The sequence below is a fragment of the Rissa tridactyla genome, chromosome 11 (assembly GCF_028500815.1).
Source record: "Rissa tridactyla isolate bRisTri1 chromosome 11, bRisTri1.patW.cur.20221130, whole genome shotgun sequence".
In the NCBI taxonomy this organism is placed as follows: Eukaryota; Metazoa; Chordata; class Aves; order Charadriiformes; family Laridae; genus Rissa; species Rissa tridactyla.
This window is the reverse complement of record NC_071476.1, coordinates 23,147,856-23,215,341: the sequence shown is the minus strand read 5'-3', so window position 1 is coordinate 23,215,341 and position 67,486 is coordinate 23,147,856.

Here is a 67,486-nt window from a genome sequence, read left to right as displayed (position 1 = left end):
AAGGCATAGTTTTCCCTGCTGGCTCTTTGGGCGGGGGACCCATCTCCAGCCGTATGGCCATTTTTGTGCCTGGCGCGGCGCCCAGAGGGAAAGGGTGCTGTAGAGGCTGAAGGCAGCAGGAAAGCCCGCAGCCCCCAGGTCTGTGGGGCTACGCAAGCGGTTCCCAAAGAGCTTTAGAACAAGGCATAGTTTTCCCTGCTGGCTCCTTGCGTAGGGGACCCATCTCCAGCCATAGGCCTTTTTTGTGCCTGGCGCGGCGCCCGGATGGAAAGGGTGGTGTCGAGGCTGAAGGCAGCAGGAAAGCCCGCAGCCCCAAGGTCTGTGCGGCTACGCAAGAGGTTCCCAAAGAGCTTTAGAGCAAGGTATAATTTTCCCTAACGGCTCCTTGGGCGGGGGACCCATCTCCAGCCATAGGCCTTTTTTGTGCCTGGCCCAGCGCCCAGAGGGAAAGGGTGGTTTTGAGGCTAAAGGCAGCAGGAAAGCCCTCAGCCCCCAGGTCTGTGGGACAACGCAAGCGATTTCCAAAGAGCTTTAGAACAAGGCATAGTTTTCCCTGCTGGCTCTTTGGGCGGGGGACCCATCTCCAGCCATATGGCCATTCTTGTGCCTGGCGCGGCGCCCAGAGGGAAAGGGTGTTGTCGAATCTGAAGGCAGCAGGAAAGCCCGCAGCCCCCAGGTCTGTGGGGCTACGCAAGCGGTTCCCAAAGAGCTTTAGAACAAGGCATAATTTTCCCTGATGGCTGTTTTGGCAGGGGACCCATCTCCAGCCGTATGGCCATTATTGTGCCTGGCGCGGCGCCAAGTGGGAAAGGGTGTTGTCGAGGCTGAACGCAGCAGGAAAGCCCGCAGCCCCCAGGTCTGAGGGGCTACGCAAGCGATTCCCAAAGAGCTTTAGAACAAGGCATAGTTTTCCCTGCTGGCTCCTTGGGCAGGGGACCCATCTTCAGCCGTATGGCCTTTTTTGTGCCTAGCGCGGCGCCCAGAGGGAAAGGGTGGTTTTGAGTGAGAAGGCAGCAGGAAAGACCTTAGCTCCCAGGTCTTTGGGACAACGCAAGCGGTTCCCAAAGAGCTTTAGAACAAGGCATAGTTTTCCCTGCTGGCTCTTTGGGCGGGGGACCCATCTCCAGACATATGGCCATTTTTGGGCCTGGCACGGCGCCAAGTGGGAAAGGGTGGTGTCGATGCTGAAGGCAGCAGGAAAGCCTGCAGCCCTCAGGTCTGTGGGGCTACGCAAGTGGTTCCCAAAGAGCTTTAGAACAAGGCATAGTTTTCCCTGCTGGCTCCTTGTGCAGGGGACCCATCTCCAGCCGTGTGGCCATTTTTGTGCATGGCGTAGTGGCAAGTGGGAAAGTGTGGTTTTGAGGCTGAAGGCAGCAGGAAAGCCCGCAGCCCTCAGGTCTGTGGGGCTACGCAAGCGGTTCCCAAAGAGCTTTAGAACAAGGCATAGTTTTCCCTGCTGGCTCTTTGGGCGGGGGACCCATTTCCAGCCATACGCCATTTTTGTGCCTGGCGCGGCGCCCAGATGGAAAGGGTGGTGTCGAGGCTGAAGGCAGCAGGAAAGCCCGCAGCCCCCAGGTCTGTGTGGCTACGCAAGCGATTTCCAAAGAGCTTTAGAACAAGGCATAGTTTTCCCTGCTGACTCCTTGGGCAGGGGACCCATCTCCAGCCGTATGGCCATTTTCGGGCCTGGCGCGGCGCCCAGAGGGAAAGGTTGGTTTTGAGGCCGAAGGCAGCAGGAAAGCCCGCAGCCCCGAGGTCTGTGGGGCTACGCAAGCGGTTCCGAAAGGGCTTTAGAACAAGGCATAGTTTTCCCTGCTGGCTCTTTGGGCGTTAGACCCATCTCCAGCCGTATGGCCATTTTTGTGCCTCGCGCGGTTCCCAGTGGGAAAGGGTGGTTTTGAGGCTGAAGGCAGCAGGAAAGCCCGCAGCCCCCAGGTCTGTGGGACAACGCAAGCGATTCCCAAAGAGCTTTAGAACAAGGCATAGTTTTCCCTGCTGGCTCCTTGGGCAGGGGACCCATCTTCAGCCGTATGGCCTTTTTTGTGCCTGGCGCGGCGCCCAGAGGGAAAGGGTGGTTTTGAGTGAGAAGGCAGCAGGAAAGCCCTTAGCTCCCAGGTCTGTGGGGCTACGCAAGCGGTACCCAAAGAGCTTTAGAACAAGGCATAGTTTTCCCTGATGGCTCTTTTGGCAGGGGACCCATCTCCAGCCGTATGGCCATTATTGTGCCTGGCGCAGCGACAAGTGGGAAAGGGTGTTGTCAAGGCTGAAGGCAGCAGGAAAGCCCGCAGCCGCTAGGTCTGTGGGGCTACGCAAGTGCTTCCAAAAGACCTTTAGAACAAGGCATAGTTTTGCCTGGTGGCTCCTTGGGCGGGGGACCCATCTCCAGCCATATGGCCGTTTTTGCTCCTGGCGCGGCGCCAAGTGGGAAAGGGTGGTTTTGAGGCTGAAGGCAGCAGGAAAGCCTGCAGCCCCCAGGTCTTTGGGACAACGCAAGCGGTTCCCAAAGAGCTTTAGAACAAGGCATAGTTTTCCCTGCTGGCTCTTTGGGCGGGGGACCCATCTCCAGCCATACGCCATTTTTGTGACTGGCGTAGTGGCAAGTGGGAAAGTGTGGTTTTGAGGCTGAAGGCAGCAGGAAAGCCCGCAGCCCCTCAGGTCTGTGGGGCTACGCAAGCGGTTCCCAAAGAGCTTTAGAACAAGGCATAGTTTTCCCTGCTGGCTCTTTGGGCGGGGGACCCATCTCCAGCCATACGCCATTTTTGTGACTGGCGCGGCGCCCAGATGGAAAGGGTGGTGTCGAGGCTGAAGGCAGCAGGAAAGCCCGCAGCCCCCAGGTCTGTGTGGCTACGCAAGCGATTTCCAAAGAGCTTTAGAACAAGGCATAGTTTTCCCTGCTGGCTCCTTGGGCAGGGGACCCATCTAGAGCCGTATGGCCATTTTGGGGCCTGGCGCGGCGCCCAGAGGGAAAGGTTGGTTTTGAGGCCGAAGGCAGCAGGAAAGCCCGCAGCCCCCAGGTCTGTGGGGCTACGCAAGCGGTTCCCAAAGGGCTTTAGAACAAGGCATAGTTTTCCCTGATGGCTCTTTGGGCGTGAGGCCCATCTCCAGCCGTATGGCCATTTTTGTGCCTGGCGCGGTTCCCAGTGGGAAAGGGTGGTTTTGAGGCTGAAGGCAGCGGGAAAGCCCGCAGCCCCCAGGTCTTTGGGACAACGCAAGCGGTTCCCAAAGAGCTTTAGAACAAGGGATAGCTTTCCCTGCCTGCTCCTTGGGCAGGGGACCCATCTCCAGCCGTATGGCCATTTTTGTGCCTGGCGCGGCACCAAGTAGGGATAGGGTGGTTTTGGGGCTGAAGGCAGCAGGAGAGCCTGCAGCACCCAGGTCTGTGGGGCTACGCAAGCGGTTCCCAAAGAGCTTTAGAACAAGGCATAGTTTTCCCTGCTGGCTCCTTGTGCAGGGGCCCATCTGCAGCTGTATGGCCATTTTTGTGCCTGGCGCAGCGCCAAGTGGGAAAGGGTGGTTTTGAGTGAGAAGGCAGCAGGAAAGCCCGCAGCCCCCAGGTCTGTGGGGCTACGCAAGCGGTTCCCAAAGAGCTTTAGAACAAGGCATAGTTTTCCCTGCTGGCTCTTAGGGCGGGGGACCCATCTCCAGCCGTATGGCCATTTTTGTGCCTGGCGCAGCGCCAAGTGGGAAAGGGTGGTGTCGAGGCTGAAGGCAGCAGGAAAGCCCGCAGCCCCCAGGTCTGTGGGGCTACGCAAGCGGTTCCCAAAGAGCTTTAGAACAAGGCATAGTTTTCCCTGCTGGCTCTTTGGGCGGGGGGACCCATCTCCAGCCATAGGCCTTTTTTGTGCCTGGCGCGGCGCCCAGAGGGAAAGGGTAGTTTTGAGGCTGAAGGCAGCAGGAAAGCCCGCAGCCCCCAGGTCTGTGGGGCTACGCAAGAGGTTCCCAAAGAGCTTTAGAACAAGGCATAGTTTTCCCTGCTGGCTCTTTGGGCGGGGGACCCATCTCCAGCCGTATGGCCATTTTTTTGCCTGGCGCGGCGCCCAGAGGGAAAGGGTGTTGTCGAGGCTGAAGGCAGCAGGAAAGCCCGCAGCCCCCAGGTCTGTGGGGCTACGCAAGCGGTTCCCAAAGAGCTTTAGAACAAGGCATAGTTTTCCCTGCTGGCTCCTTGCGTAGGGGACCCATCTCCAGCCATAGGCCTTTTTTGTGCCTGGCGCGGCGCCCGGATGGAAAGGGTGGTGTCGAGGCTGAAGGCAGCAGGAAAGCCCGCAGCCCCAAGGTCTGTGGGGCTACGCAAGCGGTTCCCAAAGAGCTTTAGAACAAGGCATAGTTTTCCCTGCTGGCTCTTTGAGCGGGGGACCCATCTCCAGTCATACGGCCATTTTTGGGCCTGGCACGGCGCCAAGTGGGAAAGGGTGGTGTCGAGGCTGAAGGCAGCAGGAAAGCCCGCAGACCCCAGGTCTGAGGGGCTACGCAAGCGGTTCCCAAAGAGCTTTAGAACAAGGCATAGTTTTCCCTGCTGGCTCCTTGTGCAGGGGCCCATCTCCAGCCGTATGGCCATTTTTGTGCCTGGCACAGCGCCAAGTGGGAAAGGGTGGTTTTGAGGCTGAAGGCAGCAGGAAAGCCCGCAGCCCCCAGGTCTGTGTGGCTACGCAAGTGGTTCCCAAAGAGCTTTAGAACAAGGCATAATTTTTCCTGCTGGCTCTTTGGGCGGGGGGACCCATCTCCAGCCATAGGCCATTTTTGTGCCTGGCGCGGCGCCCAGAGGGAAAGGGTAGTTTTGAGGCTGAAGGCAGCAGGAAAGCCCGCAGCCCCCAGGTCTGTGGGGCTACGCAAGCGATTCCCAAAGAGCTTTAGAACAAGGCATAGTTTTCCCTGCTGGCTCTTTGGGCGGGGGACCCGTCTCCAGCCGTATGGCCTTTTTTGTGCCTGGCGCGGCGCCCAGAGGGAAAGGGTGGTTTTGAGGCTGAAGGCAGCAGGAAAGCCCGCAGCCCCCAGGTCTGTGGGGCTACGCAAGCGGTTCCCAAAGGGCTTTAGAACAAGGCATAGTTTTCCCTGCTGGCTCTTTGGGCGGGGGACCCATCTCCAGCCGTATGGCCATTTTTGTGCCTGGCGCAGCGCCAAGTGGGAAAGGGTGGTGTCGAGGCTGAAGGCAGCAGGAAAGCCCGCAGCCCTCAGGTCTGTGGGGCTACGCAAGCGGTTCCCAAAGAGCTTTAGAACAAGGCATAGTTTTCCCTGCTGGCTCTTTGAGCGGGGGACCCATCTCCAGCCATACGCCATTTTTGTGCCTGGCGCGGCTCCCAGATTTTAAGGGTGGTGTCGAGGCTGAAGGCAGCAGGAAAGCCTGCAGCCCCGAGGTCTGTGGGGCTACGCAAGCGATTTCCAAAGAGCTTTAGAACAAGGCATAGTTTTCCCTGCTGGCTCCTTGGGCGGGGGACCCATCTCCAATCATATGGCCATTTTTTTGCCTGGCGCGGCGCCAAGTAGGAAAGGGTGGTTTTGAGTGAGAAGGCAGCAGGAAAGCCCTTAGCTCCCAGGTCTGTGGGGCTACGCAAGTGGTTCCCAAAGAGCTTTAGAACAAGGCATAGTTTTCCCTGCTGGCTCTTTTGGCAGGGGACCCATCACCAGCCGTATGGCCATTTTTGGGCCTGGCACGGCGCCAAGTGGGAAAGGGTGGTTTTGAGTCTGAAGGGAGCAGGAAAGCCCGCAGCCCCCAGGTCTGTGTGGCTACGCAAGCGATTTCCAAAGAGCTTTAGAACAAGGCATAGTTTTCCCTGCTGGCTCCTTGGGCAGGGGACCCATCTCCAGCTGTATGGCCATTTTTGTGCCTGGCGCGGCGCCCAGAGGGAAAGGGTGGTTTTGAGGCTGAAGGCAGCAGGAAAGCCTGCAGCCCCCAGGTCTGTGGGGCTACGCAAGCGGTTCCGAAAGAGCTTTAGAACAAGGGATAGTTTTCCCTGCTGGCTCCTTGGGCAGGGGACCCATCTCCGGCCGTATGGCCATTTTTGTGCCTGGCGCGGCACCAAGTAGGGAAAGGGTGGCTTTGAGGCTGAAGGCAGCAGGAAAGCCTGCAGCACCCAGGTCTGTGGGGCTACGCAAGCGGTTCCCAAAGAGCTTTAGAGCAAGGCATAGTTTTCCCTGCTGGCTCTTTGGGCGGGGGACCCATCTCCAGCCATAGGCCATTTTTGTGCCTGGCGCGGCACCAAGTGGGAAAGGGTGATGTCGAGTCTGAAGGCAGCAGGAAGGCCTGCAGCCCCCAGGTCTGTGGGGCTACGCAAGCGGTTCCCAAAGAGCTTTAGAACAAGGCATAGTTTTTCCGGCTGGTTCTTTGGGCGGGGGACCCACGTCCAGCCGTATGGCCATTTTTGTGCCTGGCGCGGCGCCAAGTGGGAAAGGGTGGTTTTGAGTCTGAAGGGAGCAGGAAAGCCCGCAGCCCCCAGGTCTGTGGGGCTACGCAAGTGATTTCCAAAGAGCTTTAGAACAAGGCATAGTTTTCCCTGCTGGCTCCTTGGGCGGGGGACCCATCTCCAGCCATAGGCCATTTTTGTGCCTGGCGCGGCGCCCAGATGGAAAGGGTGGTGTCGAGGCTGAAGGCAGCAGGAAAGCCCACAGCCCCCAGGTCTGTGGGGCTACGCAAGCGGTTCCCAAAGACCTTTAGAACAAGGCATAGTTTTCCCTGCTGGCTCCTTGGGCGGGGGACCCATCTCCAGCCGTATGGCCATTTTTGTGCCTGGCGCTGCACCAAGTAGGGAAAGGGTGGTTTTGAGGCTGAAGGCAGCAGGAAAGCCTGCAGCCCCCAGGTCTGTGTGGCTACGCAAGCGGTTCCCAAAGAGCTTTAGAGCAAGGCATAATTTTCCCTAACGGCTCCTTGGGCGGGGGACCCATCGCCAGCCATAGGCCATTTTGGTGCCTGGCGCGGCACCAAGTGGGAAAGGGTGGTGTCGAGGCTGAAGGCAGCAGGAAGGCCTGCAGCCCCCAGGTCTGTGGGGCTACGCAAGCGGTTCCCAAAGAGCTTTAGAATAAGGGATAGTTTTCCCTGCTGGCTCCTTGGGCAGGGGACCCATCTCCGGCCGTATGGCCATTTTTGTGCCTGGCGCTGCACCAAGTAGGGAAAGGGTGGTTTTGAGGCTGAAGGCAGCAGGAAAGCCTGCAGCACCCAGGTCTGTGGGGCTACGCAAGCGGTTCCCAAAGAGCTTTAGAGCAAGGCATAATTTTCCCTAACGGCTCCTTGGGCGGGGGAACCATCTCCAGCCATAGGCCATTTTTGTGCCTGGCGCGGCAGCAAGTGGGAAAGGGTGATGTCGAGGCTGAAGGCAGCAGGAAGGCCTGCAGCCCCCAGGTCTGTGGGGCTACGCAAGCGGTTCCCAAAGAGCTTTAGAACAAGGCATAGTTTTCCCTGCTGGTTCTTTGGGCGGGGGACCCACGTCCAGCCGTATGGCCATTTTTGTGCCTGGCGCGGCGCCAAGTAGGGAAAGGGTGGTTTTGAGTCTGAAGGGAGCAGGAAAGCCCGCAGCCCCCAGATCTGTGTGGCTACGCAAGCGATTTCCAAAGAGCTTTAGAACAAGGCATAGTTTTCCCTGCTGGCTCCTTGGGCAGGGGACCCATCTCCAGCCGTATGGCAATTTCTGGGCCTGGCGCGGCGCCCAGAGGGAAAGGGTGGTTTTGAGGCTGAAGGCAGCAGAAAAGCCCGCAGCCCCCAGGTCTGTGGGGCTACGCAAGCGGTTCCCAAAGGGCTTTAGAACAAGGCATAGTTTTCCCTGCTGGCTCTTTGGGCTGGAGACCCATCTCCAGCCATATGGCCATTTTTGTGCCTGGCGCGGCGGCAAGTGGGAAAGGGTGGTTTTGAGGCTGAAGGCAGCAGGAAAGCCCGCAGCCCCCAGGTGTGTGGGGCTATGCAAGCGGTTCCCAAAGAGCTTTAGAACAAGGCATAGTTTTCCCTGCTGGCTCCTTGGGCGGGGGACCCAGGTCCAGCCGTATGGCCATTTTTGTGCCTGGCGCGGCGCCCAGAGGGAAAGGGTGTTGTCGAGTCTGAAGGCAGCAGGAAAGCCCGCAGCCCCCAGGTCTGTGGGGCTACGCAAGCGGTTCCCAAAGAGCTTTAGAACAAGGCATAGTTTTCCCTGCTGGCTCTTTGGGCGGGGGACCCATCTCCAGCCATAGGCCATTTTTGTGCCTGGCGCGGCGCCCAGATGGAAAGGGTGGTGTCGAGGCTGAAGGCAGCAGCAAAGCCCACAGCCCCCAGGTCTGTGGGGCTACGCAAGCGGTTCCCAAAGAGCTTTAGAACAAGGGATAGTTTTCCCTGCTGGCTCCTTGGGCAGGGGACCCATCTCCGGCCGTATGGCCATTTTTGTGCCTGGCGCTGCACCAAGTAGGGAAAGGGTGGTTTTGAGGCTGAAGGCAGCAGGAAAGCCTGCAGCACCCAGGTCTGTGGGGCTACGCAAGCGGTTCCCAAAGAGCTTTAGAGCAAGGCATAATTTTCCCTAACGGCTCCTTGGGCGGGGGAACCATCTCCAGCCATAGGCCATTTTTGTGCCTGGCGCGACAGCAAGTGGGAAAGGGTGATGTCGAGACTGAAGGCAGCAGGAAGGCCTGCAGCCCCCAGGTCTGTGGGGCTACGCAAGCGGTTCCCAAAGAGCTTTAGAACAAGGCATAGTTTTCCCTGCTGGTTCTTTGGGCGGGGGACCCACGTCCAGCCGTATGGCCATTTTTGTGCCTGGCGCGGCGCCAAGTGGGAAAGGGTGGTTTTGAGTCTGAAGGGAGCAGGAAAGCCCGCAGCCCCCAGATCTGTGTGGCTACGCAAGCGATTTCCAAAGAGCTTTAGAACAAGGCATAGTTTTCCCTGCTGGCTCCTTGGGCGGGGGACCCATCTCCAGCCGTATGGCAATTTCTGGGCCTGGCGCGGCGCCCAGAGGGAAAGGGTGGTTTTGAGGCTGAAGGCAGCAGGAAAGCCCGCAGCGCCCAGGTCTGTGGGGCTACGCAAGCGGTTCCCAAAGGGCTTTAGAACAAGGCATAGTTTTCCCTGCTGGCTCTTTGGGCTGGAGACCCATCTCCAGCCATATGGCCATTTTTGTGCCTGGCGCGGTTCCCAGTGGGAAAGGGTGGTTTTGAGGCTGAAGGCAGCAGGAAAGCCCGCAGCCCCCAGGTCTTTGGGACAACGCAAGCGGTTCCCAAAGAGCTTTAGAACAAGGCATAGTTTTCCCTGCTGGCTCTTTGGGCGGGGGACCCATCTCCAGGCATAGTCCATTTTTGTGCCTGGCGCGGCGCCAAGTGGGAAAGGGTGGTTTTGGGTGAGAAGGCAGCAGGAAAGCCTGCAGCCCCCAGGTCTGTGGAGCTACGCAAGCGGTTCCCAAAGAGCTTTAGAACAAGGCATAGTTTTCCCTGCTGGCTCCTTGTGCAGGGGACCCATCTCCAGCCGTATGGCCATTTTTGTGCCTGGCGCAGCGCCAAGTGGGAAAGGGTGGTTTTGAGGCTGAAGGCAGCAGGAAAGCCCGCAGCCCCCAGGTCTGTGGGGCTACGCAAGCAGTTCCCAAAGAGCTTTAGAACAAGGCATAGTTTTCCCTGCTGGCTCTTTGGGCGGGGCACCCATCTCCAGTCTTATGGCCATTTTTGGGCCTGGCACGGCGCCAAGTGGGAAAGGGTGGTGTCGAGGCTGAAGGCAGCAGGAAAGCCCGCAGCCCCCAGGTCTGTGGGGCTACGCAAGCGATTCCCAAAGAGCTTTAGAACAAGGCATAGTTTTCCCTGCAGGCTCTTTGGGCGGGGGACCCATCTCCAGCCATATGGCCTTTTTTGTGCCTGGCGCGGCGCCCGGAGGTAAAGGGTGGTTTTGAGGCTGAAGGCAGCAGGAAAGCCCTCATCCCCCAGGTCTGTGGGGCTACGCAAACGGTTCCCAAAGAGCTTTAGAACAAGGCATAGTTTTCCCTGCTGGCTCTTTGGGTGGGGAACCCATCTCCAGCCATAGGCCATTTTTGTGCCTGGCACGGCGCCAAGTGGGAAAGGGTGGTTTTGAGTGAGAAGGTAGCAGGAAAGCCCTTAGCTCCCAGGTCTGTGGGGCTACGCAAGCGGTTCCCAAAAGCTTTAGAACAAGGCATAATTTTCCCTGATGGCTGTTTTGGCAGGGGACCCATCTCCAGCCGTATGGCCATTATTGTGCCTGGCGCGGCGCCAAGTGGGAAAGGGTGTTGTCGAGGCTGAAGGCAGCAGTAAAGCCCGCAGCCGCTAGGTCTGTGGGGCTACGCAAGTGCTTCCAAAAGACCTTTAGAACAAGGCACAGTTTTGCCTGGTGGCTCCTTGGGCGGGGGACCCATCTCCAGCCATATGGCGATTTTTGCTCCTGGCGCGGCGCCAAGTGGGAAAGGGTGGTGTCGAGGCTGAAGGCAGTAGGAAAGCCTGCAGCCCCCAGGTGTGTGGGGCTACGCAAGCGGTTCCCAAAGAGCTTTAGAACGAGGCATAGTTTTCCCTGCTGGCTCTTTGGGCGTGGGACCCATGTCCAGCCGTATGGCCATTTTTGTGCCTAGCACGGCTCCAAGTGGGAAAGGGTGGTTTTGAGGCTGAAGGGAGCATGAAAGCCCGCAGCCCCCAGGTCTGTGTGGCTACGCAAGCGGTTCCCAAAGAGCTTTAGAACAAGGCATAGTTTTCCCTGCTGGCTCCTTGGGCAGGGGACCCATCTCCAGCCGTATGGCCATTTTTGTGCCTGGCGCCGCGCCCAGAGGGAAAGGGTGGTTTTGAGGCTGAAGGCAGCAGGAAAGCCCACAGCCCCCAGGTCTTTGGGACAACGCAAGCGGTTCCCAAAGAGCTTTAGAACAAGGCATAGTTTTCCCTGATGGCTCTTTGGGCGGGGCACCCATCTCCAGTCATATGGTCATTTTTGGGCCTGGCACAGCGCCCAGATGGAAAGGGTGGTGTCGAGGCTGAAGGCAGCAGGAAAGCCGGCAGACCCCAGGTCTGTGCGGCTACGCAAGCGGTTCCCAAAGAGCTTTAGAACAAGGCATAGTTTTCCCTGCTGGCTCTTTGGGCGGGGGACCCATCTCCAGCCATAGGCCATTTTTGTGCCTGGCGCGGCGCCCAGAGGGAAAGGGTAGTTTTGAGGCTGAAGGCAGCAGGAAAGCCCGCAGCCCCCAGGTCTGTGGGGCTACGCAAGCGATTCCCAAAGAGCTTTAGAACAAGGCATAGTTTTCCCTGCTGGCTCTTTGGGCGGGGGACCCATCTCCAGCCGTATGGCCTTTATTGTGCCTTGCGCGGCGCCCAGAGGGAAAGGGGGGTGTCGAGGCTGAAGGCAGCAGGAAAGCCCGCAGCCCCCAGGTCTGTGGGGCTACGCAAGCGGTTCCCAAAGAGCTTTAGAACAAGGCATAGTTTTCCCTGCTGGCTCTTTGGGTGGCGGACCCATCTCCAGCCATAGACCATTTTTGTGCCTGGCGCGGCGCCAAGTGGGAAAGGGTGGTTTTGAGTGAGAAGGCAGCAGGAAAGCCCTTATCTCCCAGGTCTGTGGGGCTACGCAAGCGGTTCCCAAAGAGCTTTAGAACAAGGCATAGTTTTCCCTGCTGGCTCCTTGGGCAGGGGACCCATCTCCAGCCATATGCCCATTTTTGTGCCTGGCGCGGCGCCCAGAGGGAAAGGGTGGTTTTGAGGCTGAAGGCAGCAGGAAAGCCCGCAGCCCCCAGGTCTGTGGGGCTACGCAAGCGGTTCCCAAAGAGCTTTAGAACAAGGCATAGTTTTCCCTGCTGGCTCTTTGGGCGGGGGACCCATCTCCAGCCGTATGGCCATTTTTGTGCCTGGCGCGGTGCCCAGATGGAAAGGGTGGTGTCGAGGCTGAAGGCAGCAGGAAAGCCCGCAGCCCCCAGGTCTGTGGGGCTACGCAAGCGGTTCCCAAAGAGCTTTAGAACAAGGCATAGTTTTCCCTGCTGGCTCCTTGGGCAGGTAACCCATCTCCAGCCGTATGGCCATTTTTGTGCCTGGCGCGGCACCAAGTGGGAAAGGGTGGTGTCGAGGCTGAAGGCAGTAGGAAGGCCCGCAGCCCTCAGGTCTGTGGGGCTACGCAAGTAGTTACCAAAGAGCTTTAGAACAAGGCATAGTTTTCCCTGCTGGCTCCTTGGGCAGGGGACCCATCTCCAACCATATGGCCATTTTTGTGCCTGGCGCGGCGCCAAGTGGGAAAGGGTGGTTTTGAGGCTGAAGGCAGCAGGAAAGCCTGCAGCCCCCAGGTCTGTGGGGCTACGCAAGCGGTTCCCAAAGAGCTTTAGAACAAGGCATAGTTTTCCCTGATGGCTCTTTGGGCGGGGGACCCATCTCCAGCCATATGGCCGTTTTTGCTCCTGGCGCGGCGCCAAGTGGGAAAGGGTGGTGTCGATGCTGAAGGCAGCAGGAAAGCCTGCAGCCCTCAGGTGTGTGGGGCTACGCAAGTGGTTCCCAAAGAGCTTTAGAACAAGGCATAGTTTTCCCTGCTGGCTCCTTGTGCAGGGGACCCATCTCCAGCCGTGTGGCCATTTTTGTGCATGGCGTAGTGGCAAGTGGGAAAGTGTGGTTTTGAGGCTGAAGGCAGCAGGAAAGCCCGCAGCCCTCAGGTCTGTGGGGCTACGCAAGCGGTTCCCAAAGAGCTTTAGAACAAGGCATAGTTTTCCCTGCTGGCGCTTTGGGCGGGGGGACCCATCTCCAGCCATAGGCCTTTTTTGTGCCTAAAGCGGCGCCCAGAGGGAAAGGGTAGTTTTGAGGCTGAAGGCAGCAGGAAAGCCCGCAGCCCCCAGGTCTGTGGGGCTACGCAAGCGGTTCCCAAAGAGCTTTAGAACAAGGCATAGTTTTCCCTGCTGGCTCTTTGGGCGGGGGACCCATCTCCAGCCGTATGGCCTTTTTTGTGCCTGGCGCGGCGCCCAGAGGGAAAGGGTGGTTTTGAGGCTGAAGGCAGCAGGAAAGCCCGCAGCCCCCAGGTCTGTGGGGCTACGCAAACGGTTCCCAAAGAGCTTTAGAACAAGGCATAGTTTTCCCTGCTGGCTCTTTGGGCGGGGGACCCAGGTCCAGCCGTATGGCCATTTTTGTGCCTGGCGCAGCGCCCAGAGGGAAAGGGTGTTGTCGAGGCTGAAGGCAGCAGGAAAGCCCGCAGCCCCCAGGTCTGTGGGGCTACGCAAGCGGTTCCCAAAGAGCTTTAGAACAAGGCATAGTTTTCCCTGCTGGCTCTTTGGGCGGGGGACCCATCTCCAGCCATAGGCCTTTTTTGTGCCTGGCGCGGCGCCCGGATGGAAAGGGTGGTGTCGAGGCTGAAGGCAGCAGGAAAGCCTGCAGCCCCCAGGTCTGTGGGGCTACGCAAGCGGTTCCCAAAGAGCTTTAGAACAAGGGATAGCTTTCCCTGCTGGCTCCTTGGGCAGGGGACCCATCTCCAGCCGTATGGCCATTTTTGTGCCTGGCGCGGCACGAAGTAGGGAAAGGGTGGTTTTGAGGCTGAAGGCAGCAGGAAAGCCTGCAGCACCCAGGTCTGTGGGGCTACGCAAGAGGTTCCCAAAGAGCTTTAGAGCAAGGTATAATTTTCCCTAACGGCTCCTTGGGCGGGGGACCCATCTCCAGCCATAGGCCTTTTTTGTGCCTGGCCCAGCGCCCAGAGGGAAAGGGTGGTTTTGAGGCTAAAGGCAGCAGGAAAGCCCTCAGCCCCCAGGTCTGTGGGACAACGCAAGCGGTTCCCAAAGAGCTTTAGAACGAGGCATAGTTTTCCCTGATGGCTCTTTGGGCGGGGGACCCATGTCCAGCCGTATGGCCATTTTTGTGCCTGGCGCGGCGCCAAGTGGGAAAGGGTGGTTTTGAGTGAGAAGGCAGCAGGAAAGCCCTTAGCTCCCAGGTCTGTGGGGCTACGCAAGCGGTACCCAAAGAGCTTTAGAACAAGGCATATTTTTCCCTGATGGCTCTTTTGGCAGGGGACCCATCTCCCGCCGTATGGCCATTATTGTGCCTGGCGCAGCGCCAAGTGGGAAAGGGTGTTGTCGAGGCTGAAGGCAGCAGGAAAGCCCGCAGCCGCTAGGTCTGTGGGGCTACGCAAGTGCTTCCAAAAGACCTTTAGAACAAGGCATAGTTTTCCCTGCTGGCTCCTTGGGCGGGGGACCCATCTCCAGACATATGGCCATTTTTGGGCCTGGCACGGCGCCAAGTGGGAAAGGGTGGTGTCGATGCTGAAGGCAGCAGGAAAGCCTGCAGCCCTCAGGTCTGTGGGGCTACGCAAGTGGTTCCCAAAGAGCTTTAGAACAAGGCATAGTTTTCCCTGCTGGCTCCTTGTGCAGGGGACCCATCTCCAGCCGTGTGGCCATTTTTGTGCATGGCGTAGTGGCAAGTGGGAAAGTGTGGTTTTGAGGCTGAAGGCAGCAGGAAAGCCCGCAGCCCTCAGGTCTGTGGGGCTACGCAAGCGGTTCCCAAAGAGCTTTAGAACAAGGCATAGTTTTCCCTGCTGGCTCTTTGGGCGGGGGACCCATCTCCAACCATATGGCCATTTTTGTGACTGGCGCGGCGCCCAGATGGAAAGGGTGGTGTCGAGGCTGAAGGCAGCAGGAAAGCCCTTAGCTCCCAGGTCTGTGGGGCTACGCAAGCGGTTCCCAAAAGCTTTAGAACAAGGCATAGTTTTCCCTGCTGGCTCCTTGGGCAGGGGACCCATCTCCAGCCATATGCCCATTTTTGTGCCTGGCGCGGCGCCAAGATGGAAAGGGTGGTGTCGAGGCTGAAGGCAGCAGGAAAGCCCGCAGCCCCCAGGTCTGTGGGGCTACGCAAGCGGTTCCCAAAGAGCTTTAGAACAAGGCATAGTTTTCCCTGCTGGCTCCTTGGGCAGGGGACCCATCTCCAGCCATATGCCCATTTTTGTGCCTGGCGCGGCGCCCAGAGGGAAAGGGTTGGTTTGAGGCTGAAGGCAGCAGGAAAGCCCGCAGCCCCCAGGTCTGTGGGGCTACGCAAGTGGTTCCCAAAGAGCTTTAGAACAAGGCATAATTTTCCCTGATGGCTGTTTTGGCAGGGGACCCATCTCCAGCCGTATGGCCATTATTGTGCCTGGCGCGACGCCAAGTGGGAAAGGGTGTTGTCGAGGCTGAAGGCAGCAGTAAAGCCCGCAGCCGCTAGGTCTGTGGGGCTACGCAAGTGCTTCCAAAAGACCTTTAGAACAAGGCACAGTTTTGCCTGGTGGCTCCTTGGGCGGGGGACCCATCTCCAGCCATATGGCGATTTTTGCTCCTGGCGCGGCGCCAAGTGGGAAAGGGTGGTGTCGAGGCTGAAGGCAGTAGGAAAGCCTGCAGCCCCCAGGTGTGTGGGGCTACGCAAGCGGTTCCCAAAGAGCTTTAGAACGAGGCATAGTTTTCCCTGCTGGCTCTTTGGGCGTGGGACCCATGTCCAGCCGTATGGCCATTTTGGGGCCTGGCGCGGCTCCAAGTGGGAAAGGGTGGTTTTGAGGCTGAAGGGAGCATGAAAGCCCGCAGCCCCCAGGTCTGTGTGGCTACGCAAGCGGTTCCCAAAGAGCTTTAGAACAAGGCATAGTTTTCCCTGCTGGCTCCTTGGTCAGGGGACCCATCTCCAGCCGTATGGCCATTTTTGTGCCTGGCGCGGCGCCCAGAGGGAAAGGGTGGTTTTGAGGCTGAAGGCAGCAGGAAAGCCCACAGCCCCCAGGTCTTTGGGACAACGCAAGCGGTTCCCAAAGAGCTTTAGAACAAGGCATAGTTTTCCCTGATTGCTCTTTGGGCGGGGCACCCATCTCCAGTCATATGGTCATTTTTGGGCCTGGCACAGCGCCCAGATGGAAAGGGTGGTGTCGAGGCTGAAGGCAGCAGGAAAGCCGGCAGCCCCCAGGTCTGTGCGGCTACGCAAGCGGTTCCCAAAGAGCTTTAGAACAAGGCATAGTTTTCCCTGCTGGCTCTTTGGGCGTGGGACCCATGTCCAGCCGTATGGCCATTTTTGTGCCTAGCGCGGCTCCAAGTGGGAAAGGGTGGTTTTGAGGCTGAAGGGAGCATGAAAGCCCGCCGCCCCCAGGTCTGTGCGGCTACGCAAGCGGTTCCCAAAGAGCTTTAGAACAAGGCATAGTTTTCCCTGCTGGCTCTTTGGGCGTGGGACCCATGTCCAGCCGTATGGCCATTTTTGTGCCTAGCGCGGCTCCAAGTGGGAAAGGGTGGTTTTGAGGCTGAAGGGAGCATGAAAGCCCGCCGCCCCCAGGTCTGTGTGGCTACGCAAGCGGTTCCCAAAGAGCTTTAGAACAAGGCATAGTTTTCCCTGCTGGCTCCTTGGGCGGGGGACCCAGGTCCAGCCGTATGGCCATTTTTGTGCCTGGCGCGGCGCCCAGAGGGAAAGGGTGGTGTCGAGGCTGAAGGCAGCAGGAAAGCCCGCAGCCCCCAGGTCTGTGGGGCTACGCAAGCGGTTCCCAAAGAGCTTTAGAACAAGGCATAGTTTTCCCTGCTGGCTCTTTGGGCGGGGGACCCATCTCCAGCCGTATGGCCATTTTTGTGCCTGGCGCGGCACCAAGTAGGGAAAGGGTGGTTTTGGGGCTGAAGGCAGCAGGAAAGCCCGCAGCACCCAGGTCTGTGGGGCTACGCAAGAGGTTCCCATAGAGCTTTAGAGCAAGGTATAATTTTCCCTAACGGCTCCTTGGGCGGGGGACCCATCTCCAGCCATAGGCCTTTTTTGTGCCTGGCCCAGCGCCCAGAGGGAAAGGGTGGTTTTGAGGCTAAAGGCAGCAGGAAAGCCCTCAGCCCCCAGGTCTGTGGGGCTATGCAATCGGTTCCCAAAGAGCTTTAGAACAAGGCATAGTTTTCCCTGCTGGCTCCTTGGGCGTGGGACCCATGTCCAGCCGTATGGCCATTTTTGTGCCTAGCGCGGCGCCAAGTGGGAAAGGGTGGCTTTGAGGCTGAAGGCAGCAGGAAAGCCCGCAGCCCCCAGGTCTGTGGGGCTACGCAAGCGGTTCCCAAAGAGCTTTAAAACAAGGCATAGTTTTCCCTGGTGGCTCTTTGGGCGGGGGACCCATCTCCAGCCATAGGCCATTTTTGTGCCTAGCGCGGCGCCAAGTGGGAAAGGGTGGCTTTGAGGCTGAAGGCAGCAGGAAAGCCCGCAGCCCCCAGGTCTGTGGGGTTACGCAAGCGGTTCCCAAAGAGCTTTAGAACAAGGCATAGTTTTCCCTGCTGGCTCTTTGGATGGGTGACCCATCTCCAGCCGTATGGCCATTTTTGTGCCTGGCGCGGCGCCAAGTGGGAAAGGGTGGTTTTGAGGCTGAAGGGAGCAGGAAAGCCCGCAGCCCCCAGGTCTGTGGGGCTACGCAAGCGGTTCCCAAAGAGCTTTAGAACAAGGCATTGTTTTCCCTGATGGCTCTTTGGGCGGGGGACCCATCTCCAGCCGTATGGCTATTTTTATGCCTGGCGCGGTGCGTACTGGGAAAGGGTGGTTTTGAGGCTGAAGGCAGCAGGAAAGCCCGCAGCCCCCAGGTCTGTGGGGCTACGGAAGCGGTTCCCAAAGAGCTTTAGAACAAGGCATAGTTTTCCCTGATGGCTCTTTGGGCGGGGGGCCCATCTCCAGCCATAGGCCATTTTTGTGACTAGCGCAGTGCCAAGTGGGAAAGGGTGGTGTCGAGGCTGAAGGCAGCAGGAAAGCCTGCAGCCACCAGGTCTGTGCGGCTACGCAAGCGGTTCCCAAAGAGCTTTAGAACAAGGCATAGTTTTCCCTGCTGGCTCTTTGGGCGGGGGACACATCTCCAGCCATAGGCCATTTTTGTGCCTGATGCGGCGCCAAGTGGGAAAGGGTGGTTTTGAGGCTGAAGGCAGCAGGAAAGCCTGCAGCCCCCAGGTCTGTGGGGCTATGCAAGCGGTTCCCAAAGAGCTTTAGAACAAGGCATAGTTTTCCCTGATGGCTCCTTGGGCGGGGGACCCATCTCCAGCCGTATGGCCATTTTTGTGCCTAGTGCGGAGCCAAGTGGGAAAGGGTGGCTTTGAGGCTGAAGGCAGCAGGAAAGCCCGCAGCCCCCAGGTCTGTGGGGCTACGCAAGCGGTTCCCAAAGAGCTTTAAAACAAGGCATAGTTTTCCCTGCTGGCTCTTTGGGCGGGGGACCCATCTCCAGCCATAGGCCATTTTTGTGCCTGGCGCGGCGCCAAGTGGGAAAGGGTGGCTTTGAGGCTGAAGGCAGCAGGAAAGCCCGCAGCCCCCACGTCTGTGGGGCTACGCAAGCGGTTCCCAAAGAGCTTTAGAACAAGGCATAGTTTTCCCCGCTGGGTCTTAGGGCGTGGGACCCATCTCCAGCCATATGGCCATTTTAGTGCCTGGCACGGCGCCAAGTGGGAAAGGGTGGTGTCGACGCTGAAGGCAGCAGGAAGGCCCGCAGCCCCCAGGTCTGTGGGGCTACGCAAGCCGTTCCCAAAGAGCTTTAGAACAAGGCATAGTTTTCCCTGCTGGCTCTTTGGGCGGGTGACCCATCTCCAGCCGTATGGCCATTTTTGAGCCTGGCCCGGTGCCCAGAGGGAAATGGTGGTTTTTGAGGCTGAAGGCAGCAGCAAAGCCTGCAGCCCCCAGGTCTGTGGGGCTACGCAAGCGGTTCCCAAAGAGCTTTAGAACAAGGCATAGTTTTCCCTGCTGGCTCCTTGGGCAGGGGACCCATCTCCAGCCGTATGGCCATTTTTGTGCCTGGCGCAACGCCAAGTGGGAAAGGGTGGCTTTGAGGCTGAAGGCAGCAGGAAAGCCTGCAGCCCCCACGTCTGTGGGGCTACGCAAGCGGTTCCCAAAGAGCTTTAGAACAAGGCATAGTTTTCCCTGCTGGCTCTTTGGGCGGGGGACCCATCTCCAGCCGTATGGCCATTTTTGAGCCTGGCCCGGTGCCCAGAGGGAAATGGTGGTTTTCGAAGCCGAAGGCAGCAGGAAAGCCCGCAGCCCCCAGGTCTGTGGGGCTACGCAAGCGGTTCCCAAAGAGCTTTAGAACAAGGCATAATTTTCCCTGATGGCTCTTTGGGCGGGGGACTCATCTCCAGCCGTATGGCCATTTTTGTGCCTGGCGCGGCGCCAAATGGGAAAGTGTGTTGTCGAGGCTGAAGGCAGCAGGAAAGCCTGCAGCCCCCAGGTCTGTGCGGCTACGCAAGCGGTTCCCAAAGAGCTTTAGAACAAGGCATGGTTTTCCCTGCTGGCTCTTTGGGCGGGGGACCCATCTCCAGCCATAGGCCATTTTTGTGCCTGGCGGGGCGCCAAGTGGGAAAGGGTGGCTTTGAGGCTGAAGGCAGCAGGAAAGCCCGCAGCCCTCAGGTCTGTGGGGCTACGCAAGCGGTTCCCAAAGAGCTTTAGAACAAGGCATAGTTTTCCCTGCTGGCTCCTTGGGTAGGGGACCCATCTCCAGCTGTATGGCCATTTTTGTGCCTAGCGCGGCGCCAAGTGGGAAAGGGTGGTTTTGATGCTGAAGGCAGCAGGAAAGCCCGCAGCCCCCAGGTCTGTGAAGCTATGCAAGCGGTTCCCAAAGAGCTTTAGAACAAGGCATAGTTTTCCCTGCTGGCTCCTTGGGCGGGGGACTCATCTCCAGCCGAATGGCCATTTTTGAGCCTGGCGCGGCGCCAAGTGGGAAAGGGTGGTTTTGAGTGAGAAGGCAGCAGGAAAGCCCGCAGCCCCCAGGTCTGTGGGGCCAAGCAAGCGGTTCCCAAAGAGCTTTAGAACAAGGCATAGTTTTCCCTGATGGCTCTTTGGGCGGGGGACCCATCTCCAGCCGTATGGCCATTTTTGTGCCTGGCGCGGCGCCAAGTGGGAAAGGGTGGTGTCGAGGCTGAAGGCAGCAGCAAAGCCCGCAGCTCCCAGGTCTGTGGGGCTACGCAAGCGGTTCCCAAAGAGCTTTAGAACAAGGCATAATTTTCCCTGCTGGCTCTTTGGGCGGGGGACCCATCTCCAACCATATGGCCATTTTTGTGACTGGCGCGGCGCCCAGATGGAAAGGGTGGTGTCGAGGCTGAAGGCAGCAGGAAAGCCCTTAGCTCCCAGGTCTGTGGGGCTACGCAAGCGGTTCCCAAAAGCTTTAGAACAAGGCATAGTTTTCCCTGCTGGCTCCTTGGGCAGGGGACCCATCTCCAGCCATATGCCCATTTTTGTGACTGGCGCGGCGCCCAGATGGAAAGGGTGGTGTCGAGGCTGAAGGCAGCAGGAAAGCCCGCAGCCCCCAGGTCTGTGGGGCTACGCAAGCGGTTCCCAAAGAGCTTTAGAACAAGGCATAGTTTTCCCTGCTGGCTCCTTGGGCAGGGGACCCATCTCCAGCCATATGCCCATTTTTGTGCCTGGCGCTGCGCCCAGAGGGAAAGGGTTGGTTTGAGGCTGAAGGCAGCAGGAAAGCCCGCAGCCCCCAGGTCTGTGGGGCTACGCAAGTGGTTCCCAAAGAGCTTTAGAACAAGGCATAATTTTCCCTGATGGCTGTTTTGGCAGGGGACCCATCTCCAGCCGTATGGCCATTATTGTGCCTGGCGCGACGCCAAGTGGGAAAGGGTGTTGTCGAGGCTGAAGGCAGCAGTAAAGCCCGCAGCCGCTAGGTCTGTGGGGCTACGCAAGTGCTTCCAAAAGACCTTTAGAACAAGGCACAGTTTTGCCTGGTGGCTCCTTGGGCGGGGGACCCATCTCCAGCCATATGGCGATTTTTGCTCCTGGCGCGGCGCCAAGTGGGAAAGGGTGGTGTCGAGGCTGAAGGCAGTAGGAAAGCCTGCAGCCCCCAGGTGTGTGGGGCTACGCAAGCGGTTCCCAAAGAGCTTTAGAACGAGGCATAGTTTTCCCTGCTGGCTCTTTGGGCGTGGGACCCATGTCCAGCCGTATGGCCATTTTTGTGCCTAGCGCGGCTCCAAGTGGGAAAGGGTGGTTTTGAGGCTGAAGGCAGCAGGAAAGCCCACAGCCCCCAGGTCTTTGGGACAACGCAAGCGGTTCCCAAAGAGCTTTAGAACAAGGCATAGTTTTCCCTGATGGCTCTTTGGGCGGGGCACCCATCTCCAGTCATATGGTCATTTTTGGGCCTGGCACAGCGCCCAGATGGAAAGGGTGGTGTCGAGGCTGAAGGCAGCAGGAAAGCCGGCAGCCCCCAGGTCTGTGCGGCTACGCAAGCGGTTCCCAAAGAGCTTTAGAACAAGGCATAGTTTTCCCTGCTGGCTCTTTGGGCGGGGGACCCATCTCCAGCCGTATGGCCATTTTTGTGCCTGGCGCGGCACCAAGTAGGGAAAGGGTGGTTTTGGGGCTGAAGGCAGCAGGAAAGCCCGCAGCCCCCAGGTCTGTGGGGCTACGCAAGAGGTTCCCAAAGAGCTTTAGAGCAAGGTATAATTTTCCCTAACGGCTCCTTGGGCGGGGGACCCATCTCCAGCCATAGGCCTTTTTTGTGCCTGGCCCAGCGCCCAGAGGGAAAGGGTGGTTTTGAGGCTAAAGGCAGCAGGAAAGCCCTCAGCCCCCAGGTCTGTGGGACAACGCAAGCGGTTCCCAAAGAGCTTTAGAACGAGGCATAGTTTTCCCTGATGGCTCTTTGGGCGGGGGACCCATGTCCAGCCGTATGGCCGTTTTTGTGCCTGGCGCGGCGCCAAGTGGGAAAGGGTGGTTTTGAGGCTGAAGGGAGCAGGAAAGCCCGCAGCCCCCAGGTCTGTGGGGCTATGCAAGCGGTTCCCAAAGAGCTTTAGAACAAGGCATAGTTTTCCCTGCTGGCTCCTTGGGCGTGGGACCCATGTCCAGCCGTATGGCCATTTTTGTGCCTAGCGCGGCGCCAAGTGGGAAAGGGTGGCATTGAGGCTGAAGGCAGCAGGAAAGCCCGCAGCCCCCAGGTCTGTGGGGCTACGCAAGCGGTTCCCAAAGAGCTTTAAAACAAGGCATAGTTTTCCCTGGTGGCTCTTTGGGCGGGGGATCTCCAGCCATAGGCCATTTTTGTGCCTAGCGCGGCGCCAAGTGGGAAAGGGTGGCTTTGAGGCTGAAGGCAGCAGGAAAGCCCGCAGCCCCCAGGTCTGTGGGGCTACGCAAGCGGTTCCCAAAGAGCTTTAGAACAAGGCATAGTTTTCCCTGCTGGCTCTTTGGATGGGTGACCCATCTCCAGCCGTATGGCCATTTTTGTGCCTGGCGCGGCGCCAAGTGGGAAAGGGTGGTTTTGAGGCTGAAGGGAGCAGGAAAGCCCGCAGCCCCCAGGTCTGTGGGGCTACGCAAGCGGTTCCCAAAGAGCTTTAGAACAAGGCATTGTTTTCCCTGATGGCTCTTTGGGCGGGGGACCCATCTCCAGCAGTATGGCTATTTTTATGCCTGGCGCGGTGCGTACTGGGAAAGGGTGGTTTTGAGGCTGAAGGCAGCAGGAAAGCCCGCAGCCCCCAGGTCTGTGGGGCTACGGAAGCGGTTCCCAAAGAGCTTTAGAACAAGGCATAGTTTTCCCTGATGGCTCTTTGGGCGGGGGGCCCATCTCCAGCCATAGGCCATTTTTGTGACTAGCGCAGTGCCAAGTGGGAAAGGGTGGTGTCGAGGCTGAAGGCAGCAGGAAAGCCTGCAGCCCCCAGGTCTGTGCGGCTACGCAAGCGGTTCCCAAAGAGCTTTAGAACAAGGCATAGTTTTCCCTGCTGGCTCTTTGGGCGGGGGACACATCTCCAGCCATAGGCCATTTTTGTGCCTGATGCGGCGCCAAGTGGGAAAGGGTGGTTTTGAGGCTGAAGGCAGCAGGAAAGCCTGCAGCCCCCAGGTCTGTGGGGCTATGCAAGCGGTTCCCAAAGAGCTTTAGAACAAGGCATAGTTTTCCCTGCTGGCTCCTTGGGCGGGGGACCCATCTCCAGCCGTATGGCCATTTTTGTGCCTAGTGCGGAGCCAAGTGGGAAAGGGTGGCTTTGAGGCTGAAGGCAGCAGGAAAGCCCGCAGCCCCCAGGTCTGTGGGGCTACGCAAGCGGTTCCCAAAGAGCTTTAAAACAAGGCATAGTTTTCCCTGCTGGCTCTTTGGGCGGGGGACCCATCTCCAGCCATAGGCCATTTTTGTGCCTGGCGCGGCGCCAAGTGGGAAAGGGTGGCTTTGAGGCTGAAGGCAGCAGGAAAGCCCGCAGCCCCCACGTCTGTGGGGCTACGCAAGCGGTTCCCAAAGAGCTTTAGAACAAGGGATAGTTTTCCCCGCTGGCTCTTAGGGCGTGGGACCCATCTCCAGCCATATGGCCATTTTAGTGCCTGGCACGGCGCCAAGTGGGAAAGGGTGGTGTCGACGCTGAAGGCAGCAGGAAGGCCCGCAGCCCCCAGGTCTGTGGGGCTACGCAAGCCGTTCCCAAAGAGCTTTAGAACAAGGCATAGTTTTCCCTGCTGGCTCCTTGGGCGGGTGACCCATCTCCAGCCGTATGGCCATTTTTGAGCCTGGCCCGGTGCCCAGAGGGAAATGGTGGTTTTTGAGGCTGAAGGCAGCAGCAAAGCCTGCAGCCCCCAGGTCTGTGGGGCTACGCAAGCGGTTCCCAAAGAGCTTTAGAACAAGGCATAGTTTTCCCTGCTGGCTCCTTGGGCAGGGGACCCATCTCCAGCCGTATGGCCATTTTTGTGCCTGGCGCAACGCCAAGTGGGAAAGGGTGGCTTTGAGGCTGAAGGCAGCAGGAAAGCCTGCAGCCCCCACGTCTGTGGGGCTACGCAAGCGGTTCCCAAAGAGCTTTAGAACAAGGCATAGTTTTCCCTGCTGGCTCTTTGGGCGGGGGACCCATCTCCAGCCGTATGGCCATTTTTGAGCCTGGCCCGGTGCCCAGAGGGAAATGGTGGTTTTCGAGGCCGAAGGCAGCAGGAAAGCCCGCAGCCCCCAGGTCTGTGGGGCTACGCAAGCGGTTCCCAAAGAGCTTTAGAACAAGGCATAATTTTCCCTGATGGCTCTTTGGGCGGGGGACTCATCTCCAGCCGTATGGCCATTTTTGTGCCTGGCGCGGCGCCAAATGGGAAAGTGTGTTGTCGAGGCTGAAGGCAGCAGGAAAGCCTGCAGCCCCCAGGTCTGTGCGGCTACGCAAGCGGTTCCCAAAGAGCTTTAGAACAAGGCATGGTTTTCCCTGCTGGCTCTTTGGGCGGGGGACCCATCTCCAGCCATAGGCCATTTTTGTGCCTGGCGGGGCGCCAAGTGGGAAAGGGTGGCTTTGAGGCTGAAGGCAGCAGGAAAGCCCGCAGCCCTCAGGTCTGTGGGGCTACGCAAGCGGTTCCCAAAGAGCTTTAGAACAAGGCATAGTTTTCCCTGCTGGCTCCTTGGGTAGGGGACCCATCTCCAGCTGTATGGCCATTTTTGTGCCTAGCGCGGCGCCAAGTGGGAAAGGGTGGTTTTGATGCTGAAGGCAGCAGGAAAGCCCGCAGCCCCCAGGTCTGTGAAGCTATGCAAGCGGTTCCCAAAGAGCTTTAGAACAAGGCATAGTTTTCCCTGCTGGCTCCTTGGGCGGGGGACTCATCTCCAGCCGAATGGCCATTTTTGAGCCTGGCGCGGCGCCAAGTGGGAAAGGGTGGTGTCGAGGCTGAAGGCAGCAGGAAAGCCCGCAGCCCCCAGGTCTGTGGGGCCAAGCAAGCGGTTCCCAAAGAGCTTTAGAACAAGGCATAGTTTTCCCTGATGGCTCTTTGGGCGGGGGACCCATCTCCAGCCGTATGGCCATTTTTGTGCCTGGCGCGGCGCCAAGTGGGAAAGGGTGGTGTCGAGGCTGAAGGCAGCAGCAAAGCCCGCAGCTCCCAGGTCTGTGGGGCTACGCAAGCGGTTCCCAAAGAGCTTTAGAACAAGGCATAATTTTCCCTGCTGGCTCTTTGGGCGGGGGACCCATCTCCAGCCGTATGGCCATTTTTGTGCCTGGCGCGGCGCCCAGAGGGAAAGGGTGGTTTTGAGGCTGAAGGCAGCAGGAAAGCCCACAGCCCCCAGGTCTTTGGGACAACGCAAGCGGTTCCCAAAGAGCTTTAGAACAAGGCATAGTTTTCCCTGATGGCTCTTTGGGCGGGGCACCCATCTCCAGTCATATGGTCATTTTTGGGCCTGGCACAGCGCCCAGATGGAAAGGGTGGTGTCGAGGCTGAAGGCAGCAGGAAAGCCGGCAGCCCCCAGGTCTGTGCGGCTACGCAAGCGGTTCCCAAAGAGCTTTAGAACAAGGCATAGTTTTCCCTGCTGGCTCTTTGGGCGTGGGACCCATGTCCAGCCGTATGGCCATTTTTGTGCCTAGCGCGGCTCCAAGTGGGAAAGGGTGGTTTTGAGGCTGAAGGGAGCATGAAAGCCCGCCGCCCCCAGGTCTGTGTGGCTACGCAAGCGGTTCCCAAAGAGCTTTAGAACAAGGCATAGTTTTCCCTGCTGGCTCCTTGGGCGGGGGACCCAGGTCCAGCCGTATGGCCATTTTTGTGCCTGGCGCGGCGCCCAGAGGGAAAGGGTGTTGTCGAGGCTGAAGGCAGCAGGAAAGCCCGCAGCCCCCAGGTCTGTGGGGCTACGCAAGCGGTTCCCAAAGAGCTTTAGAACAAGGCATAGTTTTCCCTGCTGGCTCTTTGGGCGGGGGACCCATCTCCAGCCGTATGGCCATTTTTGTGCCTGGCGCGGCACCAAGTAGGGAAAGGGTGGTTTTGGGGCTGAAGGCAGCAGGAAAGCCCGCAGCCCCCAGGTCTGTGGGGCTACGCAAGAGGTTCCCAAAGAGCTTTAGAGCAAGGTATAATTTTCCCTAACGGCTCCTTGGGCGGGGGACCCATCTCCAGCCATAGGCCTTTTTTGTGCCTGGCCCAGCGCCCAGAGGGAAAGGGTGGTTTTGAGGCTAAAGGCAGCAGGAAAGCCCTCAGCCCCCAGGTCTGTGGGACAACGCAAGCGGTTCCCAAAGAGCTTTAGAACGAGGCATAGTTTTCCCTGATGGCTCTTTGGGCGGGGGACCCATGTCCAGCCGTATGGCCGTTTTTGTGCCTGGCGCGGCGCCAAGTGGGAAAGGGTGGTTTTGAGGCTGAAGGGAGCAGGAAAGCCCGCAGCCCCCAGGTCTGTGGGGCTATGCAAGCGGTTCCCAAAGAGCTTTAGAACAAGGCATAGTTTTCCCTGCTGGCTCCTTGGGCGGGGGACCCATCTCCAGCCATAGGCCATTTTTGTGCCTAGCGCGGCGCCAAGTGGGAAAGGGTGGCTATGAGGCTGAAGGCAGCAGGAAAGCCCGCAGCCCCCAGGTCTGTGGGGCTACGCAAGCGGTTCCCAAAGAGCTTTAAAACAAGGCATAGTTTTCCCTGGTGGCTCTTTGGGCGGGGGACCCATCTCCAGCCATAGGCCATTTTTGTGCCTAGCGCGGCGCCAAGTGGGAAAGGGTGGCTTTGAGGCTGAAGGCAGCAGGAAAGCCCGCAGCCCCCAGGTCTGTGGGGTTACGCAAGCGGTTCCCAAAGAGCTTTAGAACAAGGCATAGTTTTCCCTGCTGGCTCTTTGGATGGGTGACCCATCTCCAGCCGTATGGCCATTTTTGTGCCTGGCGCGGCGCCAAGTGGGAAAGGGTGGTTTTGAGGCTGAAGGGAGCAGGAAAGCCCGCAGCCCCCAGGTCTGTGGGGCTACGCAAGCGGTTCCCAAAGAGCTTTAGAACAAGGCATAGTTTTCCCTGCTGGCTCTTTGGGTGGGGGACCCATCTCCAGATGTATGGCCATTTTTGTGCCTGGCGCGGCACCAAGTGAGAAAGGGTGGCTTTGAGGCTGAAGGCAGCAGGAAAGCCTGCAGCCCCCAGGTCTGTGGGGCCAAGCAAGCGGTTCCCAAAGAGCTTTAGAACAAGGCATAGTTTTCCCTGATGGCTCTTTGGGCATGGGACCCATCTCCAGCCATAGGCCATTTTTGTGCCTGGCGCGGCGCCAAGTGGGAAAGGGTGGTTTTGAGGCTGAAGGCAGCAGGAAAGCCGGCAGCCCCCAGGTCTGTGGGGCTACGCAAGCGGTTCCCAAAGAGCTTTAGAACGAGGCATAGTTTTCCCTGCTGGCTCTTTGGGCGTGGGACCCATGTCCAGCCGTATGGCCATTTTTGTGCCTAGCGCGGCTCCAAGTGGGAAAGGGTGGTTTTGAGGCTGAAGGGAGCATGAAAGCCCGCAGCCCCCAGGTCTGTGTGGCTACGCAAGCGGTTCCCAAAGAGCTTTAGAACAAGGCATAGTTTTCCCTGCTGGCTCCTTGGTCAGGGGACCCATCTCCAGCCGTATGGCCATTTTTGTGCCTGGCGCGGCGCCCAGAGGGAAAGGGTGTTGTCGAGGCTGAAGGCAGCAGGAAAGCCCGCAGCCCCCAGGTCTGTGGGGCTACGCAAGCGGTTCCCAAAGAGCTTTAGAACAAGGCATAGTTTTCCCTGCTGGCTCTTTGGGCGGGGGACCCATCTCCAGCCGTATGGCCATTTTTGTGCCTGGCGCGGCACCAAGTAGGGAAAGGGTGGTTTTGGGGCTGAAGGCAGCAGGAAAGCCCGCAGCCCCCAGGTCTGTGGGGCTACGCAAGAGGTTCCCAAAGAGCTTTAGAGCAAGGTATAATTTTCCCTAACGGCTCCTTGGGCGGGGGACCCATCTCCAGCCATAGGCCTTTTTTGTGCCTGGCCCAGCGCCCAGAGGGAAAGGGTGGTTTTGAGGCTAAAGGCAGCAGGAAAGCCCTCAGCCCCCAGGTCTGTGGGACAACGCAAGCGGTTCCCAAAGAGCTTTAGAACGAGGCATAGTTTTCCCTGATGGCTCTTTGGGCGGGGGACCCATGTCCAGCCGTATGGCCGTTTTTGTGCCTGGCGCGGCGCCAAGTGGGAAAGGGTGGTTTTGAGGCTGAAGGGAGCAGGAAAGCCCGCAGCCCCCTGGTCTGTGGGGCTACGCAAGCGGTTCCCAAAGAGCTTTAGAACAAGGCATAGTTTTCCCTGCTGGCTCCTTGGGCGGGGGACCCATCTCCAGCCATAGGCCATTTTTGTGCCTAGCGCGGCGCCCAGAGGGAAAGGGTGGCTTTGAGGCTGAAGGCAGCAGGAAAGCCCGCAGCCCCCAGGTCTGTGGGGCTACGCAAGCGGTTCCCAAAGAGCTTTAAAACAAGGCATAGTTTTCCCTGGTGGCTCTTTGGGCGGGGGACCCATCTCCAGCCATAGGCCATTTTTGTGCCTAGCGCGGCGCCAAGTGGGAAAGGGTGGCTTTGAGGCTGAAGGCAGCAGGAAAGCCCGCAGCCCCCAGGTCTGTGGGGCTACGCAAGCGGTTCCCAAAGAGCTTTAGAACAAGGCATAGTTTTCCCTGATGGCTCTTTGGGCGGGGGGCCCATCTCCAGCCATAGGCCATTTTTGTGACTAGCGCAGTGCCAAGTGGGAAAGGGTGGTGTCGAGGCTGAAGGCAGCAGGAAAGCCTGCAGCCCCCAGGTCTGTGCGGCTACGCAAGCGGTTCCCAAAGAGCTTTAGAACAAGGCATAGTTTTCCCTGCTGGCTCTTTGGGCGGGGGACACATCTCCAGCCATAGGCCATTTTTGTGCCTGATGCGGCGCCAAGTGGGAAAGGGTGGTTTTGAGGCTGAAGGCAGCAGGAAAGCCTGCAGCCCCCAGGTCTGTGGGGCTATGCAAGCGGTTCCCAAAGAGCTTTAGAACAAGGCATAGTTTTCCCTGCTGGCTCCTTGGGCGGGGGACCCATCTCCAGCCGTATGGCCATTTTTGTGCCTAGTGCGGAGCCAAGTGGGAAAGGGTGGCTTTGAGGCTGAAGGCAGCAGGAAAGCCCGCAGCCCCCAGGTCTGTGGGGCTACGCAAGCGGTTCCCAAAGAGCTTTAAAACAAGGCATAGTTTTCCCTGCTGGCTCTTTGGGCGGGGGACCCATCTCCAGCCATAGGCCATTTTTGTGCCTGGCGCGGCGCCAAGTGGGAAAGGGTGGCTTTGAGGCTGAAGGCAGCAGGAAAGCCCGCAGCCCCCACGTCTGTGGGGCTACGCAAGCGGTTCCCAAAGAGCTTTAGAACAAGGCATAGTTTTCCCCGCTGGCTCTTAGGGCGTGGGACCCATCTCCAGCCATATGGCCATTTTAGTGCCTGGCACGGCGCCAAGTGGGAAAGGGTGGTGTCGACGCTGAAGGCAGCAGGAAGGCCCGCAGCCCCCAGGTCTGTGGGGCTACGCAAGCCGTTCCCAAAGAGCTTTAGAACAAGGCATAGTTTTCCCTGATGGCTCCTTGGGCAGGGGACCCATCTCCAGCCATATGGCCATTTTTGTGCCTGGCGCAACGCCAAGTGGGAAAGGGTGGCTTTGAGGCTGAAGGCAGCAGGAAAGCCTGCAGCCCCCACGTCTGTGGGGCTACGCAAGCGGTTCCCAAAGAGCTTTAGAACAAGGCATAGTTTTCCCTGCTGGCTCCTTGGGCGGGGGACCCATCTCCAGCCGTATGGCCATTTTTGAGCCTGGCCCGGTGCCCAGAGGGAAATGGTGGTTTTCGAGGCCGAAGGCAGCAGGAAAGCCCGCAGCCCCCAGGTCTGTGGGGCTACGCAAGCGGTTCCCAAAGAGCTTTAGAACAAGGCATAGTTTTCCCTGCTGGCTCTTTGGGCGGGGGACTCATCTCCAGCCGTATGGCCATTTTTGTGCCTGGCGCTGCGCCAAATGGGAAAGTGTGTTGTCGAGGCTGAAGGCAGCAGGAAAGCCTGCAGCCCCCAGGTCTGTGCGGCTACGCAAGCGGTTCCCAAAGAGCTTTAGAACAAGGCATGGTTTTCCCTGCTGGCTCTTTGGGCGGGGGACCCATCTCCAGCCATAGGCCATTTTTGTGCCTGGCGGGGCGCCAAGTGGGAAAGGGTGGCTTTGAGGCTGAAGGCAGCAGGAAAGCCCGCAGCCCTCAGGTCTGTGGGGCTACGCAAGCGGTTCCCAAAGAGCTTTAGAACAAGGCATAGTTTTCCCTGCTGGCTCTTTGGGCGGGGGACCCATCTCCAGCTGTATGGCCATTTTTGTGCCTAGCGCGGCGCCAAGTGGGAAAGGGTGGTTTTGATGCTGAAGGCAGCAGGAAAGCCCGCAGCCCCCAGGTCTGTGGGGCCAAGCAAGCGGTTCCCAAAGAGCTTTAGAACAAGGCATAGTTTTCCCTGATGGCTCTTTGGGCGGGGGACCCATCTCCAGCCGTATGGCCATTTTTGAGCCTGGCCCGGTGCCCAGAGGGAAATGGTGGTTTTCGAGGCTGAAGGCAGCAGGAAAGCCTGCAGCCCCCAGGTCTGTGGGGCTACGCAAGCGGTTCCCAAAGAGCTTTAGAACAAGGCATAGTTTTCCCTGCTGGCTCTTTGGGCGGGGGACTCATCTCCAGCCGTATGGCCATTTTTGTGCCTGGCGCGGCGCCAAGTGGGAAAGGGTGGTGTCGAGGCTGAAGGCAGCAGCAAAGCCCGCAGCTCCCAGGTCTGTGGGGCTACGCAAGCGGTTCCCAAAGAGCTTTAGAACAAGGCATAGTTTTCCCTGCTGGCTCTTTGGGCGGGGGACCCATCTCCAGCCGTATGGCCATTTTTGTGCCTGGCGCAGCGCCAAGTGGGAAAGCGTGGTGTCGAGGCTGAAGGCAGCAGGAAAGACCGCAGCCCCCAGGTCTGTGGGGCTACGCAAGCGGTTCCCAAAGAGCTTTAGAACAAGGCATAGTTTTCCCTGCTGGCTCTTTGGGTGGGGGACCCATCTCCAGATGTATGGCCATTTTTGTGCCTGGCGCGGCACCAAGTGAGAAAGGGTGGCTTTGAGGCTGAAGGCAGCAGGAAAGCCTGCAGCCCCCAGGTCTGTGGGGCCAAGCAAGCGGTTCCCAAAGAGCTTTAGAACAAGGCATAGTTTTCCCTGATGGCTCTTTGGGCATGGGACCCATCTCCAGCCATAGGCCATTTTTGTGCCTGGCGCGGCGCCAAGTGGGAAAGGGTGGTTTTGAGGCTGAAGGCAGCAGGAAAGCCGGCAGCCCCCAGGTCTGTGGGGCTACGCAAGCGGTTCCCAAAGAGCTTTAGAACAAGGCATAGTTTTCCTTGCTGGCTCTTTGGGCATGGGACCCATCTCCAGCCATAGGCCATTTTTGTGCCTGATGCGGCGCCAAGTGGGAAAGGGTGGCTTTGAGGCTGAAGGCAGCAGGAAAGCCTGCAGCCCCGAGGTCTGTGGGGCTACGCAAGCGGTTCCCAAAGAGCTTTAGAACAAGGCATAGTTTTCCCTGCTGGCTCCTTGGGTAGGGGACCCATCTCCAGCCGTATGGCCATTTTTGAGCCTGGCGCGGCGCCAAGTTGGAAAGGGTGGTTTTGAGGCTGAAGGCAGCAGCAAAGCCTGCAGCCCCCAGGTCTGTGGGGCCAAGCAAGTGGTTCCCAAAGAGCTTTAGAACAAGGCATAGTTTTCCCTGCTGGCTCTTTGGGCGGGGGACCCATCTCCAGCCATAGGCCACTTTTGTGCCTGGCGCGACGCCAAGTGGGAAAGGGTGGCTTTGAGGCTGAAGGCAGCAGGAAAGCCTGCAGCCCCCAGGTCTGTGCGGCTACGCAAGCGGTTCCCAAAGAGCTTTAGAACAAGGCATAGTTTTCCCTGCTGGCTCTTTGGGCGGGTGACCCATCTCCAGTCGTATGGCCATTTTTGAGCCTGGTCCGGTGCCCAGAGGGAAATGGTGGTTTTCGAGGCTGAAGGCAGCAGCAAAGCCTGCAGCCCCCAGGTCTGTGGGGCTACGCAAGCGGTTCCCAAAGAGCTTTCGAACAAGGCATAGTTTCCCCTGCTGGCTCTTTGGGCGGGGGACTCATCTCCAGCCGTATGGCCATTTTTGTGCCTGGCGCGGCGCCAAGTGGGAAAGGGTGGTGTCGAGGCTGAAGGCAGCAGCAAAGCCCGCAGCCCCCAGGTCTGTGGGGCTACGCAAGCGGTTCCCAAAGAGCTTTAGAACAAGGCATAGTTTTCCCTGCTGGCTCTTTGGGCGGGGGACTCATCTCCAGCCGTATGGCCATTTTTGTGCCTGGCGCGGCACCAAGTGGGAAAGGGTGGCTTCGAGGCTGAAGGCAGCAGGAAAGCCTGCAGCCCCCAGGTCTGTGCGGCTACGCAAGCGGCTCCCAAAGAGCTTTAGAACAAGGCATAGTTTTCCCTCCTGGCTCTTTGGGTGGGGGGACCCATCTCCAGCCGTATGGCCATTTTTGTGCCTGGCGCGGCGCCAAGTGGGAAAGGGTGGTGTCGAGGCTGAAGGCAGCAGGAAAGCCCGCAGCCCCCAGGTCTGTGCGGCTACGCAAGCGGTTCCCAAAGAGCTTTAGAACAAGGCATAGTTTTCCCTGCTGGCTCTTTGGGCGGGGGACCCATCTCCAGATGTATGGCCATTTTTGTGCCTGGCGCGGCACCAAGTGAGAAAGGGTGCTGTCGAGGCTGAAGGCAGCAGGAAAGCCTGCAGCCCCGAGGTCTGTGGGGCTACGCAAGCGGTTCCCAAAGAGCTTTAGAACAAGGCATAGTTTTCCCTGCTGGCTGTTTGGGCATGGGACCCATCTCCAGCCATAGGCCATTTTTGTGCCTGGCGCAGTGTGAAGTGGGAAAGGGTGGTGTCGAGGCTGAAGACAGCAGGAAAGCCTGCAGCCCCCAGGTCTGTGGGGCCAAGCAAGCGGTTCCCAAAGAGCTTTAGAACAAGGCATAGTTTTCCCTGATGGCTCTTTGGGCATGGGACCCATCTCCAGCCATAGGCCATTTTTGTGCCTGGCGCGGCGCCAAGTGGGAAAGGGTGGTTTTGAGGCTGAAGGCAGCAGGAAAGCCGGCAGCCCCCAGGTCTGTGGGGCTACGCAAGCGGTTCCCAAAGAGCTTTAGAACAAGGCATAGTTTTCCCTGCTGGCTCTTTGGGCGGGTGACCCATCTCCAGTCGTATGGCCATTTTTGAGCCTGGTCCGGTGCCCAGAGGGAAATGGTGGTTTTCGAGGCTGAAGGCAGCAGCAAAGCCTGCAGCCCCCAGGTCTGTGGGGCTACGCAAGCGGTTCCCAAAGAGCTTTCGAACAAGGCATAGTTTCCCCTGCTGGCTCTTTGGGCGGGGGACTCATCTCCAGCCGTATGGCCATTTTTGTGCCTGGCGCGGCGCCAAGTGGGAAAGGGTGGTGTCGAGGCTGAAGGCAGCAGCAAAGCCCGCAGCCCCCAGGTCTGTGGGGCTACGCAAGCGGTTCCCAAAGAGCTTTAGAACAAGGCATAGTTTTCCCTGCTGGCTCTTTGGGCGGGGGACCCATCTCCAGCCGTATGGCCATTTTTGTGCCTGGCGCGGCACCAAGTGGGAAAGGGTGGCTTCGAGGCTGAAGGCAGCAGGAAAGCCTGCAGCCCCCAGGTCTGTGCGGCTACGCAAGCGGCTCCCAAAGAGCTTTAGAACAAGGCATAGTTTTCCCTGCTGGCTCTTTGGGTGGGGGGACCCATCTCCAGCCGTATGGCCATTTTTGTGCCTGGCGCGGCGCCAAGTGGGAAAGGGTGGTGTCGAGGCTGAAGGCAGCAGGAAAGCCCGCAGCCCCCAGGTCTGTGCGGCTACGCAAGCGGTTCCCAAAGAGCTTTAGAACAAGGCATAGTTTTCCCTGCTGGCTCTTTGGGCGGGGGACCCATCTCCAGATGTATGGCCATTTTTGTGCCTGGCGCGGCACCAAGTGAGAAAGGGTGCTGTCGAGGCTGAAGGCAGCAGGAAAGCCTGCAGCCCCCAGGTCTGTGGGGCTACGCAAGCGGTTCCCAAAGAGCTTTAGAACAAGGCATAGTTTTCCCTGCTGGCTGTTTGGGCATGGGACCCATCTCCAGCCATAGGCCATTTTTGTGCCTGGCGCAGTGTGAAGTGGGAAAGGGTGGTGTCGAGGCTGAAGATAGCAGGAAAGCCTGCAGCCCCCAGGTCTGTGGGGCCAAGCAAGCGGTTCCCAAAGAGCTTTAGAACAAGGCATAGTTTTCCCTGCTGGCTCTTTCGGCATGGGACCCATCTCCAGCCATAGGCCATTTTTGTGCCTGGCGCGGCACCAAGTGGGAAAGGGTGGCTTTGAGGCTGAAGGCAGCAGGAAAGCCTGCAGCCCCCACGTCTGTGGGGCTACGCAAGCGGTTCCCAACGAGCTTTAAAACAAGGCATAGTTTTCCCTGCTGGCTCTTTGGGCGGGGGACCCATCTCCAGCCGTATGGCCATTTTTGTGCCTGGCGCGGCGCCAAGTGGGAAAGGGTGGTGTCGAGGCTGAAGGCAGCAGGAATGCCCGCAGCCCCCAGGTCTGTGGGGCTACACAAGCGGTTCCCAAAGAGCTTTAGAACAAGGCATAGTTTTCCCTGCTGGCTCTTTGGGCGGGTGACACATCTCCAGCCGTATGGCCATTTTTGAGCCTGGCCCGGTGCCCAGAGGGAAATGGTGGTTTTCGAGGCTGAAGGCAGCAGGAAACGCTGCAGCCCCCAGGTCTGTGGGGCTACGCAAGCGGTTCCCAAAGAGCTTTAGAACGAGGCATAGTTTTCCCTGCTGGCTCTTTGGGCGTGGGACCCATCTCCAGCATATGGACATTTTTGTGTCTGGCGCGACGCCAAGTGGGAAAGGGTGGCTTTGAGGCTGAAGGCAGCAGGAAAGCCTGCAGCCCCCAGGTCTGTGGGGCCAAGCAAGCGGTTCCCAAAGAGCTTTAGAACAAGGCATAGTTTTCCCTGCTGGCTCTTTCGGCATGGGACCCATCTCCAGCCATAGGCCATTTTTGTGCCTGGCGCGGCACCAAGTGGGAAAGGGTGGCTTTGAGGCTGAAGGCAGCAGGAAAGCCTGCAGCCCCCACGTCTGTGGGGCTACGCAAGCGGTTCCCAACGAGCTTTAAAACAAGGCATAGTTTTCCCTGCTGGCTCTTTGGGCGGGGGACCCATCTCCAGCCGTATGGCCATTTTTGTGCCTGGCGCGGCGCCAAGTGGGAAAGGGTGGTGTCGAGGCTGAAGGCAGCAGGAATGCCCGCAGCCCCCAGGTCTGTGGGGCTACACAAGCGGTTCCCAAAGAGCTTTAGAACAAGGCATAGTTTTCCCTGATGGCTCTTTGGGCGGGGGGCCCATCTCCAGCCATAGGCCATTTTTGTGACTAGCGCAGTGCCAAGTGGGAAAGGGTGGTGTCGAGGCTGAAGGCAGCAGGAAAGCCTGCAGCCCCCAGGTCTGTGCGGCTACGCAAGCGGTTCCCAAAGAGCTTTAGAACAAGGCATAGTTTTCCCTGCTGGCTCTTTGGGCGGGGGACACATCTCCAGCCATAGGCCATTTTTGTGCCTGATGCGGCGCCAAGTGGGAAAGGGTGGTTTTGAGGCTGAAGGCAGCAGGAAAGCCTGCAGCCCCCAGGTCTGTGGGGCTATGCAAGCGGTTCCCAAAGAGCTTTAGAACAAGGCATAGTTTTCCCTGCTGGCTCCTTGGGCGGGGGACCCATCTCCAGCCGTATGGCCATTTTTGTGCCTAGTGCGGAGCCAAGTGGGAAAGGGTGGCTTTGAGGCTGAAGGCAGCAGGAAAGCCCGCAGCCCCCAGGTCTGTGGGGCTACGCAAGCGGTTCCCAAAGAGCTTTAAAACAAGGCATAGTTTTCCCTGCTGGCTCTTTGGGCGGGGGACCCATCTCCAGCCATAGGCCATTTTTGTGCCTGGCGCGGCGCCAAGTGGGAAAGGGTGGCTTTGAGGCTGAAGGCAGCAGGAAAGCCCGCAGCCCCCACGTCTGTGGGGCTACGCAAGCGGTTCCCAAAGAGCTTTAGAACAAGGCATAGTTTTCCCCGCTGGCTCTTAGGGCGTGGGACCCATCTCCAGCCATATGGCCATTTTAGTGCCTGGCACGGCGCCAAGTGGGAAAGGGTGGTGTCGACGCTGAAGGCAGCAGGAAGGCCCGCAGCCCCCAGGTCTGTGGGGCTACGCAAGCCGTTCCCAAAGAGCTTTAGAACAAGGCATAGTTTTCCCTGATGGCTCCTTGGGCAGGGGACCCATCTCCAGCCATATGGCCATTTTTGTGCCTGGCGCAACGCCAAGTGGGAAAGGGTGGCTTTGAGGCTGAAGGCAGCAGGAAAGCCTGCAGCCCCCACGTCTGTGGGGCTACGCAAGCGGTTCCCAAAGAGCTTTAGAACAAGGCATAGTTTTCCCTGCTGGCTCCTTGGGCGGGGGACCCATCTCCAGCCGTATGGCCATTTTTGAGCCTGGCCCGGTGCCCAGAGGGAAATGGTGGTTTTCGAGGCCGAAGGCAGCAGGAAAGCCCGCAGCCCCCAGGTCTGTGGGGCTACGCAAGCGGTTCCCAAAGAGCTTTAGAACAAGGCATAGTTTTCCCTGCTGGCTCTTTGGGCGGGGGACTCATCTCCAGCCGTATGGCCATTTTTGTGCCTGGCGCTGCGCCAAATGGGAAAGTGTGTTGTCGAGGCTGAAGGCAGCAGGAAAGCCTGCAGCCCCCAGGTCTGTGCGGCTACGCAAGCGGTTCCCAAAGAGCTTTAGAACAAGGCATGGTTTTCCCTGCTGGCTCTTTGGGCGGGGGACCCATCTCCAGCCATAGGCCATTTTTGTGCCTGGCGGGGCGCCAAGTGGGAAAGGGTGGCTTTGAGGCTGAAGGCAGCAGGAAAGCCCGCAGCCCTCAGGTCTGTGGGGCTACGCAAGCGGTTCCCAAAGAGCTTTAGAACAAGGCATAGTTTTCCCTGCTGGCTCTTTGGGCGGGGGACCCATCTCCAGCTGTATGGCCATTTTTGTGCCTAGCGCGGCGCCAAGTGGGAAAGGGTGGTTTTGATGCTGAAGGCAGCAGGAAAGCCCGCAGCCCCCAGGTCTGTGGAGCTATGCAAGCGGTTCCCAAAGAGCTTTAGAACAAGGCATAGTTTTCCCTGCTGGCTCCTTGGGCGGGGGACTCATCTCCAGCCGAATGGCCATTTTTGAGCCTGGCGCGGCGCCAAGTGGGAAAGGGTGGTTTTGAGGCTGAAGGCAGCAGGAAAGCCCGCAGCCCCCAGGTCTGTGGGGCCAAGCAAGCGGTTCCCAAAGAGCTTTAGAACAAGGCATAGTTTTCCCTGATGGCTCTTTGGGCGGGGGACCCATCTCCAGCCGTATGGCCATTTTTGAGCCTGGCCCGGTGCCCAGAGGGAAATGGTGGTTTTCGAGGCTGAAGGCAGCAGGAAAGCCTGCAGCCCCCAGGTCTGTGGGGCTACGCAAGCGGTTCCCAAAGAGCTTTAGAACAAGGCATAGTTTTCCCTGCTGGCTCTTTGGGCGGGGGACTCATCTCCAGCCGTATGGCCATTTTTGTGCCTGGCGCGGCGCCAAGTGGGAAAGGGTGGTGTCGAGGCTGAAGGCAGCAGCAAAGCCCGCAGCTCCCAGGTCTGTGGGGCTACGCAAGCGGTTCCCAAAGAGCTTTAGAACAAGGCATAGTTTTCCCTGCTGGCTCTTTGGGCGGGGGACCCATCTCCAGCCGTATGGCCATTTTTGTGCCTGGCGCAGCGCCAAGTGGGAAAGCGTGGTGTCGAGGCTGAAGGCAGCAGGAAAGACCGCAGCCCCCAGGTCTGTGGGGCTACGCAAGCGGTTCCCAAAGAGCTTTAGAACAAGGCATAGTTTTCCCTGCTGGCTCTTTGGGTGGGGGACCCATCTCCAGATGTATGGCCATTTTTGTGCCTGGCGCGGCACCAAGTGAGAAAGGGTGGCTTTGAGGCTGAAGGCAGCAGGAAAGCCTGCAGCCCCCAGGTCTGTGGGGCCAAGCAAGCGGTTCCCAAAGAGCTTTAGAACAAGGCATAGTTTTCCCTGATGGCTCTTTGGGCATGGGACCCATCTCCAGCCATAGGCCATTTTTGTGCCTGGCGCGGCGCCAAGTGGGAAAGGGTGGTTTTGAGGCTGAAGGCAGCAGGAAAGCCGGCAGCCCCCAGGTCTGTGGGGCTACGCAAGCGGTTCCCAAAGAGCTTTAGAACAAGGCATAGTTTTCCTTGCTGGCTCTTTGGGCATGGGACCCATCTCCAGCCATAGGCCATTTTTGTGCCTGATGCGGCGCCAAGTGGGAAAGGGTGGCTTTGAGGCTGAAGGCAGCAGGAAAGCCTGCAGCCCCGAGGTCTGTGGGGCTACGCAAGCGGTTCCCAAAGAGCTTTAGAACAAGGCATAGTTTTCCCTGCTGGCTCCTTGGGTAGGGGACCCATCTCCAGCCGTATGGCCATTTTTGAGCCTGGCGCGGCGCCAAGTTGGAAAGGGTGGTTTTGAGGCTGAAGGCAGCAGCAAAGCCTGCAGCCCCCAGGTCTGTGGGGCCAAGCAAGTGGTTCCCAAAGAGCTTTAGAACAAGGCATAGTTTTCCCTGCTGGCTCTTTGGGCGGGGGACCCATCTCCAGCCATAGGCCACTTTTGTGCCTGGCGCGACGCCAAGTGGGAAAGGGTGGCTTTGAGGCTGAAGGCAGCAGGAAAGCCTGCAGCCCCCAGGTCTGTGCGGCTACGCAAGCGGTTCCCAAAGAGCTTTAGAACAAGGCATAGTTTTCCCTGCTGGCTCTTTGGGCGGGTGACCCATCTCCAGTCGTATGGCCATTTTTGAGCCTGGTCCGGTGCCCAGAGGGAAATGGTGGTTTTCGAGGCTGAAGGCAGCAGCAAAGCCTGCAGCCCCCAGGTCTGTGGGGCTACGCAAGCGGTTCCCAAAGAGCTTTCGAACAAGGCATAGTTTCCCCTGCTGGCTCTTTGGGCGGGGGACTCATCTCCAGCCGTATGGCCATTTTTGTGCCTGGCGCGGCGCCAAGTGGGAAAGGGTGGTGTCGAGGCTGAAGGCAGCAGCAAAGCCCGCAGCCCCCAGGTCTGTGGGGCTACGCAAGCGGTTCCCAAAGAGCTTTAGAACAAGGCATAGTTTTCCCTGCTGGCTCTTTGGGCGGGGGACTCATCTCCAGCCGTATGGCCATTTTTGTGCCTGGCGCGGCACCAAGTGGGAAAGGGTGGCTTCGAGGCTGAAGGCAGCAGGAAAGCCTGCAGCCCCCAGGTCTGTGCGGCTACGCAAGCGGCTCCCAAAGAGCTTTAGAACAAGGCATAGTTTTCCCTCCTGGCTCTTTGGGTGGGGGGACCCATCTCCAGCCGTATGGCCATTTTTGTGCCTGGCGCGGCGCCAAGTGGGAAAGGGTGGTGTCGAGGCTGAAGGCAGCAGGAAAGCCCGCAGCCCCCAGGTCTGTGCGGCTACGCAAGCGGTTCCCAAAGAGCTTTAGAACAAGGCATAGTTTTCCCTGCTGGCTCTTTGGGCGGGGGACCCATCTCCAGATGTATGGCCATTTTTGTGCCTGGCGCGGCACCAAGTGAGAAAGGGTGCTGTCGAGGCTGAAGGCAGCAGGAAAGCCTGCAGCCCCGAGGTCTGTGGGGCTACGCAAGCGGTTCCCAAAGAGCTTTAGAACAAGGCATAGTTTTCCCTGCTGGCTGTTTGGGCATGGGACCCATCTCCAGCCATAGGCCATTTTTGTGCCTGGCGCAGTGTGAAGTGGGAAAGGGTGGTGTCGAGGCTGAAGACAGCAGGAAAGCCTGCAGCCCCCAGGTCTGTGGGGCCAAGCAAGCGGTTCCCAAAGAGCTTTAGAACAAGGCATAGTTTTCCCTGATGGCTCTTTGGGCATGGGACCCATCTCCAGCCATAGGCCATTTTTGTGCCTGGCGCGGCGCCAAGTGGGAAAGGGTGGTTTTGAGGCTGAAGGCAGCAGGAAAGCCGGCAGCCCCCAGGTCTGTGGGGCTACGCAAGCGGTTCCCAAAGAGCTTTAGAACAAGGCATAGTTTTCCCTGCTGGCTCTTTGGGCGGGTGACCCATCTCCAGTCGTATGGCCATTTTTGAGCCTGGTCCGGTGCCCAGAGGGAAATGGTGGTTTTCGAGGCTGAAGGCAGCAGCAAAGCCTGCAGCCCCCAGGTCTGTGGGGCTACGCAAGCGGTTCCCAAAGAGCTTTCGAACAAGGCATAGTTTCCCCTGCTGGCTCTTTGGGCGGGGGACTCATCTCCAGCCGTATGGCCATTTTTGTGCCTGGCGCGGCGCCAAGTGGGAAAGGGTGGTGTCGAGGCTGAAGGCAGCAGCAAAGCCCGCAGCCCCCAGGTCTGTGGGGCTACGCAAGCGGTTCCCAAAGAGCTTTAGAACAAGGCATAGTTTTCCCTGCTGGCTCTTTGGGCGGGGGACCCATCTCCAGCCGTATGGCCATTTTTGTGCCTGGCGCGGCACCAAGTGGGAAAGGGTGGCTTCGAGGCTGAAGGCAGCAGGAAAGCCTGCAGCCCCCAGGTCTGTGCGGCTACGCAAGCGGCTCCCAAAGAGCTTTAGAACAAGGCATAGTTTTCCCTGCTGGCTCTTTGGGTGGGGGGACCCATCTCCAGCCGTATGGCCATTTTTGTGCCTGGCGCGGCGCCAAGTGGGAAAGGGTGGTGTCGAGGCTGAAGGCAGCAGGAAAGCCCGCAGCCCCCAGGTCTGTGCGGCTACGCAAGCGGTTCCCAAAGAGCTTTAGAACAAGGCATAGTTTTCCCTGCTGGCTCTTTGGGCGGGGGACCCATCTCCAGATGTATGGCCATTTTTGTGCCTGGCGCGGCACCAAGTGAGAAAGGGTGCTGTCGAGGCTGAAGGCAGCAGGAAAGCCTGCAGCCCCCAGGTCTGTGGGGCTACGCAAGCGGTTCCCAAAGAGCTTTAGAACAAGGCATAGTTTTCCCTGCTGGCTGTTTGGGCATGGGACCCATCTCCAGCCATAGGCCATTTTTGTGCCTGGCGCAGTGTGAAGTGGGAAAGGGTGGTGTCGAGGCTGAAGATAGCAGGAAAGCCTGCAGCCCCCAGGTCTGTGGGGCCAAGCAAGCGGTTCCCAAAGAGCTTTAGAACAAGGCATAGTTTTCCCTGCTGGCTCTTTCGGCATGGGACCCATCTCCAGCCATAGGCCATTTTTGTGCCTGGCGCGGCACCAAGTGGGAAAGGGTGGCTTTGAGGCTGAAGGCAGCAGGAAAGCCTGCAGCCCCCACGTCTGTGGGGCTACGCAAGCGGTTCCCAACGAGCTTTAAAACAAGGCATAGTTTTCCCTGCTGGCTCTTTGGGCGGGGGACCCATCTCCAGCCGTATGGCCATTTTTGTGCCTGGCGCGGCGCCAAGTGGGAAAGGGTGGTGTCGAGGCTGAAGGCAGCAGGAATGCCCGCAGCCCCCAGGTCTGTGGGGCTACACAAGCGGTTCCCAAAGAGCTTTAGAACAAGGCATAGTTTTCCCTGCTGGCTCTTTGGGCGGGTGACACATCTCCAGCCGTATGGCCATTTTTGAGCCTGGCCCGGTGCCCAGAGGGAAATGGTGGTTTTCGAGGCTGAAGGCAGCAGGAAACGCTGCAGCCCCCAGGTCTGTGGGGCTACGCAAGCGGTTCCCAAAGAGCTTTAGAACGAGGCATAGTTTTCCCTGCTGGCTCTTTGGGCGTGGGACCCATCTCCAGCATATGGACATTTTTGTGTCTGGCGCGACGCCAAGTGGGAAAGGGTGGCTTTGAGGCTGAAGGCAGCAGGAAAGCCTGCAGCCCCCAGGTCTGTGGGGCCAAGCAAGCGGTTCCCAAAGAGCTTTAGAACAAGGCATAGTTTTCCCTGCTGGCTCTTTCGGCATGGGACCCATCTCCAGCCATAGGCCATTTTTGTGCCTGGCGCGGCACCAAGTGGGAAAGGGTGGCTTTGAGGCTGAAGGCAGCAGGAAAGCCTGCAGCCCCCACGTCTGTGGGGCTACGCAAGCGGTTCCCAACGAGCTTTAAAACAAGGCATAGTTTTCCCTGCTGGCTCTTTGGGCGGGGGACCCATCTCCAGCCGTATGGCCATTTTTGTGCCTGGCGCGGCGCCAAGTGGGAAAGGGTGGTGTCGAGGCTGAAGGCAGCAGGAATGCCCGCAGCCCCCAGGTCTGTGGGGCTACACAAGCGGTTCCCAAAGAGCTTTAGAACAAGGCATAGTTTTCCCTGCTGGCTCTTTGGGCGGGTGACACATCTCCAGCCGTATGGCCATTTTTGAGCCTGGCCCGGTGCCCAGAGGGAAATGGTGGTTTTCGAGGCTGAAGGCAGCAGGAAACGCTGCAGCCCCCAGGTCTGTGGGGCTACGCAAGCGGTTCCCAAAGAGCTTTAGAACGAGGCATAGTTTTCCCTGCTGGCTCTTTGGGCGTGGGACCCATCTCCAGCATATGGACATTTTTGTGTCTGGCGCGACGCCAAGTGGGAAAGGGTGGCTTTGAGGCTGAAGGCAGCAGGAAAGCCTGCAGCCCCCACGTCTGTGGGGCTACGCAAGCGGTTCCCAAAGAGCTTTAGAACAAGGCATAGTTTTCCCTGCTGGCTCTTTGGGCGGGGGACCCATCTCCAGCCGTATGGCCATTTTTGTGCCTGGCGCGGCGCCAAGTGGGAAAGGGTGGTGTCGAGGCTGAAGGCAGCAGGAAAGCCCGCAGCCCCCAGGTCTGTGGGGCTACGCAAGCAGTTCCCAAAGAGCTTTAGCACAAGGCATAGTTTTCCCTGCTGGCTCTTTGGACAGGGGACCCATCTCCAGCCATATGGCCATTTTTGTGCCTGGCGCGGCGCCAAGTGGGAAAGGGTGGTTTTGAGGCTGAAGGCAGCAGGAAGGCCCGCAGCCCGCAGGTCTGTGGGGCTACGCAAGCGGTTCCCAAAGAGCTTTAGAACAAGGCATAGTTTTCCCTGCTGGCTCTTTGGGCGTGGGACCCTTGTCCAGCCGTATGGACATTTTTGTGCCTGGCGCGGCGCCACGTTGTAAAGGGTGGCTTTGAGGCTGAAGGCAGCAGCAAAGCCTGCAGCCCCCAGGTCTGTGGGGCTACGCAAGCGGTTCCCAAAGAGCTTTAGAACAAGGCATAATTTTCCCTGCTGGCTCTTTGGGCGGGGGACCCATCTCCAGCCATATGGCCATTTTTGTGCCTGGCGTGGTGTCCAAAAGGAAAAGGTGGTTTTGAGGCTGAAGGCAGCAGGAAAGCCCGCAGCCCCCAGGTCTGTGGGGCTACGCAAGCGGTTCCCAAAGAGCTTTGGAACAAGGCATAGTTTTCCCTGCTGGCTCCTACGGCAGGGGACCCATCTCCAGCTGTATGGCCATTTTTGTGCCTGGCGCGGCGCCAAGTGGGAAAGGGTGGTGTCGAGTCTGAAGGCAGCAGGAAAGCCCGCAGCCCCCAGGTCTGTGGGACAACGCAAGCGGTTCCCAAAGAGCTTTAGAACAAGGCAGAGTTTTCCCTGCTGGCTCTTTGGGCGTGGGACCCATCTCCAGCCATAGGCCATTTTTGTGCCTGGCGCGGCGCCAAGTGGGAAAGGGTGGCTTTGAGGCTGAAGGCAGCAGGAAAGCCCGCAGCCCCCAGGTCTGTGGGGCTACGCAAGTGGTTCCCAAAGAGCTTTAGAACAAGGCATAGTTTTCCCTGCTGGCTCTTTGGGCGGGGGACCCATCTCCAGCCGTATGGCCATTTTTGTGCCTGGCGCGGCGCCCAGTGGGAAAGGGTGGTGTCGATGCTGAAGGCAGCAGGAAGGCCCGCAGCTCCAAGGTCTGTGGGGCTACGCAAGTGTTTCCCAAAGAGCTTTAGAACAAGGCATAATTTTCCCTGCTGGCTCCTTGGGCGGGGGACCCATCTCCATGCATAGGCCATTGTTGTGCCTGGCGTGGCACCAAGTGGGAAAGGGTGGTGTCGAGGCTGAAGGCAGCAGGAAGGCTCGCAGCCCCCAGGTCTGTGGGGCTACGCAAGCGGTTCCCAAAGAGCTTTAGAACGAGGCATAGTTTTCCCTGATGGCTCTTTGGGCATGGGACCCATCTCCAGCATATGGACATTTTTGTGCCTGGCGCGACGCCAAGTGGGAAAGGGTGGCTTTGAGGCTGAAGGCAGCAGGAAAGCCTGCAGCCCCCACGTCTGTGGGGCTACGCAAGCGGTTCCCAAAGAGCTTTAGAACAAGGCATAGTTTTCCCTGCTGGCTCTTTGGGCGGGGGACCGATCTCCAGCCGTATGGCCATTTTTGTGCCTGGCGCGGCGCCAAGTGGGACAGGGTGGTGTCGAGGCTGAAGGCAGCAGGAAAGCCCGCAGCCCCCAGGTCTGTGGGGCTACGCAAGCAGTTCCCAAAGAGCTTTAGCACAAGGCATAGTTTTCCCTGCTGGCTCTTTGGGCGGGTGACCCATCTCCAGCCGTATGGCCATTTTTGAGCCTGGCCCGGTGCCCAGAGGGAAATGGTGGTTTTCGAGGCTGAAGGCAGCAGGAAAGCCTGTAGCCCCCAGGTCTGTGGGGCTACGCAAGCGGTTCCCAAAGAGCTTTAGAACAAGGCATAGTTTTCCCTGCTGGCTCTTTGGGCGGGGGACCCATCTCCAGCCGTATGGCCATTTTTGGGCCTGGCGTGGCACCAAGTGGTAACGGGTGCTATCGAGGCTGAAGGCAACAGGAAAGCCCGCAGCTCCCAGGTCTGTGGGGCTACGCAAGCGGTTCCCAAAGAGCTTTAGAACAAGGCATAGTTTTCCCTGCTGGATCTTTGGGCGGGGGACCCATCTCCAGCCGTATGGCCATTTTTGTGCCTGGCGCGGCACTAAATGGGAAAGAGTGGTTTTGAGGCTGAAGGCAGCAGGAAAGCCCGCAGCTCCCAGGTCTGAGGGGCTACGCAAGCGATTCCCAAAGAGCTTTAGAACAAGGCATATTTTTCCCTGCAGGCTCTTTGGGCGGGAGACCCATCTCCAGCCATATGGCCATTTTTGTGCCTGGCGCGGCTCCCAGTGGGAAAGGGTGGTGTCGAGTCTGAAGGCAGCAGGAAAGCCCGCAGCCCCCAGGTCTGTGGGACAACGCAAGCGGTTCCCAAAGAGCTTTAGAACAAGGCATAATTTTCCCTGCTGGCTCCTTGGGCGGGGGACCCATCTCCATGCATAGGCCATTGTTGTGCCTGGCGTGGCACCAAGTGGGAAAGGGTGGTGTCGAGGCTGAAGGCAGCAGGAAGGCTCGCAGCTCCCAGGTCTGTGGGGCTACGCAAGCGGTTCCCAAAGAGCTTTAGAACAAGGGATAGCTTTCCCTGCTGTCTCCTTGGGCGGGGGACCCATCTCCAGCCGTATGGCCATTTTTGGGCCTGGCGCAGCACCAAGTGGGAAAGGGTGGTGTCGAGGCTGAAGGCATCAGGAAAGCCCGCAGCCCAGAGGTCTGTGGGGCTACGCAAGCGGTTCCCAAAGAGCTTTAGAACAAGGCATAGTTTTCCCTGCTGGCTCTTTGTGCGTGGGACCCATCACCAGCCATAGGCCATTTTTGTGCCTGGCGCGGCGCCAAGTGGTAAAGGGTGGTGTTGAGGCTTAAGGCAGCAGGAAAGTTCGCAGCCCCCAGGTCTGTAGGGCTACGCAAGCGGTTCCCAAAGAGCTTTAGAACAAGGCATAGTTTTCCCTGCTGGCTCTTTGGGCGTGGGACCCAGGTCCAGCCGTATGGCCATTTTTGTGCCTGGCGCGGCGCCCAGAGGGAAAGGGTGGTGTCGAGGCTGAAGGCAGCAGGAAAGCCTGCAGCCCCCAGGTCTGTGGGGCTACGCAAGCGGTTCCCAAAGAGCTTTAGAACAAGGCATAGTTTTCCCTGCTGGCTCTTTGGGCGGGGGACCCATCTCCAGCCGTATGGCCATTTTTCTGCCTGGCGCGGCGCCCAGTGGGAAAGGGTGGTGTCGATGCTGAAGGCAGCAGGAATGCCCGCAGCCCCCAGGTCTGTGGGGCTACACAAGCGGTTCCCAAAGAGCTTTGGAACAAGGCATAGTTTTCCCTGCTGGCTCCTACGGCAGGGGACCCATCTCCAGCTGTATGGCCATTTTTGTGCCTGGCGCGGCGCCAAGTGGGAAAGGGTGGTGTCGAGTCTGAAGGCAGCAGGAAAGCCCGCAGCCCCCAGGTCTGTGGGACAACGCAAGCGGTTCCCAAAGAGCTTTAGAACAAGGCAGAGTTTTCCCTGCTGGCTCTTTGGGCGTGGGACCCATCTCCAGCCATAGGCCATTTTTGTGCCTGGCGCGGCGCCAAGTGGGAAAGGGTGGCTTTGAGGCTGAAGGCAGCAGGAAAGCCCGCAGCCCCCAGGTCTGTGGGGCTACGCAAGTGGTTCCCAAAGAGCTTTAGAACAAGGCATAGTTTTCCCTGCTGGCTCTTTGGGCGGGGGACCCATCTCCAGCCGTATGGCCATTTTTGTGCCTGGCGCGGCGCCCAGTGGGAAAGGGTGGTGACGATGCTGAAGGCAGCAGGAAGGCCCGCAGCTCCAAGGTCTGTGGGGCTACGCAAGTGGTTCCCAAAGAGCTTTAGAACAAGGCATAATTTTCCCTGCTGGCTCCTTGGGCGGGGGACCCATCTCCATGCATAGGCCATTGTTGTGCCTGGCGTGGCACCAAGTGGGAAAGGGTGGTGTCGAGGCTGAAGGCAGCAGGAAGGCTCGCAGCCCCCAGGTCTGTGGGGCTACGCAAGCGGTTCCCAAAGAGCTTTAGAACGAGGCATAGTTTTCCCTGATGGCTCTTTGGGCATGGGACCCATCTCCAGCATATGGACATTTTTGTGCCTGGCGCGACGCCAAGTGGGAAAGGGTGGCTTTGAGGCTGAAGGCAGCAGGAAAGCCTGCAGCCCCCACGTCTGTGGGGCTACGCAAGCGGTTCCCAAAGAGCTTTAGAACAAGGCATAGTTTTCCCTGCTGGCTCTTTGGGCGGGGGACCGATCTCCAGCCGTATGGCCATTTTTGTGCCTGGCGCGGCGCCAAGTGGGACAGGGTGGTGTCGAGGCTGAAGGCAGCAGGAAAGCCCGCAGCCCCCAGGTCTGTGGGGCTACGCAAGCAGTTCCCAAAGAGCTTTAGCACAAGGCATAGTTTTCCCTGCTGGCTCTTTGGGCGGGTGACCCATCTCCAGCCGTATGGCCATTTTTGAGCCTGGCCCGGTGCCCAGAGGGAAATGGTGGTTTTCGAGGCTGAAGGCAGCAGGAAAGCCTGCAGCCCCCAGGTCTGTGGGGCTACGCAAGCGGTTCCCAAAGAGCTTTAGAACAAGGCATAGTTTTCCCAGCTGGCTCTTTGGGCGGGGGACCCATCTCCAGCCGTATGGCCATTTTTGGGCCTGGCGTGGCACCAAGTGGTAACGGGTGCTATCGAGGCTGAAGGCAACAGGAAAGCCCGCAGCTCCCAGGTCTGTGGGGCTACGCAAGCGGTTCCCAAAGAGCTTTAGAACAAGGCATAGTTTTCCCTGCTGGATCTTTGGGCGGGGGACCCATCTCCAGCCGTATGGCCATTTTTGTGCCTGGCGCGGCACCAAATGGGAAAGAGTGGTTTTGAGGCTGAAGGCAGCAGGAAAGCCCGCAGCTCCCAGGTCTGTGGGGCTTCGCAAGTGGTTCCCAAAGAGCTTTAGAACAAGGCATATTTTTCCCTGCAGGCTCTTTGGGCGGGAGACCCATCTCCAGCCATATGGCCATTTTTGTGCCTGGCGCGGCTCCCAGTGGGAAAGGGTGGTGTCGAGTCTGAAGGCAGCAGGAAAGCCCGCAGCCCCCAGGTCTGTGGGACAACGCAAGCGGTTCCCAAAGAGCTTTAGAACAAGGCATAATTTTCCCTGCTGGCTCCTTGGGCGGGGGACCCATCTCCATGCATAGGCCATTGTTGTGCCTGGCGTGGCACCAAGTGGGAAAGGGTGGTGTCGAGGCTGAAGGCAGCAGGAAGGCTCGCAGCTCCCAGGTCTGTGGGGCTACGCAAGCGGTTCCCAAAGAGCTTTAGAACAAGGCATAGTTTTCCCTGCTGTCTCCTTGGGCGGGGGACCCATCTCCAGCCGTATGGCCATTTTTGGGCCTGGCGCAGCACCAAGTGGGAAAGGGTGGTGTCGAGGCTGAAGGCATCAGGAAAGCCCGCAGCCCAGAGGTCTGTGGGGCTACGCAAGCGGTTCCCAAAGAGCTTTAGAACAAGGCATAGTTTTCCCTGCTGGCTCTTTGTGCGTGGGACCCATCACCAGCCATAGGCCATTTTTGTGCCTGGCGCGGCGCCAAGTGGTAAAGGGTGGTGTTGAGGCTTAAGGCAGCAGGAAAGTTCGCAGCCCCCAGGTCTGTAGGGCTACGCAAGCGGTTCCCAAAGAGCTTTAGAACAAGGCATAGTTTTCCCTGCTGGCTCTTTGGGCGTGGGACCCAGGTCCAGCCGTATGGCCATTTTTGTGCCTGGCGCGGCGCCCAGAGGGAAAGGGTGGTGTCGAGGCTGAAGGCAGCAGGAAAGCCTGCAGCCCCCAGGTCTGTGGGGCTACGCAAGCGGTTCCCAAAGAGCTTTAGAACAAGGCATAGTTTTCCCTGCTGGCTCTTTGGGCGGGGGACCCATCTCCAGCCGTATGGCCATTTTTCTGCCTGGCGCGGCGCCCAGTGGGAAAGGGTGGTGTCGATGCTGAAGGCAGCAGGAAGGCCCGCAGCTCCCAGGTCTGTGGGGCTACGGAAGCGGTTCCCAAAGAGCTTTAGAACAAGGTATAGTTTTCCCTGCTGGCTCTTTGGGCGGGGGACCCATCTCCAGCCATACGGCCATTTTTGTGCCCAGCGCGGCGCCCAGAGGGAAAGGGGGGTGTCGAGGCTGAAGGCAGCAGGAAGGTCCGCAGCTCCCAGGTCTGTGGGTCTACGCAAGCGGTTCCCAAAGAGCTTTAGAACAAGGCACAGTTTTCCCTGTGGCTCTTTGGGCGCGGGACCCATCTCCAGCCGTATGGCCATTATTGTGCCTGGCGCGGCGCCAAGTGGGAAAGGGTGGTGTCGAGGCTGAAGGCAGCAGGAAGGCCCGCAGCTCCCAGGTCTGTGGGGCTACGCAAGAGGTTCCCAAAGAGCTTTAGAACAAGGCATAGTTTTCCCTGCTGGCTCTTTGGGCGGGAGACCCATCTCCAGCCGTATGGCCATTTTTGGGCCTGGCGCGGCACCAAGTGGTAAAGGGTGGTGTCGAGGCTGAAGGCAGCAGGAAGGCCCGCAGCTCCCAGGTCTGTGGGGCTACGCAAGCAGTTCCCAAAGAGCTTTAGAACAAGGTATAGTTCTCCCTGCTGGCTCTTTGGGCGGGGGACTCATCTCCACCCATAGGGTCATTTCTGTGCTTGGCGCGGCACCCAGAGGGAAAGGGTGGTTTTGGGGCTGAAGGCAGCAGGAAAGCCTGCAGCCCCCAGGTCTGTGGGGCTACGCAAGCGTTTCCCAAATAGCCTTAGAACAAGGGATAATTTTCCCTGCTGGCTCCTTGGGCGGGGGACCCATCTCCAGCCGTATGGCCATTTTTGGGCCTGGCGCAGCACCAAGTGGGAAAGGGTTGTTTTGAGGCTGAAGGCAGCAGGAAAGCCCGCAGCCCCCAGGTCTGTGGGGCTACGCAAGCGGTTCCCAAAGAGCTTTAGAACAAGGCATAATTTTCCCTGCAGGCTCTTTGTGCGTGGGACCCATCTCCAGCCATATGGCCATTTTTGTGCCTGGCGCGGCACCAAGTGGTAAAGGGTGGTGTCGAGGCTGAAGGCAGCAGGAAAGCCTGCAGCCCCCATGTCTGTGGGGCTACGCAAGCGGTTCCCAAAGAGCTTTAGAACAAGGCATATCTTTCCCTACTGGCTCTTTGTGCGGGAGACCCATCTCCAGCCGTATGGCCATTTTTGGGCCTGGCGCGGCACCAAGTGGGAAAGGGTGGTGTCGAGGCTGAAGGCAGCAGGAAAGCCCGCAGCTCCCAGGTCTGTGGGGCTACGCAAGCGGTTCCCAAAGAGCTTTAGAACAAGGCATAGTTTTCCCTGCTGGCTCTTTGGGCGGGGGACCAATCTCCAGCCGTATGGCCATTATTGTGCCTGGCGCGGCGCCAGGTGGGAAAGGGTGGTGTCGAGGCTGAAGGTAGCAGGAAGGCCCGTAGCTCCCAGGTCTGTAGGGCTACGCAAGCGGTTCCCAAAGACCTTTAGAACAAGGCATAGCTATCCCTACTGGCTCTTTATGCGGGGGACCCATCTCCAGCCGTATGGCCATTATTGTGCCTGGCGCGGCGCCAAGTGGGAAACGGTGGTGTCGAGGCTGAAGGCAGCAGGAAGGCCCGCAGCTCCCAGGTCTGTAGGGCTACGGAAGCGGTTCCCAAAGAGCTTTAGAACAAGGCATAGTTTTCCCAGCTGGCTCTTTGGGCGGGGGACCCATCTCCAGCCGTATGGCCTTTTTTGTGCCTGGCGCGGCGCCAAGTGGGATAGGGTGCTTTTTGAGGCTGAAGGCAGCAGGAAGGCCCGGAGCTCCCAGGTCTGTGGGTCTGCGCAAGCGGTTCCCAAAGAGCTTTAGAACAAGGCATAGTTTTCCCAGCTGGCTCTTTGGGCGTGGGACCCATCTCCAGCCATATGGCCATTTTTGTGCCTGGCGCGGCGCCAAGTGGGGAAGGGTGGTGTCGAGGCTGAAGGCAGCAGGAAAGCCCGCAGCCCCCAGGTCTGTGGGGCTACGCAAGCGGTTCCCAAAGAGCTTTAGAACAAGGCATAGCTATCCCTACTGGCTCTTTATGCGGGGGACCCATCTCCAGCCGTATGGCCATTATTGTGCCTGGCGCGGCGCCAAGTGGGAAACGGTGGTGTCGAGGCTGAAGGCAGCAGGAAGGCCCGCAGCTCCCAGGTCTGTAGGGCTACGGAAGCGGTTCCCAAAGAGCTTTAGAACAAGGCATAGTTTTCCCAGCTGGCTCTTTGGGCGGGGGACCCATCTCCAGCCGTATGGCCTTTTTTGTGCCTGGCGCGGCGCCAAGTGGGATAGGGTGCTTTTTGAGGCTGAAGGCAGCAGGAAGGCCCGGAGCTCCCAGGTCTGTGGGTCTGCGCAAGCGGTTCCCAAAGAGCTTTAGAACAAGGCATAGTTTTCCCAGCTGGCTCTTTGGGCGTGGGACCCATCTCCAGCCATATGGCCATTTTTGTGCCTGGCGCGGCGCCAAGTGGGGAAGGGTGGTGTCGAGGCTGAAGGCAGCAGGAAAGCCCGCAGCCCCCAGGTCTGTGGGGCTACGCAAGCGGTTCCCAAAGAGCTTTAGAACAAGGCATAATTTTCCCTGCTGGCTCCTTGGGCAGTGGACCCATCTCCAGCCGTATGGCCATTTTAAGGCCTGGCGCGGCACCAAGTGGGAAAGGGTGGTTTTGAGGCTGAAGGCAGCAGGAAAGCCCTCAGCCCCCAGGTCTGTGGGACAACGCAAGCGGTTCCCAAAGAGCTTTAGAACAAGGCATAGTTTTCCCTGCTGCCTCTTTGGGCGGGAGACCCATCTCCAGCCGTATGGTCATTTTTGTGCCTGGCGCGGTGCCAAGTGGGAAAGGGTGGTTTCTAGGCTGAAGGCAGCAGGAAAGCCCGCAGCCCCCAGGTCTGTGGGGCTACGCAAGTGGTTCCCAAAGAGCTTTAGAACAAGGCATAGTTTTCCCTGCTGGCTCTTTGGGCGGGGGACCCATCTCCAGCCGTATGGCCATTTTTGTGCCTGGCGCGGCGCCCAGTGGGAAAGGGTGGTGTCGATGCTGAAGGCAGCAGGAAGGCCCGCAGCTCCAAGGTCTGTGGGGCTACGCAAGTGGTTCCCAAAGAGCTTTAGAACAAGGTATAGTTTTCCCTGCTGGCTCTTTGGGCGGGGGACTCATCTCCAGCCACATGGCCATTTTTGGGCCTGGCGCGGCGCCCAGAGGGAAAGGGTGGTGTCGAGGCTGAAGGCAGCAGGAAAGCCTGCAGCCCCCAGGTCTGTGGGGCTACGCAAGCAGTTCCCAAATAGCTTTAGAACAAGGCATAGTTTTCCTTGCTGGCTCTTTGGGCGGGGGACCCATCTCCAGCCGTATGGCCATTTTTGGGCCTGGCGTGGCACCAAGTGGTAACGGGTGCTATCGAGGCTGAAGGCAACAGGAAAGCCCGCAGCTCCCAGGTCTGTGGGGCTACGCAAGCGGTTCCCAAAGAGCTTTAGAACAAGGCATAGTTTTCCCTGCTGGATCTTTGGGCGGGGGACCCATCTCCAGCCGTATGGCCATTTTTGTGCCTGGCGCGGCACCAAATGGGAAAGAGTGGTTTTGAGGCTGAAGGCAGCAGGAAAGCCCGCAGCCCCCAGGTCTGTGGGACAACGCAAGCGGTTCCCAAAGAGCTTTAGAACAAGGCATAATTTTCCCTGCTGGCTCCTTGGGCGGGGGACCCATCTCCATGCATAGGCCATTGTTGTGCCTGGCGTGGCACCAAGTGGGAAAGGGTGGTGTCGAGGCTGAAGGCAGCAGGAAGGCTCGCAGCTCCCAGGTCTGTGGGGCTACGCAAGCGGTTCCCAAAGAGCTTTAGAACAAGGCATAGTTTTCCCTGCTGTCTCCTTGGGCGGGGGACCCATCTCCAGCCGTATGGCCATTTTTGGGCCTGGCGCAGCACCAAGTGGGAAAGGGTGGTGTCGAGGCTGAAGGCATCAGGAAAGCCCGCAGCCCAGAGGTCTGTGGGGCTACGCAAGCGGTTCCCAAAGAGCTTTAGAACAAGGCATAGTTTTCCCTGCTGGCTCTTTGTGCGTGGGACCCATCACCAGCCATAGGCCATTTTTGTGCCTGGCGCGGCGCCAAGTGGTAAAGGGTGGTGTTGAGGCTTAAGGCAGCAGGAAAGTTCGCAGCCCCCAGGTCTGTAGGGCTACGCAAGCGGTTCCCAAAGAGCTTTAGAACAAGGCATAGTTTTCCCTGCTGGCTCTTTGGGCGTGGGACCCAGGTCCAGCCGTATGGCCATTTTTGTGCCTGGCGCGGCGCCCAGAGGGAAAGGGTGGTGTCGAGGCTGAAGGCAGCAGGAAAGCCTGCAGCCCCCAGGTCTGTGGGGCTACGCAAGCGGTTCCCAAAGAGCTTTAGAACAAGGCATAGTTTTCCCTGCTGGCTCTTTGGGCGGGGGGACCCATCTCCAGCCGTATGGCCATTTTTCTGCCTGGCGCGGCACCAAGTGGTAAAGGGTGGTGTCGATGCTGAAGGCAGCAGGAAGGCCCGCAGCTCCCAGGTCTGTGGGGCTACGGAAGCGGTTCCCAAAGAGCTTTAGAACAAGGTATAGTTCTCCCTGCTGGCTCTTTGGGCGGGGGACTCATCTCCAGCCATACGGCCATTTTTGTGCCTGGCGCGGCGCCCAGAGGGAAAGGGTGGTTTTGGGGCTGAAGGCAGCAGGAAAGCCTGCAGCCCCCAGGTCTGTGGGGCTACGCAAGCGTTTCCCAAATAGCCTTAGAACAAGGGATAATTTTCCCTGCTGGCTCCTTGGGCGGGGGACCCATCTCCAGCCGTATGGCCATTTTTGGGCCTGGCGCAGCACCAAGTGGGAAAGGGTTGTTTTGAGGATGAAGGCAGCAGGAAAGCCCGCAGCCCCCAGGTCTGTGGGGCTACGCAAGCGGTTCCCAAAGAGCTTTAGAACAAGGCATAATTTTCCCTGCAGGCTCTTTGTGCGTGGGACCCATCTCCAGCCATATGGCCATTTTTGTGCCTGGCGCGGCACCAAGTGGTAAAGGGTGGTGTCGAGGCTGAAGGCAGCAGGAAAGCCTGCAGCCCCCAGGTCTGTGGGGCTACGCAAGCGGTTCCCAAAGAGCTTTAGAACAAGGCATATCTTTCCCTACTGGCTCTTTGTGCGGGAGACCCATCTCCAGCCGTATGGCCATTTTTGGGCCTGGCGCGGCACCAAGTGGGAAAGGGTGGTGTCGAGGCTGAAGGCAGCAGGAAAGCCCGCAGCTCCCAGGTCTGTGGGGCTACGCAAGCGGTTCCCAAAGAGCTTTAGAACAAGGCATAGTTTTCCCTGCTGGCTCTTTGGGCGGGGGACCAATCTCCAGCCGTATGGCCATTATTGTGCCTGGCGCGGCGCCAGGTGGGAAAGGGTGGTGTCGAGGCTGAAGGCAGCAGGAAGGCCCGTAGCTCCCAGGTCTGTAGGGCTACGCAAGCGGTTCCCAAAGACCTTTAGAACAAGGCATAGCTATCCCTACTGGCTCTTTATGCGGGGGACCCATCTCCAGCCGTATGGCCATTATTGTGCCTGGCGCGGCGCCAAGTGGGAAACGGTGGTGTCGAGGCTGAAGGCAGCAGGAAGGCCCGCAGCTCCCAGGTCTGTAGGGCTACGGAAGCGGTTCCCAAAGAGCTTTAGAACAAGGCATAGTTTTCCCAGCTGGCTCTTTGGGCGGGGGACCCATCTCCAGCCGTATGGCCTTTTTTGTGCCTGGCGCGGCGCCAAGTGGGATAGGGTGCCTTTTGAGGCTGAAGGCAGCAGGAAGGCCCGGAGCTCCCAGGTCTGTGGGTCTACGCAAGCGGTTCCCAAAGAGCTTTAGAACAAGGCATAGTTTTCCCTGCTGGCTCTTTGGGCGGGGGACCCATCTCCAGCCGTATGGCCGTTATTCTGCCTGGCGCGTCGCCAAGTGGAAAAGGGTGGTGTCGAGGCTGAAGGCAGCAGGAAGGCCCGCAGCTCCCAGGTCTGTGGGGCTACGCAAGCGGTTCCCATAGACCTTTAGAACAAGGCATAGCTTTCCCTGCTGGCTCCTTGGGCAGGCGATCCACCTCCAGCCATATGGCCATTTTTGTGCCTGGCGCGGCACCTAGTGGGAAAGGGTGGTGTCGAGTCTGAAGGCAGCAGGAAAGCCTGCAGCCCCCAGGTCTGTGGGGCTACGCAAGCGGTTCCCAAAGAGCTTTCGAACAAGGCATAGTTTTCCCTGCTGTCTCTTTGGGCGTGGGACCCATCTCCAGCCATATGGCCATTTTTGTGCCTGGCGCGGCGCCAAGTGGGAAAGGGTGGTGTTGAGGCTGAAGGCAGCAGGAAAGCCGGCAGCCCCCAGGTCTGTGGGGCTACGCAAGCGGTTCCCAAAGAGCTTTAGAACAAGGCATAGTTTTCCCAGCTGGCTCCTTGGGCAGTGGACCCATCTCCAGCCGTATGGCCATTTTAAGGCCTGGCGCGGCACCAAGTGGGAAAGGGTGGTTTTGAGGCTGAAGGCAGCAGGAAAGCCTGCAGCACCCAGGTCTGTGGGGCTTCGCAAGCGGTTCCCAAAGAGCTTTAGAACAAGGCATAATTTTCCCTAATGTCTCTTTGGGTGGGGGACACATCTCCAGCCATATGGCCATTTTTGTGCCTGGCCCAGCGCCCAGAGGGAAAGGGTGGTTTTGAGGCTGAAGGCAGCAGGAAAGCCCTCAGCCCCCAGGTCTGTGGGACAACGCAAGCGGTTCCCAAAGAGCTTTAGAACAAGGCATAGTTCTCCCTGCTGCCTCTTTGGGCGGGAGACCCATCTCCAGCCGTATGGTCATTTTTGTGCCTGGCGCGGTGCCAAGTGGGAAAGGGTGGTTTCTAGGCTGAAGGCAGCAGGAAAGACCGCAGCCCCCAGGTCTCTGGGGCTACGCAAGCGGTTCCCAAAGAGCTTTAGAACAAGGCATAGTTTTCCCTGCTGGCTCTTTGGGCGGGGGACCCATCTCCAGCCATAGGCCTTTTTTGTGCCTGGTGCGGCGCCAAGTGGGAAAGGGTGGTGTCGAGGCTGAAGGCAGCAGGAAAGCCTGCAGCACCCAGGTCTGTGGGGCTACGCAAGAGGTTCCCAAAGACCTTTAGAGCAAGGTATAATTTTCCCTAACGGCTCCTTGGGCGGGGGACCCATCTCCAGCCATAGGCCTTTTTTGTGCCTGGCCCAGCGCCCAGAGGGAAAGGGTGGTTTTGAGGCTAAAGGCAGCAGGAAAGCCCTCAGCCCCCAGGTCTGTGGGACAACGCAAGCGGTTCCCAAAGAGCTTTAGAACGAGGCATAGTTTTCCCTGATGGCTCTTTGGGCGGGGGACCCATGTCCAGCCGTATGGCCATTTTTGTGCCTGGCGCGGCGCCAAGTGGGAAAGGGTGGTTTTGAGTGAGAAGGCAGCAGGAAAGCCCGCAGCCGCTAGGTCTGTGGGGCTACGCAAGTGCTTCCAAAAGACCTTTAGAACAAGGCATAGTTTTCCCTGCTGGCTCCTTGGGCGGGGGACCCATCTCCAGACATATGGCCATTTTTGGGCCTGGCACGGCGCCAAGTGGGAAAGGGTGGTGTCGATGCTGAAGGCAGCAGGAAAGCCTGCAGCCCTCAGGTCTGTGGGGCTACGCAAGTGGTTCCCAAAGAGCTTTAGAACAAGGCATAGTTTTCCCTGCTGGCTCCTTGTGCAGGGGACCCATCTCCAGCCGTGTGGCCATTTTTGTGCATGGCGTAGTGGGAAGTGGGAAAGTGTGGTTTTGAGGCTGAAGGCAGCAGGAAACCCTGCAGCCCTCAGGTCTGTGGGGCTACGCAAGCGGTTCCCAAAGAGCTTTAGAACAAGGCATAGTTTTCCCTGCTGGCTCTTTGGGCGGGGGACCCATCTCCAGCCATACGCCATTTTTGTGACTGGCGCGGCGCCCAGATGGAAAGGGTGGTGTCGAGGCTGAAGGCAGCAGGAAAGCCCGCAGCCCCCAGGTCTGTGTGGCTACGCAAGCGATTTCCAAAGAGCTTTAGAACAAGGCATAGTTTTCCCTGCTGGCTCCTTGGGCAGGGGACCCATCTCCAGCCGTATGGCCATTTTGGGGCCTGGCGCGGCGCCCAGAGGGAAAGGTTGGTTTTGAGGCCGAAGGCAGCAGGAAAGCCCGCAGCCCCCAGGTCTGTGGGGCTACGCAAGCAGTTCCCAAAGGGCTTTAGAACAAGGCATAGTTTTCCCTGCTGGCTCTTTGGGCGTGAGACCCATCTCCAGCCGTATGGCCATTTTTGTGCCTGGCGCGGTTCCCAGTGGGAAAGGGTGGTTTTGAGGCTGAAGGCAGCAGGAAAGCCCGCAGCCCCCAGGTCTGTGGGGCTACGCAAGCGGTTCCCAAAGAGCTTTAGAACAAGGCATAGTTTTCCCTGCTGGCTCTTAGGGCGGGGGACCCATCTCCAGCCGTATGGCCATTTCTGTGCCTGGCGCAGCGCCAAGTGGGAAAGGGTGGTGTCGAGGCTGAAGGCAGCAGGAAAGCCGGCAGCCCCCAGGTCTGTGGGGCTACGCAAGCGGTTCCCAAAGAGCTTTAGAACAAGGCATAGTTTTCCCTGCTGGCTCTTTGGGCGGGGGACCCATCTCCAGCCGTATGGCCTTTTTTGTGCCTGGCACGGCGCCCCGACGGAAAGGGTGGTTTTGAGGCTGAAGGCAGCAGGAAAGCCCGCAGCCCCCAGGTCTGTGGGGCTACGCAAACGGTTCCCAAAGAGCTTTAGAACAAGGCATAGTTTTCCCTGCTGGCTCTTTGGGCGGGGGACCCAGGTCCAGCCGTATGGCCATTTTTGTGCCTGGCGCGGCGCCCAGAGGGAAAGGGTGTTGTCGAGGCTGAAGGCAGCAGGAAAGCCCGCAGCCCCCAGGTCTGTGGGGCTACGCAAGCGGTTCCCAAAGAGCTTTAGAACAAGGCATAATTTTCCCTGCTGGCTCCTTGGGCAGTGGACCCATCTCCAGCCGTATGGCCATTTTAAGGCCTGGCGCGGCACCAAGTGGGAAAGGGTGGTTTTGAGGCTGAAGGCAGCAGGAAAGCCCTCAGCCCCCAGGTCTGTGGGACAACGCAAGCGGTTCCCAAAGAGCTTTAGAACAAGGCATAGTTTTCCCTGCTGCCTCTTTGGGCGGGAGACCCATCTCCAGCCGTATGGTCATTTTTGTGCCTGGCGCGGTGCCAAGTGGGAAAGGGTGGTTTCTAGGCTGAAGGCAGCAGGAAAGCCCGCAGCCCCCAGGTCTGTGGGGCTACGCAAGTGGTTCCCAAAGAGCTTTAGAACAAGGCATAGTTTTCCCTGCTGGCTCTTTGGGCGGGGGACCCATCTCCAGCCGTATGGCCATTTTTGTGCCTGGCGCGGCGCCCAGTGGGAAAGGGTGGTGTCGATGCTGAAGGCAGCAGGAAGGCCCGCAGCTCCAAGGTCTGTGGGGCTACGCAAGCGGTTCCCAAAGAGCTTTAGAACAAGGTATAGTTTTCCCTGCTGGCTCTTTGGGCGGGGGACTCATCTCCAGCCACATGGCCATTTTTGGGCCTGGCGCGGCGCCCAGAGGGAAAGGGTGGTGTCGAGGCTGAAGGCAGCAGGAAAGCCTGCAGCCCCCAGGTCTGTGGGGCTACGCAAGCAGTTCCCAAATAGCTTTAGAACAAGGCATAGTTTTCCTTGCTGGCTCTTTGGGCGGGGGACCCATCTCCAGCCGTATGGCCATTTTTGGGCCTGGCGTGGCACCAAGTGGTAACGGGTGCTATCGAGGCTGAAGGCAACAGGAAAGCCCGCAGCTCCCAGGTCTGTGGGGCTACGCAAGCGGTTCCCAAAGAGCTTTAGAACAAGGCATAGTTTTCCCTGCTGGATCTTTGGGCGGGGGACCCATCTCCAGCCGTATGGCCATTTTTGTGCCTGGCGCGGCACCAAATGGGAAAGAGTGGTTTTGAGGCTGAAGGCAGCAGGAAAGCCCGCAGCCCCCAGGTCTGTGGGACAACGCAAGCGGTTCCCAAAGAGCTTTAGAACAAGGCATAATTTTCCCTGCTGGCTCCTTGGGCGGGGGACCCATCTCCATGCATAGGCCATTTTTGGGCCTGGCGCAGCACCAAGTGGGAAAGGGTGGTGTCGAGGCTGAAGGCATCAGGAAAGCCCGCAGCCCAGAGGTCTGTGGGGCTACGCAAGCGGTTCCCAAAGAGCTTTAGAACAAGGCATAGTTTTCCCTGCTGGCTCTTTGTGCGTGGGACCCATCACCAGCCATAGGCCATTTTTGTGCCTGGCGCGGCGCCAAGTGGTAAAGGGTGGTGTTGAGGCTTAAGGCAGCAGGAAAGTTCGCAGCCCCCAGGTCTGTAGGGCTACGCAAGCGGTTCCCAAAGAGCTTTAGAACAAGGCATAGTTTTCCCTGCTGGCTCTTTGGGCGTGGGACCCAGGTCCAGCCGTATGGCCATTTTTGTGCCTGGCGCGGCGCCCAGAGGGAAAGGGTGGTGTCGAGGCTGAAGGCAGCAGGAAAGCCTGCAGCCCCCAGGTCTGTGGGGCTACGCAAGCGGTTCCCAAAGAGCTTTAGAACAAGGCATAGTTTTCCCTGCTGGCTCTTTGGGCGGGGGGACCCATCTCCAGCCGTATGGCCATTTTTCTGCCTGGCGCGGCACCAAGTGGTAAAGGGTGGTGTCGATGCTGAAGGCAGCAGGAAGGCCCGCAGCTCCCAGGTCTGTGGGGCTACGGAAGCGGTTCCCAAAGAGCTTTAGAACAAGGTATAGTTCTCCCTGCTGGCTCTTTGGGCGGGGGACTCATCTCCAGCCATACGGCCATTTTTGTGCCTGGCGCGGCGCCCAGAGGGAAAGGGTGGTTTTGGGGCTGAAGGCAGCAGGAAAGCCTGCAGCCCCCAGGTCTGTGGGGCTACGCAAGCGTTTCCCAAATAGCCTTAGAACAAGGGATAATTTTCCCTGCTGGCTCCTTGGGCGGGGGACCCATCTCCAGCCGTATGGCCATTTTTGGGCCTGGCGCAGCACCAAGTGGGAAAGGGTTGTTTTGAGGATGAAGGCAGCAGGAAAGCCCGCAGCCCCCAGGTCTGTGGGGCTACGCAAGCGGTTCCCAAAGAGCTTTAGAACAAGGCATAATTTTCCCTGCAGGCTCTTTGTGCGTGGGACCCATCTCCAGCCATATGGCCATTTTTGTGCCTGGCGCGGCACCAAGTGGTAAAGGGTGGTGTCGAGGCTGAAGGCAGCAGGAAAGCCTGCAGCCCCCAGGTCTGTGGGGCTACGCAAGCGGTTCCCAAAGAGCTTTAGAACAAGGCATATCTTTCCCTACTGGCTCTTTGTGCGGGAGACCCATCTCCAGCCGTATGGCCATTTTTGGGCCTGGCGCGGCACCAAGTGGGAAAGGGTGGTGTCGAGGCTGAAGGCAGCAGGAAAGCCCGCAGCTCCCAGGTCTGTGGGGCTACGCAAGCGGTTCCCAAAGAGCTTTAGAACAAGGCATAGTTTTCCCTGCTGGCTCTTTGGGCGGGGGACCAATCTCCAGCCGTATGGCCATTATTGTGCCTGGCGCGGCGCCAGGTGGGAAAGGGTGGTGTCGAGGCTGAAGGTAGCAGGAAGGCCCGTAGCTCCCAGGTCTGTAGGGCTACGCAAGCGGTTCCCAAAGACCTTTAGAACAAGGCATAGCTATCCCTACTGGCTCTTTATGCGGGGGACCCATCTCCAGCCGTATGGCCATTATTGTGCCTGGCGCGGCGCCAAGTGGGAAACGGTGGTGTCGAGGCTGAAGGCAGCAGGAAGGCCCGCAGCTCCCAGGTCTGTAGGGCTACGGAAGCGGTTCCCAAAGAGCTTTAGAACAAGGCATAGTTTTCCCAGCTGGCTCTTTGGGCGGGGGACCCATCTCCAGCCGTATGGCCTTTTTTGTGCCTGGCGCGGCGCCAAGTGGGATAGGGTGCCTTTTGAGGCTGAAGGCAGCAGGAAGGCCCGGAGCTCCCAGGTCTGTGGGTCTACGCAAGCGGTTCCCAAAGAGCTTTAGAACAAGGCATAGTTTTCCCTGCTGGCTCTTTGGGCGGGGGACCCATCTCCAGCCGTATGGCCGTTATTCTGCCTGGCGCGTCGCCAAGTGGAAAAGGGTGGTGTCGAGGCTGAAGGCAGCAGGAAGGCCCGCAGCTCCCAGGTCTGTGGGGCTACGCAAGCGGTTCCCATAGACCTTTAGAACAAGGCATAGCTTTCCCTGCTGGCTCCTTGGGCAGGCGATCCACCTCCAGCCATATGGCCATTTTTGTGCCTGGCGCGGCACCTAGTGGGAAAGGGTGGTGTCGAGTCTGAAGGCAGCAGGAAAGCCTGCAGCCCCCAGGTCTGTGGGGCTACGCAAGCGGTTCCCAAAGAGCTTTCGAACAAGGCATAGTTTTCCCTGCTGTCTCTTTGGGCGTGGGACCCATCTCCAGCCATATGGCCATTTTTGTGCCTGGCGCGGCGCCAAGTGGGAAAGGGTGGTGTTGAGGCTGAAGGCAGCAGGAAAGCCGGCAGCCCCCAGGTCTGTGGGGCTACGCAAGCGGTTCCCAAAGAGCTTTAGAACAAGGCATAGTTTTCCCTGCTGGCTCCTTGGGCAGTGGACCCATCTCCAGCCGTATGGCCATTTTAAGGCCTGGCGCGGCACCAAGTGGGAAAGGGTGGTTTTGAGGCTGAAGGCAGCAGGAAAGCCTGCAGCACCCAGGTCTGTGGGGCTTCGCAAGCGGTTCCCAAAGAGCTTTAGAACAAGGCATAATTTTCCCTAATGTCTCTTTGGGTGGGGGACCCATCTCCAGCCATATGGCCATTTTTGTGCCTGGCCCAGCGCCCAGAGGGAAAGGGTGGTTTTGAGGCTGAAGGCAGCAGGAAAGCCCTCAGCCCCCAGGTCTGTGGGACAACGCAAGCGGTTCCCAAAGAGCTTTAGAACAAGGCATAGTTCTCCCTGCTGCCTCTTTGGGCGGGAGACCCATCTCCAGCCGTATGGTCATTTTTGTGCCTGGCGCGGTGCCAAGTGGGAAAGGGTGGTTTCTAGGCTGAAGGCAGCAGGAAAGACCGCAGCCCCCAGGTCTCTGGGGCTACGCAAGCGGTTCCCAAAGAGCTTTAGAACAAGGCATAGTTTTCCCTGCTGGCTCTTTGGGCGGGGGACCCATCTCCAGCCATAGGCCTTTTTTGTGCCTGGTGCGGCGCCAAGTGGGAAAGGGTGGTGTCGAGGCTGAAGGCAGCAGGAAAGCCTGCAGCACCCAGGTCTGTGGGGCTACGCAAGAGGTTCCCAAAGACCTTTAGAGCAAGGTATAATTTTCCCTAACGGCTCCTTGGGCGGGGGACCCATCTCCAGCCATAGGCCTTTTTTGTGCCTGGCCCAGCGCCCAGAGGGAAAGGGTGGTTTTGAGGCTAAAGGCAGCAGGAAAGCCCTCAGCCCCCAGGTCTGTGGGACAACGCAAGCGGTTCCCAAAGAGCTTTAGAACGAGGCATAGTTTTCCCTGATGGCTCTTTGGGCGGGGGACCCATGTCCAGCCGTATGGCCATTTTTGTGCCTGGCGCGGCGCCAAGTGGGAAAGGGTGGTTTTGAGTGAGAAGGCAGCAGGAAAGCCCGCAGCCGCTAGGTCTGTGGGGCTACGCAAGTGCTTCCAAAAGACCTTTAGAACAAGGCATAGTTTTCCCTGCTGGCTCCTTGGGCGTGAGACCCATCTCCAGCCGTATGGCCATTTTTGTGCCTGGCGCGGTTCCCAGTGGGAAAGGGTGGTTTTGAGGCTGAAGGCAGCAGGAAAGCCCGCAGCCCCCAGGTCTGTGGGGCTACGCAAGCGGTTCCCAAAGAGCTTTAGAACAAGGCATAGTTTTCCCTGCTGGCTCTTAGGGCGGGGGACCCATCTCCAGCCGTATGGCCATTTCTGTGCCTGGCGCAGCGCCAAGTGGGAAAGGGTGGTGTCGAGGCTGAAGGCTGCAGGAAAGCCGGCAGCCCCCAGGTCTGTGGGGCTACGCAAGCGGTTCCCAAAGAGCTTTAGAACAAGGCATAGTTTTCCCTGCTGGCTCTTTGGGCGGGGGACCCATCTCCAGCCGTATGGCCTTTTTTGTGCCTGGCACGGCGCCCCGACGGAAAGGGTGGTTTTGAGGCTGAAGGCAGCAGGAAAGCCCGCAGCCCCCAGGTCTGTGGGGCTACGCAAACGGTTCCCAAAGAGCTTTAGAACAAGGCATAGTTTTCCCTGCTGGCTCTTTGGGCGGGGGACCCAGGTCCAGCCGTATGGCCATTTTTGTGCCTGGCGCGGCGCCCAGAGGGAAAGGGTGTTGTCGAGGCTGAAGGCAGCAGGAAAGCCCGCAGCCCCCAGGTCTGTGGGGCTACGCAAGCGGTTCCCAAAGAGCTTTAGAACAAGGCATAGTTTTCCCTGCTGGCTCTTTGGGCGGGGGACCCATCTCCAGCCGTATGGCCTTTTTTGTGCCTGGCACGGCGCCCCGAGGGAAAGGGTGGTTTTGAGGCTGAAGGCAGCAGGAAAGCCCGCAGCCCCCAGGTCTGTGGAGCTACGCAAACGGTTCCCAAAGAGCTTTAGAACAAGGCATAGTTTTCCCTGCTGGCTCTTTGGGCGGGGGACCCAGGTCCAGCCGTATGGCCATTTTTGTGCCTGGCGCGTCGCCCAGAGGGAAAGGGTGTTGTCGAGGCTGAAGGCAGCAGGAAAGCCCGCAGCCCCCAGGTCTGTGGGGCTACGCATGCGGTTCCCAAAGAGCTTTAGAACAAGGCATAGTTTTCCCTGCTGGCTCTTTGGGCGGGGGACCCATCTCCAGCCGTATGGCCATTTTTGTGCCTGGCGCGGCACCAAGTAGGGAAAGGGTGGTTTTGGGGCTGAAGGCAGCAGGAAAGCCTGCAGCACCCAGGTCTGTGGGGCTACGCAAGAGGTTCCCAAAGAGCTTTAGAGCAAGGTATAATTTTCCCTAACGGCTCCTTGGGCGGGGGACCCATCTCCAGCCATAGGCCTTTTTTGTGCCTGGCCCAGCGCCCAGAGGGAAAGGGTGGTTTTGAGGCTAAAGGCAGCAGGAAAGCCCTCAGCCCCCAGGTCTGTGGGACAACGCAAGCGGTTCCCAAAGAGCTTTAGAACGAGGCATAGTTTTCCCTGATGGCTCTTTGGGCGGGGGACCCATGTCCAGCCGTATGGCCATTTTTGTGCCTGGCGCGGCGCCAAGTGGGAAAGGGTGGTTTTGAGGCTGAAGGGAGCAGGAAAGCCCGCAGCCCCCAGGTCTGTGTGGCTACGCAAGCGATTTCCAAAGAGCTTTAGAACAAGGCATAGTTTTCCCTGCTGGCTCTTTGGGCGGGGGACCCATCTCCAGCCATAGGCCATTTTTGTGCCTAGCGCGGCGCCAAGTGGGAAAGGGTGGCTTTGAGGCTGAAGGCAGCAGGAAAGCCTGCAGCCCCCAGGTCTGTGGGGCTATGCAAGCGGTTCCCAAAGAGCTTTAGAACAAGGCATAGTTTTCCCTGCTGGCTCTTAGGGCGGGGGACCCATCTCCAGCCGTATGGCCGTTTCTGTGCCTGGCGCAGCGCCAAGTGGGAAAGGGTGGTGTCGAGGCTGAAGGCAGCAGGAAAGCCCGCAGCCCCCAGGTCTGTGGGGCTACGCAAGCGGTTCCCAAAGAGCTTTAGAACAAGGCATAATTTTCCCTGCTGGCGCTTTGGGCGGGGGGACCCATCTCCAGCCATAGGCCTTTTTTGTGCCTGGCGCGGCGCCCAGAGGGAAAGGGTAGTTTTGAGGCTGAAGGCAGCAGGAAAGCCCGCAGCCCCCAGGTCTGTGCGGCTACGCAAGCGGTTCCCAAAGAGCTTTAGAACAAGGCATAGTTTTCCCTGCTGGCTCTTTGGGCGGGGGACCCATCTCCAGCCGTATGGCCTTTTTTGTGCCTGGCACGGCGCCCCGACGGAAAGGGTGGTTTTGAGGCTGAAGGCAGCAGGAAAGCCCGCAGCCCCCAGGTCTGTGGGGCTACGCAAACGGTTCCCAAAGAGCTTTAGAACAAGGCATAGTTTTCCCTGCTGGCTCTTTGGGCGGGGGACCCAGGTCCAGCCGTATGGCCATTTTTGTGCCTGGCGCGGCGCCCAGAGGGAAAGGGTGTTGTCGAGGCTGAAGGCAGCAGGAAAGCCGGCAGCCCCCAGGTCTGTGGGGCTACGCAAGCGGTTCCCAAAGAGCTTTAGAACAAGGCATAGTTTTCCCTGCTGGCTCTTTGGGCGGGGGACCCATCTCCAGCCGTATGGCCTTTTTTGTGCCTGGCACGGCGCCCCGAGGGAAAGGGTGGTTTTGAGGCTGAAGGCAGCAGGAAAGCCCGCAGCCCCCAGGTCTGTGGAGCTACGCAAACGGTTCCCAAAGAGCTTTAGAACAAGGCATAGTTTTCCCTGCTGGCTCTTTGGGCGGGGGACCCAGGTCCAGCCGTATGGCCATTTTTGTGCCTGGCGCGGCGCCCAGAGGGAAAGGGTGTTGTCGAGGCTGAAGGCAGCAGGAAAGCCCGCAGCCCCCAGGTCTGTGGGGCTACGCAAGCGGTTCCCAAAGAGCTTTAGAACAAGGCATAGTTTTCCCTGCTGGCTCTTTGGGCGGGGGACCCATCTCCAGCCGTATGGCCATTTTTGTGCCTGGCGCGGCACCAAGTAGGGAAAGGGTGGTTTTGGGGCTGAAGGCAGCAGGAAAGCCTGCAGCACCCAGGTCTGTGGGGCTACGCAAGAGGTTCCCAAAGAGCTTTAGAGCAAGGTATAATTTTCCCTAACGGCTCCTTGGGCGGGGGACCCATCTCCAGCCATAGGCCTTTTTTGTGCCTGGCCCAGCGCCCAGAGGGAAAGGGTGGTTTTGAGGCTAAAGGCAGCAGGAAAGCCCTCAGCCCCCAGGTCTGTGGGACAACGCAAGCGGTTCCCAAAGAGCTTTAGAACGAGGCATAGTTTTCCCTGATGGCTCTTTGGGCGGGGGACCCATGTCCAGCCGTATGGCCATTTTTGTGCCTGGCGCGGCGCCAAGTGGGAAAGGGTGGTTTTGAGGCTGAAGGGAGCAGGAAAGCCCGCAGCCCCCAGGTCTGTGTGGCTACGCAAGCGATTTCCAAAGAGCTTTAGAACAAGGCATAGTTTTCCCTGCTGGCTCTTTGGGCGGGGGACCCATCTCCAGCCATAGGCCATTTTTGTGCCTAGCGCGGCGCCAAGTGGGAAAGGGTGGCTTTGAGGCTGAAGGCAGCAGGAAAGCCTGCAGCCCCCAGGTCTGTGGGGCTATGCAAGCGGTTCCCAAAGAGCTTTAGAACAAGGCATAGTTTTCCCTGCTGGCTCCTTGGGCGGGGGACCCATCTCCAGCCATAGGCCATTTTTGTGCCTAGCGCGGCGCCAAGTGGGAAAGGGTGGCTTTGAGGCTGAAGGCAGCAGGAAAGCCCGCAGCCCCCAGGTCTGTGGGGCTACGCAAGCGGTTCCCAAAGAGCTTTAAAACAAGGCATAGTTTTCCCTGGTGGCTCTTTGGGCGGGGGACCCATCTCCAGCCATAGGCCATTTTTGTGCCTAGCGCGGCGCCAAGTGGGAAAGGGTGGCTTTGAGGCTGAAGGCAGCAGGAAAGCCCGCAGCCCCCAGGTCTGTGGGGCTACGCAAGCGGTTCCCAAAGAGCTTTAGAACAAGGCATAGTTTTCCCTGCTGGCTCTTTGGGCGGGTAACCCCTCTCCAGTCGTATGGCCATTTTTGTGCCTGGCCCGGTGCCCAGAGGGAAATGGTGGTTTTCGAGGCTGAAGGCAGCAGGAAAGCCTGCAGCCCCCAGGTCTGTGGGGCTACGCAAGCGGTTCCCAAAGAGCTTTAGAACAAGGCATAGTTTTCCCTGCTGGCTCTTTGGGTGGGTGACCCATCTCCAGCCGTATGGCCATTTTTGTGCCTGGCGCGGCGCCAAGTGGGAAAGGGTGGTTTTGAGGCTGAAGGGAGCAGGAAAGCCCGCAGCCCCCAGGTCTGTGGGGCTACGCAAGCGGTTCCCAAAGAGCTTTAGAACAAGGCATTGTTTTCCCTGCTGGCTCTTTGGGCGGGGGACCCATCTCCAGCTGTATGGCTATTTTTATGCCTGGCGCGGTGCGTACTGGGAAAGGGTGGTTTTGAGGCTGAAGGCAGCAGGAAAGCCCGCAGCCCCCAGGTCTGTGGGGCTACGCAAGCGGTTCCCAAAGAGCTTTAGAACAAGGCATAGTTTTCCCTGATGGCTCTTTGGGCGGGGGGCCCATCTCCAGCCATAGGCCATTTTTGTGACTAGCGCAGTGCCAAGTGGGAAAGGGTGGTGTCGAGGCTGAAGGCAGCAGGAAAGCCTGCAGCCCCCAGGTCTGTGCGGCTACGCAAGCGGTTCCCAAAGAGCTTTAGAACAAGGCATAGTTTTCCCTGCTGGCTCTTTGGGCGGGGGACACATCTCCAGCCATAGGCCATTTTTGTGCCTGATGCGGCGCCAAGTGGGAAAGGGTGGTTTTGAGGCTGAAGGCAGCAGGAAAGCCTGCAGCCCCCAGGTCTGTGGGGCTATGCAAGCGGTTCCCAAAGAGCTTTAGAACAAGGCATAGTTTTCCCTGCTGGCTCCTTGGGCGGGGGACCCATCTCCAGCCATAGGCCATTTTTGTGCCTAGTGCGGAGCCAAGTGGGAAAGGGTGGCTTTGAGGCTGAAGGCAGCAGGAAAGCCTGCAGCCCCCAGGTCTGTGGGGCTACGCAAGCGGTTCCCAAAGAGCTTTAAAACAAGGCATAGTTTTCCCTGCTGGCTCTTTGGGCGGGGGACCCATCTCCAGCCATAGGCCTTTTTTGTGCCTGGCGCGGCGCCCAGAGGGAAAGGGTGGCTTTGAGGCTGAAGGCAGCAGGAAAGCCCGCAGCCCCCACGTCTGTGGGGCTACGCAAGCGGTTCCCAAAGAGCTTTAGAACAAGGCATAGTTTTCCCCGCTGGCTCTTAGGGCGTGGGACCCATCTCCAGCCATATGGCCATTTTAGTGCCTGGCACGGCGCCAAGTGGGAAAGGGTGGTGTCGACGCTGAAGGCAGCAGGAAGGCCCGCAGCCCCCAGGTCTGTGGGGCTACGCAAGCCGTTCCCAAAGAGCTTTAGAACAAGGCATAGTTTTCCCTGCTGGCTCCTTGGGCGGGTGACCCATCTCCAGCCGTATGGCCATTTTTGAGCCTGGCCCGGTGCCCAGAGGGAAATGGTGGTTTTTGAGGCTGAAGGCAGCAGCAAAGCCTGCAGCCCCCAGGTCTGTGGGGCTACGCAAGCGGTTCCCAAAGAGCTTTAGAACAAGGCATAGTTTTCCCTGCTGGCTCCTTGGGTAGGGGACCCATATCCAGACATATGGCCATTTCTGTGCCTGGCGCGGTGCCAAGTGGGAAAGGGTGTTGTCGAGGCTGAAGGCAGCAGGAGAGCCTGCAGCCCTCAGGTCTGTGGGGCTACGCAAGCGGTTCCCAAAGAGCTTTAGAACAAGGCATAGTTTTCCCTGCTGGCTCTTTGGGCGGGGGACTCATCTCCAGCCGTGTGGCCATTTTTGAGCCTGGCGCGGTGCCAAGTGGGAAAGGGTGGTGTCGAGGCTGAAGGCAGCAGGAAAGCCTGCAGCCCCCATGTCTGTGGGGCTACGCAAGCGGTTCCCAAAGAGCTTTAGAACAAGGCATAGTTTTCCCTGCTTGTTCTTTGGGCAGGGGACCCATCTCC